Source organism: Cyprinus carpio, chromosome B8 (genome assembly GCF_018340385.1).
Source record: "Cyprinus carpio isolate SPL01 chromosome B8, ASM1834038v1, whole genome shotgun sequence".
Classification (NCBI taxonomy): Eukaryota; Metazoa; Chordata; class Actinopteri; order Cypriniformes; family Cyprinidae; genus Cyprinus; species Cyprinus carpio.
In genome coordinates this window covers 487,436-559,524 of record NC_056604.1, presented here as the reverse complement: position 1 = coordinate 559,524, position 72,089 = coordinate 487,436, and the positions used below count along the sequence as shown (strand labels likewise).

Here is a 72,089-nt window from a genome sequence, read left to right as displayed (position 1 = left end):
CAAATGATTCGCTAACTTGTTTCGTGTCATGATTTGAACCATTCATGAACTTGTTTCAAGTCCCGATCTTAATCAAAATGATTCGCTAACTTCTTTCGTTTCAAGTCGCTATCGGAACCAAATGAATCATGAACGTTTCAAGTCCCGATCTTAACGTCGATTCACAACTTGTTTCGGGTCCCATTTGAATCAAATGAACTGATTTGAATCAAATGATTCAAGCTGTAACTTGTTTCTCAAGTCAGCGATCTTAATCGTAATCAAATGATTCGCGAACTTGTTTCGAAGTCCCAATCTTAATCAAATGATTCGCGAACTTGTTTTCTTAAGTCCGATTTGATCAAAATGACTTCGCGAAATTGTTTCGAAGATCCCGCTCTTAATCAAATTGATTCGCGAACTTGTTTCCCGAAGTCATGATTTGAATCAAATGATTCGCGAACTTGTTTCGAAGTCCCGATCTTAATCAAATGATTCGCTAACTTGTTTCGAAGTCCTGATTTGGAATCAAATGATTCGCGAAACCTTGTTTCAGAGAAGTCATGATTTGAATCAAATGATTCGCGAACTTGTTTCGAAGTCCTGTTTCGAATCAAATGATTCGCGAACTTGTTTCGAAGTCCCGATCTTAATCAAATGATTCGCGAACTTGTTTCGAAGTCCTGATTTGAATCAAATGATTCGCGAACTTGTTTCGAAGTCCCGATCTTAATCAAATGATTCGCGAACTTGTTTCGAAGTCCCGATCTTAATCAAATGATTCGCGAACTTGTTTCGAAGTCATGATTGGAATCAAATGATTCGCGAACTTGTTTCGAAGTCCCGATCTTAATCAAATGATTCGCGAACTTGTTTCGAAGTCCTGATTTGAATCAAATGATTCGCGAACTTGTTTCGAAGTCCTGATTTGAATCAAATGATTCGCGAACTTGTTTCGAAGTCCCGATCTTAATCAAATGATTCGCGAACTTGTTTCGAAGTCCTGATTTGAATCAAATGATTCGCGAACTTGTTTCGAAGTCCCGATCTTAATCAAATGATTCGCGAACTTGTTTCGAAGTCATGATTTGAATCAAATGAGTTCGCGAAACTTGTTTCGAGGTCCTGATTTGAAATCAAATGATTTGCGAACTTTTTTCGAAGAGTCCCCAGGATCTTAATCAAAATGATTCGCTAACCTTGTTTCGAAGTCCTATCTTAATCAAATGATTCGCGAACTTGTTTCGAAGTCCCGATCTTAATCAATGATTCGCGAACTTGTTTCGAGGTCCTGATTTGAATCAAATGATTTGCGAACTTGTTTCGAAGTCCCGATCTTAATCAAATGATTCGCGGAACTTGTTTTGGAAGTCCCGATCTTAATCAAATGATTCGCGAACTTGTTTCGAAGTCATGATTTGAATCAAATGATTCGCGAACTTGTTTCGAAGTCCTGATTTGAAACAAAATGATTCACAATATGTGCTCTGAAGTCCCGCTCTGAATCAAAGGATTTGCGATTCACGCTCCAAAGTTCTGAATTGAATAAAATTATTTGCAGTATGCTCTTCGAAGTCCGATCTGAATCATTCATGATATGCGCTCCGGAGTCCCGAGTGGAATCGAAAAATTCGGCATTCATATTCCAAAGTCCCGATCTGAATCGAACGATTTGCAAATCAACGTGGAATAAAAACATTTGCGAGATGCACTCTAGAGTCCTGATCAGAATCGAAAGATTCATGCTCCGAAGTCCCGATCTGAATCAAATGATTTGTGATACGCATTCCGAATTCCAACTTTGAATCAAAAGATTCACAAAGCTGCTCTGAACTCTTGATCTGAATCGAAATCTGAACCGATACATAATCCAAAGTCCCAATTTGAATTAAATGATTTGCAATACGTGCTCTGAAGTCCCGATCTGAATCAAAGGATTTGCGATTCACGCTCCAAAGTTCCGAATAAATACAATTATTTGCGATATGCTCTTCAAAGTCCTGATCTGAATCAAATGATACAAAGTCCGATCTGAATCACTCAAGATAAGCGATAAGAATCAAAGATTCAGAAGATTCAAAAATATCAGAATCAAAGATTTGCGATATGTGCTCCGAAGTCTTGATCTGAATCAAACGATTCGCAATTCAAAGTTGAATAAAAAGATTCTTGAGATGCACTCTAGAGTCCCGATTCACACGATTCATGCTCCGAAGTCCCAAAACTGAATCAAATGATTTGCATTAAGCACTTGAAAGTCCCGATCTAAATCAAATGATTCGCAAACTTGCTCCAAAGTCCTGATCTGAATAATTCATCATCATTCATTCATTCATTCATTTTCGATTCATGGTCCAAAGTTCTGAATTAAATAAAATTATTTGCAATATGCTTTTCGAAGTCCAATCTTAATAATTTTTGATGCGCGCTCCCGAGTCCCGATCTGAATCAAATGATTTGCGATTCAAAGTTGAATAAAAAAGATTTGCGAGATGCACTCTAGAGTCCTGATCAGAACTGAAAGATTCATGCTCAAAAGTCCCGATTTGAATCAAATGATTTGCGATTCACGCTCCAAGGTTCCGAATTGAATAAAATTATTTGCAATATGCTCTTCGAAGTCCCGATCTGAATCATTCATGATACGCGCTGCGGGTGTAAATAAAATATTTTGTGTAAAACACTATTTCGGTTTTTCAAAATGTCATGTTCAAAGTCAATGTGTCAAATAATTTAATTATTTGCGAAAATTGCTTATACAGTTTATTTCAGTGCAAATAAAATATTTCAGTCAAACAGTGTTTTTTTTTTACTTTAATGGAGACAAGCATAGAAAGGAGTTAATCTTTATGAAGTACAGCAGCACTGTTAAAGATAAATGTTTATAATTAATACAGTTAGTCAGAAAGGCACTATTTACAATCCAAGCAAACAGAGATGAAACTCCTGAACAGCAAACAACCAAAAAACACACTTGAACTGAACAAGAACTCACAGTAAAGCACAGTATAAAAATATATCTCTGTGTCTAAGGACAGAAGCTCAAGAGAACCAACAGAACAGCTCAATTTATTCTCAAACGCATCTGTGTGTGTGACATACAGCAGCTGAAGAGGCATCAGAAGTGTTCTATATAACAAACGTTTATTAATACAAAAGAGAAACTGACTGGAAACACAGATTTTGTTCCAGGGTCTGAGCGGAAACTCACGATCCAACCATGTCATAGACGTAGATGTGATAGTCATCTTCAAACTTGATGAAGTAAACGGAGGGTTTGGCCTGAACCTGCTGGATGATGGTCCCCATCCTCTGTCTGCCGTCCTTGTTCTCACACTCCACCTGCTTCCCAACCAGCGTGTCACACACTTCACGCGGCTCGCTGGCCTCACCGGATCATCTGCTGGAGGAAAGAGTTTCATAATGAAAGTTCAGACATCTGAGTGCCGCAGAAGCAAAGATTTGAGCTCAATGTATTTTTAGCATTTGATTAAAAAGGGGAAAAAGTTACAATAGCTCCATACGGACTCTAAAAAATAAAGGTTTGAAGAATCATTTATATTTCCCCTAAAATAACCTTTCAGTGAATAGTTATTTAAAAGAACATTTCTTCTGCTTCACCTCTTCAAACCGGTGGTTACATGAAGAACCTTTCACATCCATGGAACCACAGAAGGTTCTCTGAAATATTCTTCTTTTAAGAACTGTTCACTGAAGGGTTCTTTGTGGAACCAATAACTACATGGAATCGCTGTGAAAATCCTTTTTTTAAAGTCATTAGACTGATTCAGATTGTGATTTTAAGACTCTTTGTGAGCCTTTTTGATTGATTCATTACAGTGAATCGGTTAGAGAGTCATCTGTTTGTGATTCAGACTGCACTGTTCACACTGTAGTCATCAGACTGATTCAGATTGTGAGTTTAAGACTCTTTTGGGTCTTTTTGATTGATTCATTACAGTGAATCAGTTAGAGAGTCTTTTGTTCGTGATTCAGACTGCACTGTTCACATTGTAGTCATTAGACTGATTCAAATTGTGAGTTTAAGACTCTTTTGAGTCTTTTTGATTGATTCATTACAGTGAATCAGTTAGAGAGTCATCTGTTCATGATTCAGACACCAGTTTACACTGTAGTCATCAGACTGATTCAAATTGTAAGTTTAAGACTGTTTGTGAGTCTTTTTGACTGATTCATTACAGTGAATCGGTTAGAGAGTCATTTGTTCATGATTCACACTCCACTGTTCACACTATTAGAATGATTCATATTGTGAGTGTGACACTGTTTGTGAGTCTTTTTCGATTGATTCATTACAGTGAATAGATAAGACAGTCACGTGTTAATGAGTTCGACTGCACTGTTCACACTGTAAAGAACCTCTCAGTGATCAGTTCTTAAAAGAACCATTTTGCGCTATAAACAACCTTTAGTGGTTCCACGGATGTTAAAGTTTCTTCACTGAACCATCGATGCCAGTAAAGAATGGCATCACTGATGACTCACTCACCTGAATCCGGAAGTATCCGAAGGTCCCCGTCTTTATAATCCTGCGTCAGCTGGTACATGTACAGCATGGGGTCTTTCTCATAAGTTATGAAGAACCACGCAGGCATGCTGGGAGCCCTGGAGAGCACCAGACCTCTCCACTCCTCCTTGGAGCCATCCTCCGTCTCAAACAGATGAACCACCGGCCGTCCCAGCAGCTGATCCGCAAGACGAGTGTCACTGACCCGAAACGAGGCGATTTCCCCGGGAAAAATCTCCAGATTCTGAACCCTCTGATCGGTGAAGATCTCCAGGCCGTAGACGCAGTCCACTCCATCGTACTTGATGAGGTACAGAGACGAGTTGACAGACACTTGGACCAGTACTGTCCCCGTCCACCGAGACACCGGACTGTAGACGTCTTCCTTCCATTTGTGTCGTATTCGACAGCCCACGATGCTTTCACTGAGAGGACTGTGACGCATGTGTCTGTGCCTGATGAACAGAGCATTAATATAATGTGCTCAGTCTGTCTGCAAACGATTATTAATCTACAAAAGACTCACAGAATCACAATCCTTCACAAGTACTCAGCAGTGTTATTATCATTAACAATAACTCCTAATAAGAACAGAAATTGTTCCAATACTTATGGAGGGCACTGTATATATATATATAAATTATTAAAACTACCAAAAATTTGAGGAGGAATACTAAAACTAAAACAAAATAAACCGTACTAGTGGTACTCACTTGTGAGAGCTCTTTTTCTTCATTACGGACCGGCCACCAGACACACTTGACTGATGGAACCATACCGCTTGGGTATGTGGTATGCGATGTAGTTCAGGTTTAGGTTACGGTGAGGGTCCTCACCCTCCGTGGTGTCGCTGAGCGATGGCTGGGTACATTCTGCTGTCTGTACCCACACTCCGTCAGCTCAACCGATCAACCGCCGAGGAGCATGCCTGTTTGAAGCAAATCGTGATGATGAGAATCACACCAACATCTGTGTCCCTGCAGCACAAAAGCAAGCTCATCGCGTTTTCTACACAGGTTATGTGGGAAGGCATAATAGACAACACAACATTGTATGCAGTATTTCACATTATACATGTCCTCTGTTGAATGAACAAAAATCATTAGGGATAGTTATTAAGATCAATTTCCATCAAGAGATTAAGTAAATGTCACTCACGTAAATATATCAAAACTTTAATTTTTGTTAGTAATTATGCATGGCTAGAAAGAACTGCATTTTGAAACAACTTTTAAAAGATGTTTTTTTCTCAATATTTAGATGTTTTTGCTCCCGCAGATTCCAGCTTTTTCAAATAGTTGTATCTCAGACAAATGATTGGTCCTCCTAACAAACTCACACATCAATGGAGAGCTTAATGATTCAGAGTCAGAGGATGCCAAATCTCTCTGAAAAAAAAAAAAAGACCCTTAAACGACTGGTTTTGGTGTGCTCCAGGGTCGCATAATGTAAGAAGGGATGAAATGAACTACAGAAAAACAATGGAAACAACATCCACACACACACACGCACACACACACCTCACCGCATTGCAAACGTGTGTCTCTCGCTGCTTCACGGGGGGGCTGGGTTTTTGGGCGTGAATTCGGCACAATTACTTGATAATAGTCAAAACTCTTCTGCAAAAAGTGTGCCGTCGTCGCGTATTCCTCTGTATAGCGCGAGCACGTGCAGACTAGCGTGAGCGCGCCTCATTCAGCACAGAACCAAGGCACGGGCTTATGGTGCGTATACAATGCACAGTTAGAAACCTCCGCCCTACTGCACCCGCTGGTCGGGGTGGTGTGAATTAAGGCGGGGCAAGTTTTAGATCGGGTTGCTCTTTCATGTGCTCGAATCAATTCGTTTTTAACTCAGCTATGACCCCGATGCCAATGAAATGAAATCTTTCTGCGAGATTCGGGCTCTAGACAAGGACTCACGAGGCAACAAATACACTTGTGGGTTTTCGGCGCCGGAGCCTTGTGACACGGTGTCGCATCTACCTCACGCGCGCCTTCCGTGTGCGACAAGCGCCGCCGGCTGTCCCACACTGCTGGGGGTGGTGTGTGTGCGGTGGAGGGGGAGGTCTCTGGGCTGTCGCGCAGACACTCATCCTGTGCAATCACGGTGGTGGTGCGGGGGGCCGCTGGGCTGGCCGGTGCAGCCGCGGGGTCTACGGAGTTGAGTAGAGTCAACAAAAGACGGGTATGTTGGAAGGCGACAGGCTCGCAGACGGAAGCAGGAAGTGCGTTGGTTTCGGGATGTGGGTCCGGGGAAAGGGGAAGAGAAGCGCGTGAGCGACAGCGCGCGAGTCTAAAAGGAAAAAGGCTTCGATGAAATTAAAGCCGAGTCAGGAGGATAGAGAATGGCGAGCAGGACCCCGAGAGAGCGGATGGACAACAGGATGCTGATCAAACACATCAGAGGGGAGTGTGACGTCACCCCTCCACACAACACAGGGAAACTCTGTTATTGTACTATATAGCTGCCTTGAGTGAGGATTATCAGCTGTGGCGGTGCGGGTGTGTTGGTGATTTCTGATGATCGGTATTGAGGGTGTTTTGTGTGTCACATTCTTCACATGTTTGGATCTTTAATAGCTATAATTAAGGGGTACTTCAGTTGTTTCAGGGGGGTGTTGTAGTGTAACCGTTAACCACTTTCATCGATAAAGCGTTTTAGGTTGGGCGGGTGTTGGTGTTTGTGTGTGGAAATGTGGGGGTGGGAGAGGGGGGAAAACATACTAACGCCCCTCTCATATTACATACCTGTATGATGGTGGGTCCAGAATCATCATTCAATCAGATATGTGCCCACCTGAGGTTTAGTATACAAGCTGTGTATCCTATTCTGCCGGAACTTTTAATTTGTTCTAACAGTAGACACTACGCGGCGAAGTCTTGGGGTCCAGATTATTTAGTTTCATTCTTTCTTTATTTTGAAAGAAAAATTAAAACTGTTTAATTCAGCAAGGATGTTGTTAAATTGGTTTAGAAGTGATAGTAAATATTTATATTGTGCGAATAGATGTTCTTCAGTTTTGAATAAAATGCATAGGTTCTCTTGTTTAAACTTGTTAAATCATCAGAGAATCTGAAAAAGTAATCAGTTTTATCCAAGAGGTCTACCAACTGTTGATAAGTCTAACAATAAATCAGAAATATTAGAATGAGTTTCTGAAGAGCAGGTGACACTTTATACTGGAGTAATGATGATGGAACAATCACCAGCTGCGCCATCACAGAAATAAATATAGAGTTTAAAGGGCGATAGTAAAACATAGAAAGCATATAAGTTAGATTCTAATCACATTTGGCAAGATTAACGAGGTTGTTTTCTGGTTTGTTGGTGTGTAAATAGAATGCAGCCGATTGATGAGCAGAAAGAAGGTCGTTTGTTAAACGTTAAATGAGTTCTCACTGACCCCAGACCTTCTGACCAGTCGTGTATCGTTATAATGTATCATATAGTGGTTATCAGCGGTATTGAGTGTGGTTGGTTGTGTTGCAAGGAGCATTGCAAGTGCTGGCCCCGGGCGACAGGTGGCTCACCGGCCGTGGTGTGGCTGATCTTCATGTAGTATTTTCGCATGGGTCTCCTGAACCACGTTCCGCCCGATGGCTGACCGTGTGGAGATTTAAAACACAAACGCAGACTGAACACAGTGAATGCTTTCATGACATGGAATTCTAAAACGCTACAGCACTCCATGTTGGATTCACTTAATCTGCCGATCGCTGTGTGAAAAGAATAAAAAACAAGGCCAAATATGAACACATTTACAATATCCCCCTTCGATTACATAAACACTCAACGATGCTATTGTAAACTCTAATTGCTCTTTTAATAATGTCATTCAAAATAAGCAACAGTATCATCATTTAATTAACAAATAAGGTTTGCATTGATAAGAAATGAAATATCGCATAGCTAAAATTCAATAGCTCATCACACAATTAAAAAGTTATGTGATTTTTTAGTTATGGTGTTTAAAAGGATTTTAATTTTGACCATTGTTCTTTTTCCTTTTATCAGAACCTTATATTTTTTAAGTCTATGTTAATGTTGATAATAAGTTTTGTTTAATTTTTTTTTTTCTTTGCCTGATCACTTTTAGTAAGTATTCTAACAACAGTAAGAAATTTTGTAAAATTTTCTAATTTTTACTTTGTACCATAGTCATCCTGTTAAAATTTTTACTTATTTCAGTTTTTAGTTTTTTCTTTTTTACCACTCATCTTAAACTAAATTAAAATGAGAACTCGCTCCCGCTTTGGCACTAGGTCTGAAGTAAAAGCCACGCTTGTATGTATGATCTTCAAATATATGCACAACTGATCTCTTCTAATGACTTTTTAGTTTCAGTTTTAGTTTTAGTCCTGTTCAAATAAACTCAACCCTGATCTTAGAACCTAAACCATCTGGGGATTTTAGATTATCTACTCACACGACTTGTTCACCTTCAGTTTCTTTCTGTAACAGCAGAAAGTAAGAAATGTCTTCCGAGCTCGTTGATAATTTTACCTTCCACAAGACACATGCCCTGCAGAGGCAAATATTTGCGATAACTATCCAAAGTGCTACAGGCGTGTCAATCCTTGGTGAGCCACTCCTCAACATTAGTGGAATGTGATAACGCAGCCGCTGTGTTATCCTGCTGTGTAAATAACGCCTCGGTTCAAGGTCCTGCATGAAACATTCCCTCTGGCAGCGACACCTTCCCCTCATGAGCCTGCTTAGTCCTGTTACTTCAATGCTCCCCTTCTAGGAGTCATAGGTGAATCCGGCTGCTCGGCTGTTAGGTGCAGGCTGTGCGCAGGATGCGATTTGATGAGTTATGATTATACATCTGGTGTGACACCGCACAGGCAGCACAAAACCAGTCCATAGCAGGGGTCAAGCTACACTTTAAATTGTGCGAGATGTAGATCTAACACGTGCTCATCCTTAAGCGGAATCAATAATCTCTCCATCTAGGTGTGGTTTGTTATGAGGACCATATTTGTCGGAGATCTCAACTATTTTGAAAATCTGGACTCTGAGGGGGCACAAAACATTCTAAATATGGAGAAAAATCATCTTTAATAGTTGGTTCACACTTAAGTTCTTAAGCAATGGCAGTTCCAACATCCATAAATTAAGTTTTGATATATAGTTACACCGTAGGACAGATTTACATAATAATCTTCACTGGAACATGATCCTTTACTATACATATCACTAAGGATTTGTTCGGCAAAAACCAGAAAAAAACAATAAACAAAGAAGACTGCGAAATCGCGAGACAATTGGTGGGAGGGAGGCACACCGCTCATAACATGGGACACGGGTTTAGCTATGGTTGTCCTATCATGCATACACAATATTACCTTTGCTACTATTGACCCTGCGTTCTTGGTGCTGCAAGGGACACCGATGGCGAAGAGTCTTCATTTCCGATCTGATATTTAGCGTGGTAAAACGGAACAATAATTAACCTCTGCTTTCTGTTTTGTGCTGACCCTTGCTTCGTGTAAACGCCAGAACGTTGCGTTGCCAGTGGTGTGTGTGCGTGTGTGGGTACCTGCAGCTTTTGTTTTGCAGGCAGTTTGTTGTCGTTCATGAGTCGCAAGATCCTGCCCTCTGATCGGGTGCCCCTTGGTCTGATGTTTGGGTGGCGTGGCGCAGAAGTTCAGCTTCCTGCTGCTCACAGTGTTTTTCAACCTGTGCCCGGCCATCCCTACTAATGAGGCTCAGCCCATGGTACGGCCCACGTGTGTGGTGTGTGGGGTGTGGGGGGGGTGTTTGTGTGCTCCATCACATTACATCTCACAGGTACATAACGCCTCTTCAGTCGTGTTTGTAAAAGTAACAGAGAGATTGACATACCCCTCTGTAATGCATTCAAGTAGACAGTGTTCGGCAACCAAAGGTTCTGCATCAGGGTCGCATCAATGGATGCTCTGCAGTGAATGGGTGCCTGTTCAATATGAGTGAATGAGTCCCAAACAGCTGATACAAACATCAGCAAGAATCGGTCAGTAATCCACGCACTGTACTCCAGGTCCATTCAGTGAACATCCTGGCAGAACACAAAAGGATGAACCACATCCAGCATTAATATGTTTTTGAACTCAAATACAGAGGGGTGGGTCTATAATCCATAATACCCCGTTCCCTCCAGTGAAAAAGTGGTTCTGGGATGTGATTGGGGAGAGAAATCGTGCACAGATCAAGCCGCGTTTAAACCGCTCATAAACTAATATGTGTCTGGATTTTGATGTGATGAGACAACAGGATAGGCACTTTTTCACGGGAGGAAGTGTTTATTATGGATTTAGACTCTAGGGACTATTTGTAGTCTGGTAACGCGATTGTGAACTGTTCGGTTAAAGTGAGACTGCATTGGTTTTATAACGAGTCTTTGTTTAGGTGAAATGTGGGGGGTTTGAGCTCGACTGATTGACGATGTTGGTGTAAAGCATGAAAAGTGATGTGTTTTTGTTTGTTTTGTTTGTGATCTCTCGTTCATTTTTTTTTCAGGTGTTTTTTTGCGCTGATTGTCCGTTGTTTCTGGTGTTTTCTCTTTTACGGTTTCTGTTTTATTTGCATATGTTGTTTGGATATTACAGAAATAGCATGTGAAAGACGCACAGCCGTTTGCGACTGGTACAGAAACACTCTGTCATTTCCGCAATATGACACAATTCTAGGTTTTAAACAGAAAACAAAGCCGTTAATATCTTATTTTTTGCAGTTGCATCTGCGTCAAGAATGGTTTAGAATATTTTAATACTAAGAGGCACCAAGGACACAAATCTTTTTTTCATCCACATCCCCCCGTGTGCACGAGATAATGTACGTCTGCTGATGCAAAGGGTCGGAATGTGTCACTTTTTCGCTGGTTTTGGTTTTCAGTTTTGGTCTTTTTGCGACGTTCGCGGCGAGTTTTTTTGACGGAGTCCGTGCGATAGGAAGCGTTCCTGTCCCCTGCGCTACGTTTTTTTTCGTCTTGGTTGGTTTTGCTGGCCACCTGTCATCGTTGTGTGCTGATATTTTTTTCGTGCTGCTGGTGGTGCGACCGAGTCCCTGCCGGACAAAATGAGACCTGTTGTTCGTGGTGGTTGTGCCTTTTTCACTGGGAGAAGGGCCGTGAATCCTTTTCGCTGTGAGTTTCAATATTTTGTTCGTGGTTTTTTATATTCCAGATATTGAGGGAAGCTGTTTTTTATAGCGATGCAGCAATGTTAGTTCACACCTAGCAGAATGAAAATGAGCTCATGTTTTACTCATCCTCGAGGCATCCTGGGGGTATAAGGCTTTCTTCTTTTTTTTTTGAATCCAATCAGAGTTCTATTAAAAATTGTCCTTGCTCTTCCACACGTTATAATGAGAGTATTGGGTTTTTTTTTTTTTTGTCCAAAGTTCACTGCAAAAAAAAAAAGATTTTCTTTCTTAGTGTTTTGTTTCTTGTTTTCTAGTAAACAAATATCTAACATTCTTGAATCAAGATGCATTTACTGTACAAGGTTTAAGATATTAAATTGTTGTTTTCAGAAGAAAAAACATAAAAATCACAATTTTTGTTTTATTTTTGCTTAAACAAGCAAAAATATGTCAGTGGGCAGAAAGAATGTCTTTTTTTCAAGATTAACACGATTATTTTCTTTGCCCCACTTTACTTTTTTTTTGGTGCTTGTTTTGTTTTGTTAAGCAAAACTAAAAAAAGATTATATATATAGAAGAAAAATCCACGGTTCAAAGTTTTGGAAACTTTACTATTTTTGGTGTTTTTTGAAAGAAGTTTCTCTGCTTTTCAAGCTTGCATTTATTTGATCAAAAATACATAAGAAAATGTAATTTGTGATCCATCATAAATCATTCAAAATAAGTTACCAGCAACTAATTTTTTTTCAAATGTTTCTTTCCTTTTACAATTATCATTTTGGTAGTTCTGTGATTGCAAAGCTGAAGTTTTATTAGAATGTTTATCACATGATTTTTTTAGAAATCTTTTTACTTTGATTTTTTATCAATAGTTGGCACAGTTTCTGCTGCTTATATTTTTCAGAACCTGTGATCCTTTTTTTAGGACTAAAATTTGATGAATAGGCAAAGTTTTGCATATAAGAATCTGTAAAGTGACATAAAGATCTTTAGCTATTTAAAGTAGAAGTGCAATTTGCAACATTTTAACAAACAGTATAGCATATAAGAATAATTTTTTTTTTAACTTTTATTCAGCACGGATTTTTTTCAAATTATTTTAAGTGATAGTAAAGGTTGTTATTATTTTGATTCTAAATCTATTTAGAATTTGTTTTTTTTTTTGATTTTTGTTTTTTTTTCAAACCTTTTATTCATTTTTTTTTATTTTTTTTCACGAACTGTTTTTTGGGCAACACTTTTAATAAATCATTTGTTTCAATGAATTTCTAATTTTGATCATGTGCTACGCTGGATTTTTACTGTTTGACCTGCGGCTGGATTATGATGCTTTTTTTTTCAAGCTTTTGCATCACTGGAATACATTTTTTTTTTCTTTTTATTTTTTTTTTTTGAAATTTTTTTTATTTTAAGTTGTGAATAATTTTTCCCAACAAATATTACTGTTTTTTTCTGTATTTTTGATCAAATCATGCAGTGTTTGATGAGAGTCCGAAGAAATTTTTTTCAAAAACTTTTTTTTTGTAATTTTTTTTTCTTTTTTTTTGTTTTGTTTTTTTTTATTTTGTTTTTATTTTTATATTTGTATTTATATATTTTTTTTATATATATTTTTTTATCTATTTGTTTTTTTTTTTTGTTTTTTATTTATGCATTTTTATTTTTTTTTTTTTTGCTTTTTTATTTAATTTTTTTTTTTTTTTTTTTTTTTATTATTACTTTTTACTTATTTGTTTTTTTTGTTGAAACATTTTCAATTCTTGTCACTTTTACTTTGATTTGAAGAATTTTTTTTTGATATTTTTTTACTTGTGAAAACAAGACACACAACACTAGTTGCAGAGAATTTGTTTTTTTGTTTTTCAATTAATTTCTTTTTTTTTTTACATTTTCAACTTTTTTTTTTTACTTCTGAGGCGGTTTAGCAAAAAACAACATTTTGTTTTCAAAAGTTTTTTTTTTTATGATATAACGATTGTTTTTTCTCCTTTTTTAGTTTTTCTTGTTTTTTTGTTAAACTAAGGGACTAATTTTCAAAGGTTATTTAAAACTTTAATGAATTTTTTTTTCCGTTTTTTATTTATCGAGATTTTTGTCTTATAAGTGTTTTTTTGTTTTTTGTTCCTGTCACAGTTTTATGTTCATTTTTTGTGACCTTTTTTTGTCAAACTTTTTTATATTGATTTCCTTTCTGCCTTTGATTTTTTGAGCGATGGCTTTTCGGATGGTCTTTTCCAACTTTGTTTTTTTTGTGCTTTATTTTTTTTCTTTTTGTTTTTTGATCAGTGGATTCTGTCTTCACACTTTTTTTTTTTTTTTTTTGATTTTTTTTTTCTTGATTTTTCTTTTGTTTTTCTGAAAGCCTTGAGACTTTTTTGTGTTTTAAAGCACAAGCTTTTTTTTTTTTTTTTGATTTTTTTGTTTTTTTTTTTAATTTTTAGTGAAGTTTTGTTTTAATTTTTTTTTTTTTTCCTTTTTTCTTGAGATTTAAGAATCAATTTCAGTTTTTTTTCAAGTCAGAGGAAATTGATTTGTTATTCCAGCACTGTTTTTCTTCAGTTGTTTTTTTTTTGTTTTGTCGTTTTTCCACATTTTTTGCAAGAATTAGACTTTGATTCCGCAATGCCTTTGTTTTTTTAAAAAATCATTTTTTGATTTTTTTTTTTTTTTGTTTCTGTTTTTTTTTTTTTTTTTTTTGGCTTAAACCCTTTTTTTATTTAAATTGTTTTGCTGCTTTTTGATTTTTTTTCTTTTTTCGTTGGTAAGAACTTTTTTTGATTGAGTTCTTTTGAAAAAAACAAACATTCCTTTTTTCTTACCACCCCCAAATTTGCCGGAGTTTTTTTTGAGTTTTTTTTTTCATTGCTTTTAATTTTTTTTTTTTCAGCTGATTTGAGGAACTCATGGTTTTTCTTTTCTTGTTTTTTTTTTTTTTTGGGTTTTTTGTAGACTTTTTTTTTTGTTTTTTTATGTGTTTTTTTCTTGTTTTTGTTTTGTTTCTTTGTGTGTTGTTTTTTTTTTTTTGTTTTGTTCTCTTTCTTTGTTTTTTTGCGCGTTTTTTTTTTCTTTTTTTTTTTTTTTGTTTTTGTGTTTTTTTTCTCGCTTTTTTGTTTTCTTTTGTTTTTTTTTGTGTTTTTTTCTCTTTTTTTTCCGTATTTTTTTTGGTGTTTTCTTTTTCTTTCTGTCTTTTTCGTTTTTTTTGGGTCCTTTCTCTGCGGTTTTTGTTTTGTTAGTTTTTTGTTCTTTTTTTTTGTGGGTCTGCTTTTTGCGTGTTTTTTTTGTTTGTGTGTCTTTCTTTGCGCTTTCGCGTTTTTTGTTTTTTTTGTGTTTTTGTGTTTTTTTTGCGCTGTTTTTTGTCTGTGTCTTTTTCTCTCTTTCTTTTTTTTTTGTGTTTGTGTGTTTGTTTGTGTGTGTGTTTTTTTCTCTCTTTTTTTTATTTTTTTGTTTTTTTTACTTTTTTTGTTTGTTTTTCTTTTGTTTTTTTTTCTCTCTTCCTCTTTTTTTTGATTTGTGTGTTTTTGTCTCTTTGTGTCTTTTTTTTTTCTGTCTGGGCTTTGTTCTTTTGTTCTTTTTGTTTTCCTTTCTCTTTTTTTTTTTGTGGTTGTTTTTTTGTTTTTTCTGTTTTTTTGTTTGTTTTGTGGTGTCTCTGTTTGGTTTTTTGTTTTTTTTTTTTGTTTTTTTTTTTTTTTTTGTTTTTCTTTTTGGTTTTTTTTTTTTTTTTTTTTTTATTTTGTCTTGTTGTTGTTTTTTTTTTTTTTTTTTTTTTTCTTTTTTTTGTTTTTTTTTTTTTTTTTTTTTTTTTTTTTTTTTTTTTTTTTTTTTTGTTTTCCTTTTCTTTTTTTTTTTTTTGTTTTTTTTTTTTTTTTTTTTTTTTGTGTGTCCTTTTTTTTTCTTTTTTTTTTTCTTTTTTTGTTTGTTTCCTTTTTTTGTGTGGGTCCTTGTTTTCTTTTTTTTTTTTTTTTTTGTTTTTTTTTTTTTTTCTTTTTTTTTTTTTTTTTTCTTTTTTTTTGTTTTTTTTTTTTTTTTGTTTTGTGTTTGTTTTTTTTTTTTTGTTGTGTGTGTGTTTGTTTGAGTTTTTTTTTTGTTTTTTGGGGTACGTCGAGTGCACGTGCTCACAGTGCTAGCAGTAGGATTCTGTACGATCACATTGTTCCTGTTCGTAATCTCCCGAGGTCCGGACGTATGTCCACTTCCTGTTCCTTATCTGGGTACAGGTACGTGTTTCGAGCCTCTCCCTTCCCGTACTTGTCGGAGCAAAACTATGAAATAAAACAAGGAATCCATGTGTAAGCGTGATGATGGTGCCTTGCAAAAATGAGGTTCCTCTTACAGTATCTTTTGTCTTGTATTTCCAAGTACAAATATCCAAAAATCCGTTTTTTTTTTTTTTTTTTTTTTTAAATCAAGACACAATTAGTGGATGATGCAAAAATTACTATTATTCCAGTATAAACTATATATAGAAGGTAAACTTGGTTGTCTAAAAAAAAAAAAATGCATCCCAAATGAAGGTGGAATCGTATACTTCAACAAAAAAAAAATAAAAGAATCTGCTGATGCTGTCATAAAAATAATATTTATTGTGGTCACAAACTCGTATATATGATCGTGTGATCGATAATATGAAAATAACAATAAAAAATAATTTAAAAACCATAAACTGGACTTACCTTTGAGTTATTTCAGAAAAAACCAGACTTAAATATCATAAATTAATTTTTTTTTTGTTGTCTCAGTATAGGAATCTTGATTTTAGCATTTTTTTTGATATTTTGCCACTTGCGAGTGCGTAGATCTACGTGAACTGAATTGATTGGTATAAAGGACTCTATGTCTTCTGTAGAGCCAGCGTCTCAATTGCCATATATTTACGCTCCTAATTGCTGAATTTTGCAACATTTACACCGTTAGTTTCAAGTTGTAACATAGCAAATAATAGAAATAACCGTTGCCTTGACTGGAGCGGCAGATGTTAAAAAATGTTATTGTTTCAGGTCAATAACTTCGTCCTCAGAAGCACGATTGCACGGGTTATTGCGATGGTGGGAATCCTGTCCTCGTAGCCAAGTACGACGTTCATCTCCGACCACTCATTTTTTTTTGAGATGAAATGTAGCCTGATGGACAGAAATGAGCTGGTGCATGCCGCACTGGATGATTTTGGAGCTACCCTCCTTCGGTCAACTTTGCATTTTAAATGCTTTGAGACCAGCCTCCGTGAAGTTTTAACTTTTTTGTTACTTTCCCTCTTTGTGGAGGTGTCTGTTGATTGTCTTCCGGTATCACTGACAAGATCAGCCAGTCTTCACCCGGATTGTGGTTTCATAAGAACAAGAAGATACACGGTAGTTTTTTTAAGGAAAAAAAAAAAAAAGCAAATGTAAATGATTCTAATATTTTGATGATGCTGGATTTTTGACTTTCATCACGGCTGTGAGCTTAATCATAATAAATGGAAGACAAAAAAACTTTTGAAAGGTTTACTTTACATAGTAATGAAATCGAGAATATATTAAAGTTTCTCTTTTTAGAAAATGTTACTTTTGATGACTTTTTCACCAATATTCAGATTTTTTGAGATGCACGGTGATTACATTGATTTACAGCAGGCCTAAATTATAGTTGAAGTTATTTACCCAAACATAATCTTGTTATGTCCTGAGTTAAGGTTTTGGGGACAAACATTATATTAAATCTGTGCATAACACTGTTTTTTTAAGGCATAACATTCCGCTGTCTCATTTTTTTTAATCAAACATTACAAATAAAAAAGTGAATCTCATCGTTTGCTTGATTGAACTGCTTTTTGATGTTTTTAAGAATCAATGTATTTTTATTGAAACACACTTTAGTGATTTTTTTTTTTTTAATATTTGTTGCACTGCAAAAAAATGATTCTCTTACTCGTTTGTGTGTTTTTTGTTTTTTAACCGTATTTTTTATCTACACATTCTTTTTATCAAGAGGCATTTACGGAACAAGTAAATTATTTAAGATATTTTGTCATGTTTTTTTTTTTATATATATTATTTATTTATATTTATATGTTTATATATTTTATATCTTTTTTATATATTTGTTTATTTTTTTTATTTTTTTTTTTTTTGTTAGTTTTTTGCTTAAAACAAGCAAAAATATCTGCCAATGGGGTAAGCAAAATGAATTTGTTTAGCCTTTAACATTAAGATTATTTTTCTTGCCCCATTAGCAGTATATTTTGTGCTTGTTTTTAGCAATAACTAACTTTTTTTGACATACCAATATCTGAATATATTAAATCATTTTACTTGTTACCAGTAAATGCATCTTGATTCCAGAAATGCTTAGCTATTTATACTAGCAACAACAGACACAAACCTGAGGTGGTAAGGAGACTCATTTTTTGACGTGTTTTTCTTAATGCTTACTAGTTTAGATGTTTTAAAATGAAAAAGGAGGTAATACACTTGTTCTTCTTTCTTATATTTGTAATACTTTTTTTTGCATCCATTCTGGATATTCAACAACCACTCGATTTTGCAATAACAACAGCGGGATTTTTGATTATTAATCTAGTCTATGCTTATGATTTGGCGGGGTAAAGGAGAAAAGCTTGGAAGCTAAGATCTAAAAAAAAAAAAAAAAACAGTTTAAATCAGTTTTTCTCTAAATTGACTCCATCAGCTCTGATTTATCAAATCATAGCGTCATTTGATGTAAAATAAAATAACTCATTTTTTGGAAATGTGTCGTCACTGTGACCTCATTTTGCCAGCACTGGTCAACATATATACGTGGTTTTTGCATGCTTCATGATTATGTTGTTCCTGCAGGAAGTTACTGTTAAGCGTTCTTATGAAGAAAGATTGGGAAATAAAAGGACAGTGGCTCTGGACTCGGGGTTTTCACGTTTTTCAGCCCTCCAGCGACCCTGTGTAACTGGCTTAGGCTCTGCCCATAATGTTGAGAATCTTGCCCTTTAATGTACTGGACAGAGAGGAAGTTTTTTAGTGTTGTGAATGGTGTGAGGGACTGTGTTTTTGTGATGAGCGGATGATGTGGCCGGGTTGTACGGCCGGAGCCGGGGATGCCATGTCGCAGAGCACCTTTCAGCCGTGAGCGCGCATGGTGTCTCTCTCTGCCCGGAATCACTACCAGAGGGTAGAGACTGAGATGACCGAAAACACAGCAACACAATCATCCACTGAAGCAAGTAATTGTTTTCCATTGGTCAAGCCAGGGGTTACAGGTGAGTTTATAAACAGCTGAGGGGCCGGTTGTTAGGTAAAGACCCCTTTAAGATGTTTTGAACTTCCCTTGTAAACCACGGCCCTCACCGGTGGGCTCTTATTGGGGTTTTATTTACCCAACGGTGATCTTCCATACATGTACGTACAGGTTTCACAAAATTAAAACCAGGAGCAGGTAAAGTGTATATCGTGTATAAAACAGTATTCTTCCTGAAGAAAACGGTACAAGAAACAACGGACACGTATTCTTGTTATTCCACAAAACAACAGTTGTAGATGTCCTCGAACACAGGTGGTGTGCCGAGTCAACAACGACAATGGTTTGCCGCAGCAACACACAATTTGAAACAAATGTGTTTGTTTACTTTGGTAGAGGTTCATTTTTGTACACGTAGATTGTCGACCGCGCAGGAGCTCAAGCCATATCAGAAATCAAGGACCGGCACTTTCAGTATGTATAAACGGCACAAACCACGACACGCTCCAATTCCCCTCAGTTTTACAGTGGAACTATCTACAACATTCGTTAAATCATGATGCATGAGCATCATTAAGTTTACACTTGTTTTTCTGGAAATATGCAATGATAATTAGCGGGCGAATTCTTATGATTAAAACTAGATTCGTTAAAAATCAGTCAAAGTGGGGTCACAGAAGACTTACATCTTGCACTGTTTGCGTATGCGGAATCAATGCATGCCAAACTTTGTGTTTCAAAAAAAAAAACAATTGATTGCTGTTGTTTTTAATAGAAAGCATTAAATGAACAGAATTTGAAATCGTTTTTGAAGCTGATTTTAGGAATTTTCAGTGGGTCAGCCCTTTGAGAGAAGCTTCTTAGTGTCATAATGTTAACTGAGTATTTCATTGATATAATAAATAAAAATACTTAGGAAACTAGATGAGGTTAAATAAACCAATGCACAGCTGATTACATTGTCGCTTTCGTGAAAGTGCCGTATTTGTAAATGACAATAAATAGGATGACTTATATTCTCGTGGCAAAACATACGCTGCAAAAAATGACTTTCTTACTGGAAAAAAAAATGATTGAAAATATTAAAGACTTGTTTTCTGAAAACAAAAATGAATTTTTATTTATTTTGTCAAACAAAATAGATGCATATCTGTTTTCCAGTCATGCACACAAAATTGTTTTGTCATTATTTTCTTTAATAATTTTGGTTGTAATGTTTCCTTGTTTGTCCAGTGCACAGATCACAGGATATTCCGATGACATGATGATTGATTGTGATGATTGATTGAATGATGATTGATTGATTGACTGTTTGTGTTAGGAGCTGTTTCAGGGCATGATCAACATGGGATTCCGAGGTCTGTGTAACGGACTCCCTGCCCCGGCTCTCTTCGGATTCATTTTCTTCCTCTTCAATGTGGAACTGAAGGAGCTGAGCCCCGGGGATTCCGAACCGTCCGCGCTCACACCCGACACGAAAGAGCGGACGAGGTACATGAACCTAATCACTCTGTACCTCATCTTCTCAGGTGTTCCTAAAAGTATTTGCATTTCATGTCATAGTTTCTGTGTTCACGGAGGATGTGTTAAAGTAGACAATAGTTATTGATATTAGAGGTACTACTCTAAGAAAAGACAAATTTTGATTGTAAGTATATAATAGTTCGTGAATTAGAGGTACGACTATAACGACAAGAAAAATTTTTGAGCAAGTAGATGTCTACTAATTCATGATGGCATCCATGCCTCTTGTTTAATTCATAATAATGGCAGTGATGCACAAAGGAAATAGGTTATATAAAGACTTAGAAACTGATAACGTGTAAGCATGCAAAAAAAAGTTTCTTGTGTGCATGTAAAAGGGCTCTGTATGTTTTACCACTTACAGAAAATCAATGAAAAAAACCCTGAGAAAATAAAAATATTTACAGATGACTATATATCAAATATAAAGCTGACAAATATTTGAAATATGGTCTGTTTGAAAAATCTTGAAAAGTGTGTGATCTTTGAAATGGAAAGTGTGTGGAAAGCCTGTGTTCTGTGTTTCAGAACGCTGTGATTCCCGGCCCTCCCTTTCCTGTTCGGCGCGTTGTACTGTTTCATTCTTGGCTCTTGCTGTGGCGGTGTTCCATTTTCCGTCTCAACACGCTCCCGGCGGTGAAGACGTTTAGCACCATGTGTGATGGAGGCTGCAGTGCCGTCACGGAGAACGGATCTGGTTCCTGTGACGCGACGCAAGACCACGAGCCTCTGTTTACGACAGCAGTTTATAAGTCCCAGCAGGAACTCCTCCAGGTGTGGGGTTTATTTATTCCAGAAGTGTGTCTGACAAAGCTTTTTACTGAATGTCTAAACGTCTGTCTTTTTTTTTTTTTTTTTATCCTTCAGTCTTTGAAAGAGAATGTGCCTTCTCCATATTTTGGCTAACACTGCAAAAAAATCAAGTTCTTTCAATCCAAATCTTAGCTTACTTAGTTTTTGAAATTGTTTTCTAGTATAAACATCTAAGCATTCTTGAATCAAGATGCAAGCAAAGCAATAAGTAAAATTTAACTTAAGATATTATAGTCTTGTTTTCTGTAAAAAAAAAAAAAAAAATTTTTATGTTTTTCCTTAAAATAAATAAGCAAAAATATCTGCCAATGTACTTTTAAAAATAATCTCGTTTAGCCTTTGAATTAAGATTATTTTTGCTTGTTTTAAGCAAAAACTTACAAAATGTTGATACTTTTTTTTTTTTTTTTTTTTAGAAAACAAGACTTGATATCTTAAATCATTTTACTTGTACAGTAAATGCATCTTGATTCAAGAATGTTTAGATATTTATTCTAGAAGCAAGAGAAATGAAACACTGAGTAAAAAAAAGATTTTTTGCAGTGGAGTTTTCAGGTGCTGCCATGGGATCTTAATGTAACTGTAGCTCCTTTTATTATATTATCTGACTGAACTTCATCAACCCTCGTGAGCTGCAACCCAGAGCGCTTAACTCGTACGACGCAGTAATAATAAGTCTTAGAAGCAAGTTATTAAGAGCTTTTAAAACAACACATTGCACCGTACACCAGAGGCGCAGCGTCTTTCTTTTTATCGCTAAATGGCGCAAACGACCTACTCATTAGTCTTTATTCAGTGCCGCTTTGATAGGTGAGTATTAGCCAAGAAATGTATTTTAATCTGTAACTCTAAAATGACTCACCAGCTACTCATAATTCAGAGCTGCTACCATCACAATTACACACAGACTTGATTTAAGTAGGAGTACAGTTTCAAGCCAGAAATTAAAAAGTGCTCACCCCCTCAGTTCTCTGAGATCAGGATGATGTTTTGTTTCTTTCATCAAGGTTTTGTAGAAATGTAGCACTGCAGTCAGTGTCTCAGCAATGGAATGCTCTGCAGTGAATGGGTGTGCCGTCATAATGAGAGTCCAAACAGCTGATTAAAACATCACAATAATCCACAAGTAATCCACAGCACTCCAGTCCATCAGTTAACATCTGGACTGGAGTGCTGTGGATTATTGTGATGTTTTTATCAGCTGTTTGGACTCTCATTCTGACGGCACCCCATTCACATCCATTGCTGAGAAACCAATGCACTACAACACTACAAAAAACATGAAGAAAAAAAACAAACAACATCACATATGATCTGAGGGTGAGCACATTTTCAGCACATTTTAATGTTTGGCTGAATTACTCCTGTAAGGCATTTAATGTTTCTGTTCTGTGCCTGTCCAGTAAATTTCCATGAGGACTTAATCAAATGTTTATTTTTCTTAAAGCAGCATTTACCGATTTATCATTGCCTTGCTAACAGAGCAGATTTCTTGCTGACTTTTATGTTATTTTATACCCAATTTTAAAAGTTTTATTTGTGCATGTTAAAAGCAGAGTTACAACAAATTCTGGGTTTCCCTTACACATGACACAATTATCTGATTGATTGCATTTTTATCATGTACACACTGCAGCAATAACAGCCTAAAATCCATGAACGATTTCCTAAATCCGCTTTATTCGTGCACGTTTGATGTATTCAAGCAGGAAACGTTTCAGTTGCCAATTCTGATTATGATGCATACTTGAAAATGATGTCAAAGCAGAAGTGTAGATGTGACTCTATTTATGCAATCGGTGCTGTAGATCAGTGCACACTGACTCCAGAAGGTCTTAGCCCCACTAAACTAATGTCATTTTAGGTGTTTTCCAATGAACTGCACTTTGTTTTTAATGATGTTTCGGCTCCTAGGGGTGCCATTCTTCACGTCTATGCAGCCATTTCTTGAAGACTGGTTTGTAGATGCCTACTGATGAGATTATATTGATGCGTTCGCCGGTGCACATTAAGCATTCGTTTGCGGAGACGTTTTGTTCGTTGAGTCTATTCATTGATGTTTCAATAACCCACTTCGTATTCCCATGATTGAGACGTTTGATATTTTTCCCATCGAACAGAGAAATGTTTTTTGCATGTCATATTTATTGCTGAAGACAAAATAGGAAATTGGTATTTTTGATTATATTTAGTTACACCGTAAATTAAAATGAAAATCTTACAAAACCTGGACCTTGCAGACAGGAAAAAATTCATTCATCTCAGCATGCCGTGATACACATTTTGGTCACATCAAACACTACTATAACGATGGATGTGAATCTTCACAGAAAACCAAATCAAAATGGGTTTGGGATCAGATTTTTAATATGGAGAATATGACTTCAAACTCTTTGTTAAATAATAGTAAACGCTGCTACAGAAGAAACCCAACCCCTTTAGATACTAACAAGCTTAGCATCCAGAGTGTTACTCCTGCTTTTCACAGTTTTAATTGAACTCGGAATGAAAAAAATATTCATAAAAATAGACGCCAACGGAAGCAATTTAAAACACACTTGATCTCAAATCTGTGGCTCTATCTGAAGCAGATGATCGTGTCATATTTAGAGTCATCTGGTTCTATTACAGCAGGCAGGCGAGGAAAAACAAATGAAATAGTAAGACGACTTTTAACAGTGGTTACGACGGCTGAGTGTCTGCAAAAGAGGAACATCTCAAATAGTTTAAAGGCTTAACCTCTGCAAATGATGCACAAACTGTTTGCTCAAATGCATTTTCAAAGTTCTGTATGATTTACTGAATGATTGCCTGAAAAAAATGGATTTGCATTTAACGTCCTTCGAAATTTATTTTACTCAAATTCATGGGTGTTGTCAGCATATCATCATTTTCACCTCTGTCTTGAAGAGTCCCCCTCGATGTATGGCTTGCATGAATCCTTGTCCACGCTTCGTTCCTGAGCGTCTTTCTGCGTCTATGTTCATCTCGTTTCATGTCTTCATTGTCAGTGTTTATTGGATTGTCATAATATAATCGGATTATATTCTGAGAACAAAGACGAGATAGCGTAATCGGCGCTTTCAAAAAATGTGGGGGTGTTTTTGTTGTAGGGGTTTTGTGAAAGACCAATGCAGCCTGGCTGCCATGGGGGGTGGGTTTTTTATAGTTGACTCAGGGATTTGCAAAAATAAAAATTAAAGAGATGGAGGGAAAAACTATAATTAAATGGTTTTGCAAGTTCAATGCAAAGTTTCTCAGAGGAACGTAATACTTCCTGAGAGAGAATTGCAAAATGTTTTGGTGAGTAAATGCAAAGTTTATCTGGGAAATGCATGTTTTCTACACCGAATCGACAAGTTCTTTCTTGGGGAACGCAAATGTTTACTAGAGAACGCAGCAGTTTCTTTTGGGAAATGCAAATGTTGTTGTGACACAATTCAATGTTTTTCCAGGGGATTGCGGTTGGTTTTGTGCGGAAGAAACTCTCGAATGCAAATTTTCTTCCTGCATGAAAAAAAACCAAACACACAATAGAAACCATCAGCAGAAAAGTCTAATGGTTTTCACTACAAATACCATTACAGACATTACAAAATATCAACTTTTCAACCATTAAAAATGGTTTCTTGTAGTGTGTTTTTTGGGGACAATATTCCATAAGCCTTCGTTTATATGGTTTTAAAACAAGCCACCAATGGTAATACCACCATTAAAGTTTCCATTAAAACCAATACAATTCCCATTATAACCAGTACAAACATTACAAATTCTGTGGTTTCTATTGTTTTTTTTTTTTTTCAGCAGGGTTCTCAGGGTAGCCCAATAGTTTGGCGAACAAACACAAAGTTTATCTGTTGAACACACACAGTTTTACAAGAAAACAAATTTTTTGCAAGTGAACGTGAAGTTTCTCAGAGGAACGCAATAGTTTCGCGAATTAACACAATGTCTCTCTGGGAAAACGCAATAGTTTTACAAGAGAACAAATGTTTTGCAAGAATGCAAGTGTCCAGAGGACCACAATAAAAAAAAGTTTTCGGAACGCAATATTTGTGTTCTCTTGTAATAAAACTATTGCGTTCCCGGAGCTTTGTGTTCGTTTGCGAAACTATTGCGTTCCTCTGAGACACTTTGCGTTCACTTGAAAAACATTTGTGTTCTCTTGTAATAAAACTGTTTTGCAAACGAACACAAAGTTCCGGGAACGCAATAGTTTTTACAAGAGAACCAAATATTGCGTTCCGAAACTTTATAGTGCAATTTTTACAATGTTTTTGCAAGAATGCAAAGTTTCTCAGAGGACTAACATATTAAAGGGAACGCAAGTTTCGGAAATGCAATAGTTTATACAAGAGAACACAAATGTTTTTGCAGTAATGCAAAGTTTCTCGAAGGCACGCAATAGTTTTTGCAAACGAACACGAAGTTTCGGGAATGCAATAGTTTTTTACATGAGAGCACAAATGTTTTGCAACTGAACGCAAAATTTCTCAGAGAGGGAACACAACAGTTTCACGAACGAACACAAAATTAAGTTCTCTGTTGCGTGAACGAACAAAATGTCTCAGAGGAACGCAACAGTTTTCCGAGAGCGAACACAAAGGGTCTCGGAGGAACGCAATGTTTTCCCCGCGGACAAACACAAAAGTTTCAGGAACGCAATAGTTTTTACAGAGAAAACCAAATGGTTTGCAAGCGAATGCAAAGTTTCTCAAAGGAGCGCAATAGTTTCGCTCAACTAACACAACGTTTATCAGGGGAATGCAATAGTTCGCGAATGAACACAAAATTTCGGAAACGCAATAGTTTTAGAAGAGAACCCAAATGTTTTTGCAAGCGAATTGCAGAGTATCTCGGAGGAACGTAATAGTTTCACGAAACGAACACTAAGTTTTCTTAAAGGAACGCAATAGTTTTGCAAATGAACGCAAGGGTTTTGCAAGCAATGCGCAAAGGTTATTGGTGAAACGCAGAAGATTTTCAAGAGAATGAAAATGTTTCGTGGGCAAACAGAACATTTCCGGGGGAACGCTTTCAAATAAAAATGTTCATGTTTGCTCCATCACCATGTGGCTCATCGCTCGCTCTGTAGGGTTCACACTTACTTGATGTTAGGATTGTCGACCAATTGCGAACGGGATGGCTGTACAGTTCGTCCTGCGCTGATGACCAGCATCTTCAGATGGACGAGGTTCGTCATGCTCATCGGCAAGGGGGCGTATCGCACGTTGTTTTTGTTGAAGGAACAGCATCTCTAATGACTCGAGCCTGATGAAGGACAGGTTCACGATGTCAGGCACATGATCAGTGTTTGAATAATGCATTACAAGTAACACGAGTTACGAAATCTATTACGAGTGACTATTACTTTTTAATTTAAAAAAATATATCTTTATATATAAAATATAATTACTTTTTAGTTACTTTTTCAAATAAACAAATTAACTCAGAATATGATACAAATCTGCAATAATTAAATCTGTTTAATAACACAAATATCCTTTATATATTTAATCCCACTTTATTTACCAACGGCTTTTCTGCTCACCTTCGATGATCCAGTTCAAACATACTAATTAGCAAAAAATTACTTTAGATAAAACTAAGATTTGTGCTTCTTTATTTATTTATTTTTTATTGCTAAAGTGTGTTCTTCTCCTGCATTCTACTGTACAGTCGTGAATTTACTTTTTTGGTTCAGCCTGAGGCTTATTCCTTTCACTTTTGCCAAAAATAGAATTTTTTATAATAAAAACAAACAAGCAAGCCCTGCCCAGATTTAAAAGTAAACACACCTTCAAAAATAAAAAAAGATTCTCTTACTTTTGTCTTGTTTTCTAGTATAAATGTATAGGACTACTATACATGTAGATGTATAGTATATAAATCAGTATGACTTTACTGTACAAGTAAAATGACTTGTTTTCTTTAATAAAATATATTTATGTATAAAAAATATATATAGTTTTTCCTTAAAACAAGCAAAAATATCTGCCAGTGGGGCAAGAAAAATAACATTGTTTAGTCTTTGAATTAAGATTATTGGATGAATTAAGATTATTTTTCTTCCCCCATTGGTAGATGCTTGTATTAAGGCAAAACTTTAGAAACAAGACTAAATACCTAAATTCATATCTAAATTCAAATTCATCTTGATTTAAGGATGTTTAGATATTTATACTAGAAATCCAGACAAAAACACTAAATAAGATTTTTTTTTTACAGTGTACTTTCCATTAAGTAACGTAATTAGTTACTTTTTTCAAGGAGTAATGCAATAAAGTAATATATTACTTTTAAAAGTAACTTTCCCCAACACTGCACTTGATGAACAGATGATTATGAAGAGAAACGCTGTAAACACACACCTGTCGATGTCCTCCGGCAGGTCTTTGAGTCTGTTGTTGCTGATGTCCAGACACTTCAGGCTTTCCATGCGAAGCACGCAGACAGGAATACCGGCAAACTGATTCTCTGCCACGTCCAAGTGCGTCAATTTCTTTAGATTACTCAGCTGGAAAAACGAATAACACAGACAGAAATGTGTGTTTTGTAAAGGAATTCATACATAAGAACATTTTAAATGGTGTCGGATCATCTTGTCGCACCTCAAAGGGAAGCTCGGCCAGGTTTCCGTTTGCTGTCATCTCTAATCGTTCCAGATTCTCACATTCTCCGAGTTCAGGTGGAATGCTTAACAGTTTATTATAATTCACATTTAATTCCCTCAGGTTGATCAGCTTCCCTGTGAAAGATGAGACATTTGCATTGAGCACAAAAGCAGTCATAAGTAGCACAGGTATATTTGTAGCAATAGACAACAATACATTGTATGGGTCACAATTATACATTTCTCTTTTATGCCAAAAAATCATTAGGATATTAAGTAAAGATCATGTTCCATGAAGATATTTAGTAAATCTCCTACCGTAAATATATCAAAACTTAATTTTTGATTAGTAATATGCATTGCTAAGAACTTCATTTGAACAACTTTAAAGATGATTTTCTCAATATTTAGATTTTTTTGCTCCCTCAGATTCCAGATTTTCAAATAGTTGTATCTCAGACAAATATTGTCCTCCTAACAAACCACACATCAATGGAGAGATTATTCATTCAGCTTCCAGATGATTTTATGATTTTAGTATTTCAGGTTTGGTGACCCTGACCTATTTCAGTAGGAAGCTTAGTCAGTCCATTTTTCGGAACGTCCAGCACTTGCAGATCCACAAATGCCTCGATGTAAGTGGGAATCTCTGGAATCCTGGTCCCGTGAATGTGCCATTCCTTGAGATACGTCATAAACTGAAGATCTTCAGGTAATTTCTGCAGATCACAGTCATAGTTGGAGCACAAATGCATTTGAAAAACATCTTTGATAATGCTTTTTCAGATGGTTACCATCCATTTTTTTCCATTCAGCTCAAAAATGAACTTCTTGTTGTCTGGGTCATTGTCTGGATGAGAGACACAGACGGTCAGAGGTCAGATTCATTGAGTCTCAACAGGAATATTGTTTCTGGAGGTTTAACAAATGAAAACTACACACATGATGAAGTAGAAAATCCATTACATGTGCAAGAAGATCAACTAAAATGTAAGGAAAAATCTGTAGAAAAACTGATGAGATATTGGTGCATTATCTGTTAAGTTTACAAATATTCCTTTAAAACCTGTAACGCAATGCAACGTGTAATTCAAAATATTTGTAAAATACATCGAATATCACCATGGAAAAATTCCTTCATGTTAACTATATTATCTTATATTGTCTGTTCTTTTATTTTTTTTTTCTTGTTTTATTTTTACTTTTTGTTGTTTATTTATTTCTTCAGCATTAAGAAATATAATAAATGTAACAATAAAAATTGTAAAAAAAAAAAAAAAAAATTTAAAAATCCTTTTTATGTGTTCTTACAGAACTTTAAATGTCATAGTAAAATTAAACAATTTTTTTTTATTTAAACACAAAACAATAATAATAAAATAAATAATACAAAATTAAACATGTATATTTACCTACATATCATGTGACCAAAATCAGAGAACTAAAAATGTAATATTAAAAAAATATATATTTTTAATTTAAACTTAAAACAATAATAGTAAAATAATACAAAAATAATAAACATAAAACATTTACTTAAAAAATATGAAATATTTCATGTTTACCTAGGTGACCATTCATGTAATGTGACCGTTTAACAACATTGTACTTATAATAATAACTAATTATTAACTAATAACAATAATAATGAAATAATACAATAATAACTAATAATAAGAAACATGTTTATCTACATATCATGCGATCATTAAACATCATCAAAGAACTAAAAGTCTTATTAAAATTAATAACAAATATTTATTTAACCATAAAACAATACTAATAAAATAATACTAACTAATAAAAATGAAATAATTGGTTTAAAAAAAAGTTTTGTAAATATTTTTATGTTTTAAACCTGCATGTCATGCGACCGTTAACCAAACATAAGACATGCAAATTTGCTAATATATTATTAAAATGATTATATGTTGAAAATAGGGGTTCCGCAGATAAAAACGTTTGAGTGTCCCAGTTTGAGTTTGTGAGCTTAGACTAGACTTATTCTGAAATTAGTTCATAAATGTATCTATTTGCTCAGGTGATGTAATGACTGAAAGTATTTGGGTTTGAACTTTGCATTAAATAATAAAGCTACTCCTTGTTATCGGCGGGCAGGAGGTGTGGTTTCTCTGAGCGCCGATCTCTCCAGATAACACTGCAGCGCCGAGACCTCAGCGCTCTTCAGCTTTCTGCATGCGATGCGATACTGCCACTGCTGATCCACCCTGCAAACAAACATCTGCTAATAGTGTGCGGTTTAATGCCAACATCAGCGGTTCCTCCAGAGCAGGGCTGTTCAGTCCCGATGCTGAAGGGCCAAGACCTGGGGCCAGTTGTTCCAAACCTTTAATCTGGATCAGAAGGATCTGGATTTGGAAATGGTAAACCATCTTACTTTTTTTCAAAACAAAAAAAGAAAAACATCAATTGATCACCCTGATCTAGATACACACTTTTTTAGATATTTAAATCTGGATTACTAGTGCTCTACGGAGCCCCTAAAGGGACATGCTGATGGAGGAAAAAATGCATTGCATTTACACACAGAACTACTTCTGACTGGTCCATCTCTGATGATTGTTTACAATCAGTGATTAAAAAAAGAAAACTTCTAATTAAATGTAATATTATTTGGGGATACATTACATGTTACAAACATTTCAAAATTTTTAACAAGTCACAATTCTTAATTAAAAAATTTTTTTCCTGAAATCCACCCTTCTGCTGAAATCAGAACAATCCCTTTTTTTTTTTTTTTTGAATCAAAAGTAACCCAATCTTACTGAAATGTTTGAGGATTTAATCCAGATCAAAACCAAGACTGGATTTAGTGATCTAATCCGAATTCAGAATTTCCTCTTAAACGAGCCATTTTCAAGATTTGATCCAATCCGATGGCCAAAACCAGTCCTGATCAAACACAGCTGTCTGTAATGATCAGGTTATCTTGATCAGGTGTGTTTAATTTCAGCTCAGAACAGAACAGTGCTGCTGTATTCTAGACTTCATGCTCCTCTTCCTCACTTGGCCAGAGCACTTTTACTGATCCGCTCTTCCTCCTTCTTCTGTCGCTGCTTGTATTTCTTCACGCGTCCCTCCCACATCTGTCGGATCAGAGAGAGGTCGTACACGGGAATGTCAACGCCGATCCGCTCTGCCTTCATGATGGGAACCGATGCTGAGGAACAGACAAACCGTATGTGAACCACACACACAGCAGTGATATATACTGCAAAACACCAGCTTTCTACTCCGAGTTCTTCCTTGTTATCAAGTATAAATATCTAAACAATCTGAAATCAAGATACATTTACTTGAGAAGCAAAAGTACTCAAGATATGAAGACTTATTTTCAAAAAAAAATAAAATAAATTTAATTAATTAATTTATTTATTTATTTATTTTTGGAAATGCATGTTCTGCCAATATATTTGTTGGCCATTTTTTTATGTATGTTTTACAAAAAAAAAAAATATATAAACACAAATATATTATATATATATATATATATATATATATATATGTATGTATATGTAAAATATAAATTTAGGTCTTCATTATGTTAGTCAACGAAAATAGATTCACATCACATTTGAAGAAAAATCAGCAAAGAACTTACTTTACAATGTTAGATGGATGGATGGAACGATATCCACATTTGCATCTATATATAAAAAAATTGGATTTATGTATATTCTTGCACCTGTAATACATTTTGAAATATATTTTGGTGTATGAAGATCGAAACAAAATATATTTTCAATATAAAATATACATTATTTTATTTATATATATATATTATATATATATATATATATATATATATATTAAAATTTGCTTAATATTGATATTTTTCAGAAAACAAGACTGTTTATCTCATTTTGCATCTCAAGTAAATGTATCGTAACTTAAAAATGTTTAAATATTTATTATGGAAAACCAGACAAAAATACTGAGGAAGAAAATCATATTTTGCAGTGACTTCAGCTTAAAGTTGCATCCCATTATAAGCTCCTCAGAGCTTTTCTCACGATGAACCCATCATAAACATTGTACATTATTTTTGCTTCATATGATACACAGAAAGCTGTAAACGTGTCTGCATTGTGAATGCAAAATACAGTTCATTCCAGTGCACCTTATTAAAACATCTGAAAATAGGTTGCTCAAAACCAGCGGGCGGTAAAAATAGAAACTGTAAATCTGTGATAAGACCCTTCCATAACACTGTTTGCACCTCAGTCACTGACCTCTGGTTTATCAGGTTGAGCTCGGTCTTGTTTTCAAGTACAAATATCTAAAGCTTCCTAAATCAAGACACATTTACAAGAGAAGCAAAATGACAGAAGAGATGAAGTCTTGTTTACTGAAACATGTATTAAAATTAAGTGCATTTTTCCTTAAAACAAGGGTCTGAACATGCAACTTAATTCAAAGCAAAACCATTGTTTTAAGATTATATAATTTCATTTCTGACCCCGTAGGCAGATGTTTGTTCTTGTTTTAAGCACAAACTTACTTCACTTTAATAGATTTTTGAGTAAACAAGGCTGTTCTGACTCCGTTTGACCTCCAGTCCGTGAAGAGTCACCCAGTTTAACCCCAGAACTACAAACACGGTCTGGATATTAGATTAGTTTGCTGCTAATCCTCATTAGAAGCTGATTAATAAGCAGATTTAGCAGAAATTTTCCGTACTGCGTGGAACTACCTAGCGGCTGCGAGCAGCTCCTCTTGTGTTCCTCTCCAGGTTCAGCCTGCTTGTTTGACAGCTCATCTGTATTTAGACGGCTGCGTGAACATGCTGCTATTTTTACAGCCTGTGATTCGATGCCTCGTGTCTTTACAGCGTCCACATGTCCTCGCTATCACACACAGATCCGTAAATGACACGCACAGCTTCAGTACATATGCAGACAAGAGGCCCGATGACATAACACACAGCCTACGGTTCTCAAATCAACCAAGCGTGACCTTTATCTGAAGGGTCGTGACCTTCCTTCTGTAGAGTCTCTTTACACACATTATTTATCACTCGCTCACGGCTCTGGACTCATCTCTCACACACACACACACAGAAAACACACCGTGATCTTTATTTATTTGTAAAGTCACATTTATTTCTGAAGCACTTAATACAAAATTGTTAGCTTCACAGAGATAAAGAGGAAAATAGAAAATGCAAACTTCATTAATGAGGACAAATCTAGCTTAAGAGGGAACATTTTACAAAGGGTCTATAAATGTATACAAGACAACATTGTTCCATAAAGTTTATGGAACACTCTACACCTTTATTAATATTTGATGATATGTTCTGAATATGCTTGAGAAAATCGGTTCTCGCGGATGAGCAACTGTTTCCCGTGACCTATGACACATACAAAAAACATTTTTGCATCTTTAAATCCCTGTTCTTATCACAACGCGAGAAAACAGCCCGCTTGCAAATTGAACGTTCTTTACAATATACCCTCTGCGTGTTCTTACGGCCGTCCTTTTCGCCCTGGGAAAAAATTATAATAGTTATAAAATCTGGTATGATGCGTGGGCCGCCCTCTGCCCCTGTATGAACTTGACTTATGACGTGCCCACAAACCTAATACTCGAGTACTCCTCATCCTAATAATATATTAATCTATGTCAGGCCTCTCGATATCGCTTAATCTAGATGGTCATAAAAAATAAAAATAAAGTCATTCTTGTTATATATATTTTTTTTAAACTTTGTCATGTGTAATAAAATGTCTTTTCTTTTTGTGGTTCAGGTTTCATGACTGTAGTAAAATTAATGCAAAAACTGACATTTCAAATCAACTCCACCCTTTCAAAAAAAAACCCCCTACAACCCACCACCAGGTGAGGCCAAACACGAAATCTAAGACCTTTACAAAAAAGCAAGAACTGTCTTTGACAGAATGTCTTAATATGTATCCAAACCTGTCCGGCTGACGGCTAAAAAATAATAATAATAATAACCACAACGGCCCACTCCCTGTCAAAAGAACCAACTAGAGAATTTATAAGCCTTGATAATTAATTGATGATGATAATACAGAGCTATATCTAGTGGCTAAACCATAGAATTGCAGAAGTTTTTATTTGTTTACTCCAACCAGATGGTACTAATCTGACTTCAAAAAATTGATTTTAAAGGCATTGTCTCTATTTAACATGAAATACTGCCATAATTGAAAAGTAACAGAAAATTGTTGATGACAAATTGGTATTTTCAATGCAGAAAATGCATCATAATTATTACATAAATATTAATTAGTACCATGAGATTCTCTCAAAATGTAAAATATAAAAAGAATTGTTTTTTCAAAATTTCCTCAAAAAAATAAAAAAAGAAAAAATATTATGTCGAATAAAAATATATTGCATTGATTTTTACTGAAAATTCAAAAAAACAAAAAGTTACATCTTCAGTCACGTTTTGCGTTCACTTTTTGACTCCCAAATGAACAATACCAGAAGGGTTGGGCTGGAAAAATAAATATGCTTCAAATAACGCTATATTTTAAGTGAAAAAGACGTGTTGGGCGTTTGTTTCATTACAAGTAAAGAGAGTTAAGTAATCAGATTACTTTTTTCAAGTAACTAGTAAAGTAGCGCATTACTTTTTAATTTACAAGAAAATGAGTTAGTTTTTTAAATCGGTAACGCCTGTTACTTTGTTTCCCATGCTGACTGACAGCTTCTAGATTAAATATGAACATGAATTTACTCATCTCACCTGCACATAAACAAATTAAATTACAGTTAAAGGCAGTTCATCATTGAATTCACTGATGATTTTAAAAGTAACTTTCCCCAACACTGGAGAAAATAAAACTTTAGAAAGCTTTTTGGAATGTTTAAACAACTTTATAATGCCAACAAGAAAACTGGACATTTAACATTTAGAAAATTAAATTAAATTGACGTAACATTATATTTTGGGTGAAAATAAAATTAGTATGTTTAAGAAACGTTTTTGCAATTTTTAAATATTGTTATATTCACAACAACAACACTGATTTCAACTTTGTTGCAACTAAATGTTCAAATAACGTTATATTTTGGGTAAAAACAAAGGTAGGAGCACGTTTTCAGAAACATTTACATAACGTTATAATCACAACAAAGGACATTTCAGCGCTTTTGAAACATTTCAAAACAATGTTCCCACAACGTTTCATAAACTAAATTTATTACCTGGGAAGCAGCTCTAAAAGACAAAAGTTTCATTCTTCAGCTCAGTTCAGTTTTGTTCTCATCAAGTATTGTCATTGCAGTTAAATCTGTAATATTACTGAATATGTAAATGTTTAAACAGAGCACAGTTACAAAACGTTACAAAGTAGGCAAACTTGTCAATTGCATTTGCTTTATATATTAGCTGTGAGGTCTGATATTGAATTATCTGCATCATTTGTCTTCCATATGCAGTGATTTGATGTTTGATTATTGTATTTTTATCATACACATGATGCTGTGTTGCAGCTGACATTATATCATTATAAACACAGAACTGCTGATCCGGGGCTAGTTGTCACACTGAAGTGGTTAGGGTTTGAGTTATATAGCTGTTTCATTAAACATATTTCTGAAATTAAGCTGAATAGCCAAAAATATTTTCTTTTAATGAAGGTTTACATTGTGACAACTTGCCCCACTATAGGCTAAACATGCATTATGTGTTTTATCTCTGTCCCAAAATACAAATGATTAAGAGAAAGAAGTAACGTGAAACAGAAGTAAATCAACCCCAGATCAGCGTTTAACATGAAATAAATCCCAGCCTGAGCAGCAGAGTGCAGTACTGGTCAAGTGAACACACTGTTAAGTGGCTCTGATGTCTGAAAGCTCTGCAGTGATGGATTTTTGTAGTTTTTAATCACTCTGTTTCCCATCAACAAAAACCCAACACAATTTTTCCATTTTGAAATATTGCAGAAAATCAGCTCTCTGACCAACAAAAGTGAATGATTCTTACACATTTTATTCATCATGATCATCATTAATGAACACAGCTTTTATGAATTTTGAAGCCTAAATAAAAAAAAAAAAATTATAAACATAAATATAAAAACATACTATTTAATGTACTTTATTAATATCGAAATTTCTTGGTTATGTAAACGTTAGAGGAACATTACATTCTACAATTTTGAAAATATATATAAATATATATATTATATATATATACTATATATATATATATATATATATATATATATATATATATATCTATTATATACAGTACAGTACAGACCAAAAGTTTGGAAACATTACTATTTTTAATGTTTTTGAAAGAAGTTTCTTCTGCTCATCAAGCATGCATTTATTTGATCAAAAATACAGAAAAAAAATGAATTGAAAAAAATATATTATTACAATTTAAAATAATTGTTTTTAAATGTATTATACTTTAAATTATCATTTATTTCTGTGATGCAAAGCTAAATTTTTAGGATCATTATCACATGATCCTTTAGAAATCATTCTAATATGATGATTCATTATCAAAGTTGGAAACAGTTCTGCTGCTTAATATTTTTTTCAGAACATGTGATACTTTTTAGGATACTTTTATACTGTTTTTAAAATATTAATATTTTGTAATAACAATATACACTAATACTGGTCAGTAATTTGGGGTAAGTCAGTCATTTTTTTCTTTCTTTTTTTAAATAAAATCAATACTTTTATTCAGCAAGGATGTGTTAAATTGATAAAAAGTGATAGTAAAGAAAATATATTATTAGAATATATATTATTAGAATTTTTAGAATTATTAGAATTTTTTTACCAGTTCTTTTTAACCTTTTATTCATCAAATATATTAGACAGCAGAACTGTTTCCAACACTCATAATAAATCAGAATATTAGAATGATTTCTAAATGATCATGTGGATAGACTGGCATGTTACATGTGACACTGAAGGCTGGAGTAATGATGCTGAAAAATTCAGCTTTGCATCACAGGAATACATTTTTTTTTTTAAAGTATATGCAAATAGAAAAACTATTATTTTAAGTTGTAATAATATTTCACAATATTACTGTTTTTTTTCTGTATTTTTGATCAAATAAATGCAGGCTTGATGAGCAGAAGAGACTTTCAAAACATTAAAAATAGTAATGTTCCAACTTTTGCGGCTGTACTGTTATATATGCATATAGTAAATATATATATTAGTATATATATATATATACGTATATATTAATATATATATATATATATAATATAATTATAGTATAATATCATTTATATAGATATATATATACTATATATTTCTATACTTCAATATACATCGTTTTTTTCGTTGGTCTATGGAAATATTAGAGAACATTGACCCGCTGTTATTGGAAATAAACAAACAACGTTATGAAACACATATATCTGATGTTTTGTAAACGTCCAAAATAGACTCTATCTATAATGCCATCTACGCAATGTTCTTCTTAGCCTTGAGATGAAACATTTGATCCATTATGCACTGAAACCATCATTGAGAATATTAAAATGATTACTAAAGAATGCTAACTGAACACAGAACATTATAGAATGCTTCAAAAACAAGCAGATACAAATATTAAACGTCTATAAGAATATACCATAATGCTGGCCCTTGCCATTGTAAGGAACCTTTAACAAATGCCATGGGAACGTTTCCAGGTGATGCCACACAGTTGTTTTTCAAACTGTAGATCCCAGTGCTTGCAACGCCAAGGTCATGGGTTCGATTTCCAGGGAATGCATGAACTGATCAAATGTATATCTTGCATGCAGTGTAAGTTGCATCTGGCACAAATGCACCATGCCCCCATGGACATGGTAAAGTAAAGCAATAAATGCATCTCGACGCAGAACTGTTTTTAAGTGCCCACCGTGAGCATGCTGTGTAGCGATGTACTTCCAGCATGTACTCTCTCTCTCTGAGATGTCAGTGCCCAGTGCTGTGTGAGCTGAAAGCAGATACTTCCGATCACTTCAATCTGATATATCTGGGTCTACTTCGCTCTATAAGTGACTGGCGAGCCATCTTATGTTATGTAGCTGCTTTATCTAACCTTATCTCCATGCCAATGACTTCAGGACTTCAGCATCAGGATTCATGCACCGGATGAGAACGATTCGTTAGCAAAAGTTCAGTGCGCATCTTTTCTCTAAATTTTTGAGAAATTAATTTGATCATTTGATGATTTAAACGGACATTCGAACAGGCACAACAGAGATCAAACTGGAGCGGAAGCCTTGTTTCTACCAACAGAATGAAAAATGGTAACTGCTGACTTTTTTTTTTTTTTTTTTTTTTTCGCACAATTCTGAGAACTCCATCTGTCTCTTTCCTCAGAATTGCGTGAACTACACTCATAATTGGAACTTTTTCCTCTTAAAGTTTCACACTTTTATCGACTATTTATCACACAAATCCGTAGTTTACATAAATCACTTTTTGTGGCACACAAATGAAAAAGAAAAAAGGTGTAACTTGCATACCTTTTTTATCTCCAAATTCAAAACCTTCTTTTTCTTGCCCCGAATTGTGAGTTTAGATAATAAACTCAGAATCCTCTGCAGTTTTTTTTTTCTCACTAATCTCCAACTTCTTTTTCAGAAATGCAAGAAAGTCGAATTGTGCATAATGAAAATCACAATACTTTTTTTAACTTAGTGATTCTGTGGCGAACGAAACAAGCTTTGTATCAACTGAGCTTTAATGTTGACTGACCGACTTCGGTTTCTGTTCCTTCAAAGAGCCCAGTGTCTGCTAAATACATAAAATGTAAAATACATCCTCCTTTTAATATCATATTAATATTCGTTATATAGAAACAGACCAAATGTGCTTCGATTATATTAATCATCCTCATATCATTTTTTTATCATGCAAACATGTACGTGACTTCTCTTTGTTCAGCGGGGAACAACAAATTATCGCGTACATAACCAAACAGTTTTGCATTCCCATTGATTCCTAATTAAATGGATCAAAAAATATACAATGGAAGTCAAGCCCGACGGCCATTTTTTGTGTGTGTGTGCTGTTCTGCAAGAAGAAGAGAACATAATTGACCAAAAGTTTCATTTTTGGGGTGGAAATATCACTTTTAAATCATGATACTATTGAAGTACGTAGAGATCCAGCTTTGTTTAAAAATCTGTCCTACTGAATGTTAATGTTTGTGCAAAGGAGAATGCCTGACCCGAATGTTACGTTTTGAACGCCATTTCTAAAAACACAAATCAGTAACAATTTAAAAAAACGTTAGATGAACGTACCGACTAAATCAAACCTAAGAAATAGCAAATAAAACATTCAAAATGCAACCGCGTCTATAAATAATGTTTTATGTGCCAATGTTGCTAAGAAAAATTAATAAACACCAGATACTTTGAACGAACATTCGTAGATATTAATGTTATATCGGAAAAATGTATCCGGGAATAGTATCCGCGTTAAAGACTGCAAGCTGTAAGACGCTGTTACATCACGCTGAGCAATAAAACAGCTTCTCCTTGAGTCACCGCGTCACATGTTAGCGGCTGTTGTGTAAAAATAATCATCACTGCCCAGCCGTTCAAAAAAAGCAAGCAGCAGACGAAGCTTTATTTTGGAAACAATGCGTCAGCCGCCTTGTGCCAGCTGACTGACCTGATGTCTCACAGCCAGCATTATTAGTGTCTTCTAATATCATAATTACACGCTGCTAGGGACTAAATAGGAAGCCTCAGCCCAAGCGCGGGGTGTAAGACACTCGAGCTCGCACGCAGAAATCACGACCCAGCGAAGACATCGAATCCCTACACTCATGTGTGTGATCGGCTTTTGTATCACAACACCCAGATTTTATCCAGAGTACAGTTTGCGCCCTCCTCGCTATGATAGGGTCATGAAATGGAAGCAGTCGTGTTAATTTGTGCTACGTAATGCTGTAAGGAACAAGTAGATCCGCTCAAGGCGCGCAGACGCCTCATCGAAGCACAACACGATCTATTCGCTTACAGCGAAAACGACCATCATAAATCCACCAGCCACAGGCGAAAGTCAGACTCAGAACCTTCTGAGCCAAAAACTTGATCGAACGAAACCACTGCTTTCTAGGCAAATGTATCCCCCCCCCCCCCCCCCCGTCGTTCAGCATGTTGAATACTGCCTTCCTTCACTATGTTAGACTGTCAAACAACATTCGCGCATCCGGCTGCGTACTGCGCTACCTCGTGAACATAGCATAGTATTATGACCCATTGTTTAGGCGGATGCATGGATGGAACATTCTTTATTTCTGGAAGCATTTCAGTTCGTCACTAATATTACTCCTTATTTCAAAATATGTAAAATAGAACACTCCAAAAGAAAGAACATTCCCATCAGTTTCTACGTACTGCATTCGTATAACCACGACACAAAATCTTTTTTATTAACATTTGAACAAACTGCCGATTATTTAAAAAAAAAAAAAAAAAAAATCTATATATAATTTTATAAATTTAAAGAAATGTGTTAGCAAAAGTGCTGTCTTAGAAAAACACTATTTGTCTATCTCTAAGGAGTTATCATGCGTCTATGTTAACAAATGTTCTCAAAATGCATTTTGGCACGGAAGATACACATTTTTTATGTCTTAATTCGTAGAACTTTTTATTTCTGAAATGTGTGTTCAGTTGGATGTTTATTTGAAATGTTACATTCAAGAATGATTCTATTGATTGAGAACATTCAACAAAGTAACAATCCCAGAATTTTTTGTAAAATACTAATTATGGAATGTTCCCCTAACATTCTGGGTATATTTGCCCAAAGAAAAAAAAAACACACACACACACACACACACACACACACACACACACACACACACATCATATATATTTAATATACTATATATATATATACAAGTATATATGTAATGTGGGGTGTTTTTGAAAACATGGTGTTTTGAAAAAATCGCAAAATGTTTTTATATTTTAATGGGACACATTTACATTTTATAGTAGCACGGGCGATGATACAATGAATGAGGTACTATCGATGTACAGAGATTTGTTGCCACAAGAGAAAGTCACATGAGCTAGATTACAAATTAAACATTCTCGTTCACATGCCACTGAATAACAATAATCGGTTTCTTATTTATAATATTGGATTCACTGGCATCATTTGGACTGAAAATCCCTTCATGCTAAACAAGCACACAGTCAATCTGAATGAAATTTACAATTGAAAGAGCGCCACATTGCTGTGATATTTAGAGATATGCAACTAATCAAAACCCACAAGAAAAAAAACTAAGCATGATTAAATGCTGTGAAATCTTGATCTCAGTTATTGGCAAGTGTGCACTATTATTGCTTCTAGCTAGCACCCGTGGGAAGCCTATCTGTTTACATACATTTTATAGTCTATACAAAATGCCTGTGGACTGAATTTGTTTATGTTAATCTGAATATCTTGCTAAAAGTGTATTCTACAATAGAAGTCCGCTTCTCGCCCACAAAATAACGTCTAACATGTGAGCAAGTTGCAATTCCTTTTTTGTTTTTTTCGCGGAACATAAACCAGTTGTGAAGAGCACATGTGCTGAAGTTTTGTTTGCATGAAGTAATGGCAAATGTAAACGAATATGTGAATCACACATTCATTCCGACTGACAAAAATATACTGTGAAGCACCCCCAATTAATGCTGGTTTAAGATTTCTGTGCGTTGACAAACGTGAGAGATGTCACCTCTAGTTCCTCAGTGAAGACCGCGGTCTGAGACATGTGTTTTAATGCGTCTGTCACTTGATGATTAGAGAGGTTATTTTGGATGTGATGGTCCTTTACAACATTTGCAAGATGTTTTCCACCTTAAAAATACATGATGTAATGGATATCAGGTGTGAACGCTGCTGCTGACACCGTTTACGTCTGATTGTTGGGAGTCAGAATCTCTAGTTGTACATGTGAACATGAGACACTGTCCATCAGAATGTTTACAGTAATAACTTCATTAGTTTGCAGTGTTCACAGCTGCATTTGTCCCTACTCCTGCGTCTTTAGACGTGATTCAAGCTGCATTACACTGCAAATAAAATTTCACAAACATTACCATTGTTTACTCAGTTATTTGGCCCCTTTTTTTTGTCAATAGCAATGTAATCGTGATATCGCACAATGGAGAAACATTTTTTAGTTTTTAGAGTTGTTGGAAAAAACAGTATGTCCCGCTATAGACAGGCTTTAAAAAACTGCCAGGGCCGAGCATATCCACAAACCAAGCATAAACCAAAAAAACAATCCAAGGTTTTTATTGGAGTCACAGTGGCTAGATTAACATATAACCCAGACGCCACCCGATCTAAATAGTCCCTCACAGTGCAATTAGTAATGACTTTGATGGAATTTCTTCACTGATAAAAATGAGATAACATCAGAAATACAATAACAAATGTAGATTCCACTAGCAATCTAATACTTTATTTATCACCATCGCACCCAAAGATAAACTACAGTGCTTTACAACTATAGGACAGGAAGATCTAAATAAACTTATCACTGCATCTAAAACCAACAAATGTTTATTAGGATCCCTCGTACCCACTAAAATTACTGAAAAGGATGTTGTTACCTGCTAGCAGAAGGACCCGCTTCTCATGTATGAGTGTAACTCGGTCTGTCGGGTCTATCTAGGCACGTCCCAAAACATCATCAAGCTGGCGGTTTATTAAGCCTCTTATTAAGAACCAACAAACTAGATCCTAGTGAAACGTGGCAAATTCAATCTGTCCCTTTATGGGGTTCTAAAATTTTTAGAAAAGTTGTTTGTCTGCTCAATTGGAGCTCCGCATCCTGCAAAAAAATGATCTCTATGAAGAATTTCAGTCGGGTTTTCAGGCCCCATCATAGCAACAGAAACTGCACTTGTATTAAAATTGACAAATGACTTGCTTCTTGCTTCGAGACCAAAGGCTGCATCTCATTGTAGTTTTACTTGATCTTAGTGCTGCGTTCGACACCTATAGATCACGGACAAACTCATAGATAGATTACCAAACTATACAGGTATCCAAGGGCAGGCTTAAGATGGTTTAGATCCTACCTGTTTTTTCCCGATTCGCTACCACTTTGTTTATTCTTAAATGGGGAAGTCATCTCATTTATCACCAGCTAAAATATGGAGTGCCCCACAAGGATCTGTCCTAGGTCCTCCTGCTATTTTCAATATACAGGTTGCCCCTTGGTAATAATGTATTAGAAAATACGGGGATTAGTTTCCACTGTTATGCTGATGATACTCAACTATTATATTCTCCCCCCCAAAAAGACTAGATGAAACATTATCTAAGCTAACAGAATGTGTTAAAAACATAAAAAAAAGATTGGATGACCAAACTTATTAAAAAAAAAAAAGTTAAAAGTTATATTTTGGTGTGGAAAAACAAATTAGTATAACCATTGTAAGAAATGCTTTTGAACATTTAGATAACATTCTAATCCACATTCCCCCCCCCCCCCCCATGTTTTATAACATGTCAAAACAATGTTTCCAAAATGTTTTTATGTACCTTAAATTGTGTCACTTAGGAAGATCATGTCTTTGCTTTCTGAAAAAAGTTACCAAAATAAAGTTGTTTTGCCTAAACTGTGGGCTCAGAAACAAACTTAATTCAAGGCAAAAACGATTATTATTCTGAGCACATTAGTAGCTATTTTTCTTGTTTTAAGCAAACCTCTTTAGATGTTTGCATATGGAAAATACTGAGGAAGAACCGCATTGTTATAATTTTCTGAAGCTTCCAGTAGCTGTGTGTGTTGTGTGTGGTGTGAGAGAGACGAGAGACCCATCCCAACGAGACAAGAGTCACTTCTGAAATAACCCGAGGAGGGCTCAGGGAACATCATTAGAGGTGATCACACTGGAAGAAAGACAGTCAGACACCGCACTCGCCGTCTGGACGATGACGATCAATCTTCCTCTGTGCTGATCCTTTACAACTTTATCCTGTAATTGAAATAGAGAACAGATGCGTTCAGATCAAGTGCTGATCCGGTGTTTGATTTCGTTTGTGCTCTTTCACAGGAGATGAGTTCTGCTCTCATTCATGACAAACTCTTCAGCAAGTCCTTCTGGGAGCAAAAGGATCAACAGTCACACGTCACAATGAACCGAAACTGAAGAAGAGAGGATGAAGAGGAGCGATCTCACCAAGTAAGTACTCAATTACCTCACAATATAATTTTACTTTCTGTTTTCGATTGATAGTAAAACAATTACAACTGCAAAAAAAATGACTTTCTTAGTGTTTTTGTCATTTTCGAGTATAACATCTTTTAAACATTCTTGAATCAAAGATTCTTGTTTGAAGGAAAAAATAAAATAAAAAAATTGATACATTTTTCAGAATCAGGAAAACGATACTTTATATCTATACTCATTTCAGGTAAATGTATCTAGATGCATGAATGTTTAGATTATTTGGTAATATACCAAAAACAAGTGTTTTCTGTTTGCTTTCAGCTGATGATTGATGATTATATTATTAATGAGTATTATTATTATTATGCACTTGTGCAGTTCTCTGAGCTGATATTTAATATCTGCGTCCTGCCGAGGACAGAAGATTATCAGAGTAACGGCCCTCAAATTCAATAATCCATGGTTGAGACTGCAACAGGTCTACAAAAAAAAAAAAAATATTTCTCACGTTACCAGGTAATTACTACTTGTGTTACAAGGCATTTCAGAGAATTATAAATGCTACTTTTTGATCTCACATTCCAACATCAACCATTAGATATACACTACACTTTATATTGTAAAAACATAACTACACTCCTGTTCTGTTATGAACTTTCGTGTCATCTGTGAATCCTCAAAAATAAAAATGTTCACACGTTTCCACAAAAATATGGCAGCACAACTGTTTTCAACATTGATTTAATAATCAGAAATGTTTTCTTGAGCAGCAAATCATCATTATTTAGTATGATTTCTGAAGATCATTGTGACACTGAAGGGGGGGGGGGGTTTTTTTTTGTTTTTTTTTTTTTTGGGGGAGAGGGGGGGTGGGGGGGGGGTTTTTTGGGGGGGGGGGGGGGGGGGGGGACATGAAGACGTGGAGTAATGATGCTGAGAAATACAGCTGCACATCACAGAAATAAATTACAGTTTTAACAGAGATTCACACTAGAAAACAGCTGTTTTACCCTTCTAATAATATTAAGTAATTTTGCCTTTACTGTATTTTGATTAATAATGCAGTCTGGCATTTTAAATTAAAAACTCTTTGAACACTAACAAAAACCCTTTGAAACAATAGTTCATACCACTTGGAAACTAGGGCTGTAAAATATTTAATCATGATTAATAATAAAAAAAATATTTTGTTTACATACTGTGTGTGTGTGTGTACATACATACATACATATATATATATATATAAATGCATAAATATAGATTGTAAAATATTTGTATGTAAACACTTTTGTATATATTTTATACTATATATAAATATTTGACAAATCTAACAATTTTTTTTTTTTCATTAATCTATACGTGTGTGTGTGTGTTTGTGTGGTATATACACACCGTACACACACACACAGAATGTAAACAAACTTTTATTTGACTATAATCATATGAAGCGCTACATGTGAAACAATGTGTGTGGTTTTAGCAGAGAGCATGAACTCTACAGTAATGCGTTCTGCTGTAAAAGGCTTTAACTCTGGTGATTTCAGGCTGCGTGACGAGTGGATCAGCAGACTGGAGCTCATCCGGACCAAACATCTGAAGAATTTTGGCGACAAACATCCGCGGGGGAAATCCAGCCCTGAACTAACAACCCATCTAACTGTGACACACAGATGAGTGCAGCTCAATCAACACACAGTCACTGACTGCTCCTCTCTTTATTTCACACATTCCAGAAGCGATGGAGAGATGGTGAACAGGTGTGATGAAGGACACGAGCGTGGCGCTTCACAGCCGTGTCAAAACACTGATCCTCACAAACACACCTAGAAGCATACAAGCCGCCCGTGTATTTCAAGCTCTGTCAGCGCTCGTTTAAACACAATCCATCATTCATAACTAACAGAAACACCTCTGTCTCGCTGCTGAACGTGTCGGAGCTCATCGAATATTACACACTAAATGATAATCTGGCGCTCAAATGAAAGTCCATCGGGTGCCAAAACTACAAAATCAGTCAAAGAGGAACCAAACAGAGCCGCTTCTTTACAAACAAATCATCTTCAGTCGTCGTCACTTCTTCTTCTTCTTTGCTTTCGTTTCCTTCCCTCCTTCTCCCTGCTGCGCTCCGGCCTCGGCGCCGCCGCTCTTCTGCGTTCTGCTCTTCAGTTTCGGGACATCTACCGTCCACGTAAAAAACATCACATCTTTCCCTAAAGGCAGATGAGAAAACTGATCGTCGTTCCCTTTATTGATGATATATTTTTCTTAAATTATACATGCATGTGTGTGTATTTATATAAACACATAATAAAATATACAGTACACCACATGATATTTGTACGTGTATTGTAAAGAAAACTTTTCTTTGGATGCGATTTAATTGTTTGACATTTAATAATTTAATTAAAATTTAATAATTTATATATATTTTTATTTAGGGTTAGAGTAGTAATAAATAATAGGGTAATAATAGAATATCTAAAATAATATTATCCTCATTTATTATTATTAAATATAATTTATATTTTATATAAAAACAAAATTTTGGCCAAATCATGCAGCCCTAAAAAACAAGCTGAGCAAACCCAGAATGTTTCATAAATGTTATATAAATATATATATATATTTTTTTATTATTATTTTTTTTTTTAACTTGTTAGTAAAATAATACAATACTAATATTTAATTAGTTTTCTTATTTAGCAATTTTCCTATTTTTATTTTGGATTAAGGTAATAATAAATATGTTAATAAATAATATTTTAAATTATTATTATAATGTATTATTACAATTTCATATTTTATAATTTGTATAACCACAAAGTTTCGGCCTTTATTTATATATATATATATATATATAATTTTTTTTTTACAGCGAAATATTACAACAGTAATACTTTTTTATTATTATTTAATAACTTGTATATATTTATTTAGGGTTAGAGTAGTAATAACATGGTAATAAAATAATATTTTAATTATCATCATTTTATTATTAAATTAAATATAATTATATTTGTATAACCAGAAAATTTTGGCCAAATCACGCAGCCCTAAAAACAAGCAGAGCAAACCCAGAATATTTTTTTTTTTTAGGAAAAAAAACATAAATCTATTAACCATACCCATAAACCCCAACCCAAAATCAAAACTAATCATTTAATGCATGAACGCATCACTCACTAGACGCAAACTTCTCGTGGCACAGACTTCCGTCCTCGAGTCTGAGCTGAATCCGCACTCTTCCTCTAAACTGAACGTCTCTGTTCCATTCGCGCGGATACATCTTGTTCTGGAAGAAGGAAGTGATGTCATGATTTCACATCCACACTGAACACCAGAATCAGCGCACGTATGAACCCACGGTCAGACCTCCACCAGAACATTGAGTCCAGCGGCGGTCAGAACGTCCCGGATCTCAGCACACGACGGGTTCTCCACCGCCTGCACACACACACACACACACACACGCACGCACACACACAGATTAAACACACACAACACACTCTGATTATTGAACACCACCAGCAGAAACACACACCTTCTCCGCAGCTATCTTCTGCCTTATGCTATTGTCTTTTTACTGTTATGTATGCTGGATAAGATGCACATAAACCTGGAGGGAGAAAAAAAATTCTATAAAATATAAATTGTGTTGTGTGTGAATATAAAAATTTTTAATGATTTATAATTAAAAAAAAAAAAAAAAAAAAAACTTATATATATAGTATATATATATTATATATATATCAATGCATATTTAATATAAATTCCTTAAAAAAATATTAATTATAAATCACCTAAATTATATTTTATAAAATATGTAAATTTCATAAATATAAATGCTACATATACATTTTAAATACACATTTTAAAATAACTAAAATTAAGAAAATATTTATAATTTAAAAATAATATATTTAAAAAATTAAATACTTAATGCATTTAATATAAATTCTTACAAATGTAATTATACACCCTTTCAAATTATTGATAAAAAATATGTAAATGTAATATTATAATATACATATACATTTAAAATTAAATGGCATATTTAAAATACCTAATTAAAAAGTTGTGTTATGTCTGTGGCGTGTATGTAAATAAAAAATACATTCTATAAAACTTAAAAATACATATTTTAAAAATAATATCATATCTCTATATTCTATATATATATATATATATCTATATATATATAAATCAATGCATATTAAATAAATATACATTCTTAAAATTATATAATTATTACATTTTTCAAATGTATAAATAAAAGTACAGATTTCATTTTAATACATAAAATAAAATACTTAAAATGTAAAAACTATGTATGTATATATATCTATATAGATATATATATATATATATCTATATATAATCTATTATATATTGTATGTATATATGTGTATATTATGTATGTATATATGTATATGTATATGTATGTATATATGTATGTATATATGTATATATATATGTATGTATGTATATATGTATATATATATGTATGTATGTATATATGTATATATATATGTATGTATATATATGTGTATATATATGTATGTATATATATATATGTATGTATATGTATATATATATATGTATGTATATGTATATATATATTATGTTATGTATATGTATATATATATGTATAGTATATATATATATGTACTATGTATATGTATAGTATATATATGTATATGTATATGTCTATATATATATGTATATGTATATGTATATATATATATATATATATATACACACACACACACAACACCATAGCACTGAGTAATAACACACAGTATGTACGTGTACTACTCCGCTCCGGTTTTTAAGCTGGATTTGTGTAACTGTAACGCACATATATATAAAGTATTGAATTGTCCGTCAAAAACTGACCGCTCTTGATCCGCGGGTTTTGTCGTTTAAATGCGCCATATCTTCAGATTTTCCTGGGTTCTGGGTTAATTTCGCGTTTAAAACGCGCACCAAGTTGATTCTGAACGCTTGCAGGCTAAATGCTGATGAGTGTTTCTGTGAACACGACACTTCCGGCGGCGGGCGTCTTCTTCCGCTCGTCAGCTGTCGCGGCGTGACGTCACAGCGCCGCCTGTCGGCTCAGAGGGCCCCTAGCTGCAGTTAATACAAGCAGCATGTTTGATTTCTTTCCTTATTTTTTGTTTTTAAAAGTTTTATATCCAAACTTGTGAATGATAGTGTATATCCACAAAATATGAAGCAGTACAATCTGAATCATTCATCTGAAATAAATAACAGTTTTACAACACATTCTATATTTAAACAGTTTGTTGAAATAGTTAAATTATTGTACAATATTTCTGTTTTTACTGTATATTTGATCAAATGAATGCAGCCTTGGTGAGCAGAGGCCAAGTACTGCTACAAGCTGAAGGAAGAGGAACACTTCTCAAACTCTGACCCCCGAAGCATGTGGCAGGTCATCAGAGACTACAAGCCAAGCAACTCCACTCCAACGATCACAGACGTCTCCTTAACAAGCTAAATGACTTTTATGCTCGCTTCAACAGCAAGGAGACGGCCACCAAGATCACACACTCAGCAGATCACCAACCTCTCAAACTCACCTCCACAGATGTCCACACTGCATTGAGCCAGATCAACCCACGCAAGATAGCAACAGCACGGCAAGCTGACCACAAAACGTGGAGAACCATGGACATTATACACCTCCCTCTGCAACTGGATCATGGACTTCTGACCAACAGTACCTCGGCATGTTAGGTCAGGCCAACACTGCTCCTCCACCATCACACTTAACACCGGCGTACCCACAGGGACTGTGTGCTGAGCCCATTCCTTTACTCCCTCCACACCCAACGACTGCAAGCCTGTGCATGTGATCCAACTCCCATATTAAGTTTGCAGACGACCACCACGGTGATTGGCCTCATCAGAGACAATGATGAGAACTGCCTAACAGGAACGGAGGTACAGCACCTGGCCACATGGGTGCACTGACAACGATCTGCTCCCTTAACCCCCAGCAAGACAACGGAGATCATTGTGGGACTTCAGGAAGAAGAAAAGGAAGCACACATGACCCCCATCCACATTAACGTGAGGTTGTTGTTGACCGTGTCCTCCAGCTTCAAGTTCCTGGGAACCACCATCTCTGAGGAACTGGTCCTGGACCACAACCACCTCCAGCCTGAGTCACAAGAGCTCACCAGCGCCTCTTCTTCCTCAGTACACTGAGAAGGAAGAACCAACGTGTCTTCAGCCATCGCTGGTGGAACTTTTAACGGTGTGCGATCGAGAGCATCCCCCTTGACCAGTTACATCACAGTCTGGTATGGGAACTGCTCACAGATGGCTGGCGATCGCAGAGGCATGCAGAGGGTGGTGAAAACTGCCCAAAGCATCACCAGGAACACCACTTTCCTGCTGGCTGAAGGACTATCCAGCTGGAAAACGCTGTCTACGTTGAGCTCACAGCATTCCTTACGGGGACTCCTCTCACCCCTGACCATGGACTGTTTAACCTCCTGCCCTCCGGGAAGGTGCCCCCCCCCCATTTAAAAATCTGTAAAGTATGTCCACAGATACTGCATTATAATTGTATATTTATTGTAACATTTGTAACATATTGTACACTGTGTTATATCCTGTACTTCTGCTTATTGCACTCTTGGTTAGATGTTAACTGCATTTCGTTGCCTTGCTACCTTACATGTGCAATGACAATAAAGTTTGAATCTAATCTAATCTAATCTAAAAAACCCCTTTAGCTGTTATAAATTCAACTGTAAACCACACGCTTCACGGGGCTTATTTGCTTTTTATTAAACAGTTTATTCCCTACCCGTAGTAAGGTTTCATAAAATAAAACTGAGCAAACTAGAAGCTGTAATGATATAACTAAAACACAGTATTCCTTCCTGCCAAAACTAATGGTGAGTTTCCCTCAGAAACAGGTGATGGTTACAACAAATGTGGTTGCCGTTGCAACAGACAATCTGTGCAACAAAGGTGTTTGTTTACTTTTGTAGCGTAAGTTACAACAGCTTCTGGCTCAAACCAATCAGAATGCAAGGACCAGAACTAATCTGTGTTATAAAAAAAATTTTGGCCATTAAAAATTGGTCCTATACACACCCGGGTGGGCACAGAAAAAAAATGTATCGCTTAAAAAATAAAATTGGAAAAAAGGAGCGTTATTTTAAGGTCTTAAAGCCATTTTGGCAAAAGTTTGTTTGCTTTACTAAAAATATGAGCACTTATTTTTAATGTTTATGCATTCTTTCCACGTCTAATGGATGGATCAGAACGTGTTATAAGGTAAAGTACTTAATTTTATTTCATTTTAACCACGGGCTGACTGACTCTTTCTTTCTCAATTAAAACAGGACAGTGGTAAAGATCTGCGGGCTGAACGCTGGACGGTTTATTCCTGATGGACCGCAGGAGAAGAGCGGTGTTTGTGGTTTCCTGTTCAGGAAGATGAGGTTTCCGCTGAAGACTCCTGCCTTGGCGACCTGTCGTAAAGGAAACCCTGTTTCAGATTGATGAGCGAAACCGCGCCTCGGACTCCCTCCAGTCTGCCCGGAGTATGTAGGATTTACCCTTATTACCCGATAGCTCAGGTTATGTTTCAGGATCCGGGACAGATTCCTGGAGAGAGAGAAGCTCAGGACTGAAACCTGCACTGGTCTCAGAAGGACTCGACCCTGTGGTTTTCTCTTCTCTGAGAGAATCTCAATCTCAATCTCAGAGGACTTTCAAACTCATGTTCAGTTTGCATTTGCTGCAGTGTCTGTGTGTGATTCATGACAGGTAATTTGACGATGAAGAACCCATGATTACTAACATTCGTGGGAAACCTGGATATCTGAGGAAGCACTATTTTTGTGAAAGTGTGGATTTCTTAACCTCAAAAACTAAATCTTATAACTCCATGCTGCATTTTTAAATATTGAATATTTCATTTTTTTCCTAGTGTTCAAGATCATGCTCTTTTATTGGGTAGTAACTGTGTAAAATATTGTTTACAAAAATCCAACATCCTTGATCCTTTAGTAAATTACAATGAACGCAGAATTTTTAAAGTCAAAGAAACAAGAATTTTGAGACCGTTTGCAAGGTCCAAATCATGTAAGAAGCATCAGAAATACACAGGAATACAGATGTATTACACCGACTTTAACTGTTTAAAGATCGTGTCAACTAGAGAAAACAACACATTCAATTCAACTTTATTTGTTAAACATAAGCCTTTTCACAATGCATATAATTTCCAAGCAGTTCAAGCAGATTCAGAAAATATTTGTTTCAGCGATACAATCAGGAAATATTAAATCTGTTATTAATCAGAGAGTGCAAAGTAATTAATTGGAGTTCTTATTACTGCATTAATCTTCTATAATTGAAAAAGCTTTCCACACAGAAGGGGGGATGCTGTTTTAAATCATCTTGATTAACACTCTTCTGCATTTGGGACCATGAAAAGAAGGATTTTACCCCCGGTTCAGAGGTTTGCGTTAACAGCCGATCCATGGTTTGAGCAGATAGTGACGGCGATGGCTTGTCTGGGCGGCATGATGAGACTACGGCCCGCTTGTCCTTTCACAAGAGCATTCCAATCACCTGAGAAGCAGAGAAACACGGTAACCACTCTGTTCAGGGAATAGTTCAGCCTAAAAATTGTGCTGTGAATGTGTGTCATTCCCTCCATTTCCATCTGAGAATCAGGATGACGTTTGTTGTCTTCATCAAGGTTTTGTAGAAATGTTAGCACTGCATCATGTGTTTCAGCAATGCGATGCTGCTGACATGACTTGGGTGCCGTCAGAATGAGAGTTCCCAAAAGCGGAGAAAAAACATCACAATAATTCACAAGTCAATCCAAAGCACTCCAGTCCATGCAGTGAAACATTCTGGAGAAGAACACAAGATGAAACACATCCAGCATTAAGACGTTTGTAACCACTCAAATACATAGATCTATAATCCATAATAACACTTCCTCCAGTGAACCAAAGTGCATCTCCTGTTTGTCTTCTCACATCAAAATCCAGACAAATTTTGGTTTAGAGCTGTTTTAAACGCTGCTTTGATCTTTGCCAGATTTCTCTCCTGATTCACACCAGAACACTTTTTCACTGGAGTGAAGTGTTTATTATGGATATATGGACTCTATGTCTTTTCGATTTTACAACATCTTTAATGCTGGAGGTGTGTCATCGTTTGTCTGTTCTCCAAGAGTGTTACATGATGGACTAGGAGTGATGATGGAGTACTTGTGAATTAGTTGTGATGTTTTTTATCACCTGTTTGGCACTCCTCATTTCTGACGGCACCCATTCACTGCCAGAGCATCCATTGCTGAGACACGGATGCGTGCTGCATTTCATACAAACCTGATGAAGAAACAAACCAATCCTTAATTCTGGTATGGACTAAGGGTAAGAAAAAACCACCAATTTTGTCCAGCACAGTATATCTAAAATAAAAATTCACTTTTTGTGGAAATTGACTTATTTTAAATGGACACACAAGGGTTAATATCTCACCTGTTGCCGGGTGAACCAGCGTGCCTCTTCGATCTCGTTCTGGTCTACTTTGATGTCCGCCGTCACGGCGACGCAGTGGCAGCCAATCATCAGGCAGGAGGGCAATAGGCGCACGCCTGAGAGGACAGGTCCTGCCACGGGCCCCACCTGAACACCGCTTCTCCTCCTGCACATACCTCCTCACCGCCGCCTCCAGCGTATCCCCTGAGCATCACACGCTCACCTCACTCAACTCACCGCAGACAGGGGGATTAGCCATTTCATCAATATCGTAATATTATCAAAGTCACATGATGATATGAAACGATAGGTCCTTGGATTAAGGTCTTGTTTATTGAATCTGCTGTTAGTTAGCGCGCATTTGACAACGCACCGGCCAGTCAGTTCTGCGTATTTTTCACAGCAGATGATTTTCCGCCATTTCACTAGATTTGTAGTGAAGAGTTTTCTGTTAAAATAAAAGCGTAAAAAAGCAAGAATGAATCGATGAATAGCAAGAGGTTTTTAAAACAGTTCAAACCTTCAGAATATAGCTGCAAGCAGCAATTTAAAGGGGCCAAGCACAACAGGCACAAATTGAGGAGCTAAGCATGGTATGCAGCATTAAAACCAACTGCAGCAGTGAGTAATTAAAACCATTTTTTCAGATGACTTAGTCAAAAATGGACTAAAAAAAACATGGATGTACAACCACTCGTGATATTGATTATATTGGCTTATCACATTTGAACCAATGAAGTGGCGCTGTTAATAAAATATATGTGGTGTGTTTCTGTGTGATGGTGACAATGGCACACACACAAGTTTGGTGTCAATATGTCAAAGCTTTGCCAGAGATACAGCTCAGATGCAGTTGGCATCTTTCCTGCAAATTTGTTTATGCGTTAAAACTAAAAAACAAGTTGCGTATATCAACACAAAATCCAAAAAAATTTTGTCAGCATGGTCTGAAGATGATCCGGCGCCAAATTTGGTGGAAAATGGGACCAACGGCCAGAAAGGAGTTAGAAAAACAATTTTTTTTTTTGTTTTAGAAGAAATTTCTAATCGAATCGAGTCATCTATAGTCCGGGAATCAAAGGAAAAAAAAATTCAAAAATTAACAAACATGAGTGAAATTTGGACAGCGTGGTGGCAGCTAGAGAGTTTGAGTTAGAGGACCCCCAAATTTGCTGTGGTTAATGTTGACACTGTCCTCTATCAGTGTGGCAAATTTCACAACTTTACCGCAAGCGGTTCTGTGGGCTGCCAATTAGACTCAATCCGCGGAAGAAGAAAATAAACGGAAGAATAATTATAAGAAAGAAACCTAACAAATACAATTGGTGCCAATCTTTTTCAAGGAGTAAAAATACGGACAGAAGTATTGCCTATATATACCGGATAAATGTTCATTTTATTTTACAGTGCATTGTGTTTAATGATATATATGGCTATTACTGTCATCGTTGTGGTATTATTATTATATTCTGGATTCTGTTGGCTTCCTAAAAACGAATTGGTTTGAAGTGAAGCATTCTGAAGCTTTCCCACACTTATCATATGTTTAAAAAACGGGATCATTATCGAAGACTTTTCAAAACGGTTTATGCTGTGACATAATAAATCAAACATAAATTAAATCTGTGATCTATTTTAACTCTGCCTTATTTCATGGGCAAAGTTCAAGTTGACTTAATATATTAAATTACGATTAGATTATAAAAAAATAATGGGACAAAAATCTAAGATTTTGAGGATCGTTGCATCCCTACTCAAGACACCGCGGCTCATTATCAGATAAACCTGCTCCCACGAAGCCACGGCGAGGCATGAGAAACATTCCCGGAGGGAAGGATCTTTCTTGCGTCCCAGCATGCAACGGCTCACGTTCGGGGGGGCAGCCACCAGCATTGATTGGACCACGGGATATGAGGACAGTGTACAGGACTGTGAAATACCCTCTCCTGAGCTCCCGCACAGCTGAAACGGAAGGCCGTACTTGCCAACTCCGGTGGTAACAGGTTGTTATGGACGCCCGGGAGACCCTCCTGCCACCCCCCCAGCTTGCTCTCAAAACATGTTTCCTCTTGTAGCCGGCCCTCCTCTACTTTGGCTGTCGCCGCGCAGGTCGGGCAGAAGCGGTAAGGCTGTGCCATGCCAAGGACTGATCGGGCCTGAGCCACCACAACTGACGGGATTCATAAGGAGATATACTCAAACCAAAAAAGTATTCAGTCACCAGATATCATTTTTGATATCTTTTTAGTAGTAGGTGCAGGACACTATAGTTCATGATGTAAGTGAGGACAGCAAAATTACACTTGCCTATTAGTAGTAGTTTATAAATATCTAAACATTGGGATTGCAAGATTGAAGTGACTGCACAAAAAAAAAAAAGAATATACATGTTGTTAGTTGTTGCTTAAAACATGCCAAAAAAATTATTCTGCGCCAATGGGGCAAGAAAATAATCTTGTTTAGCCTTTAAATGAAGATTATTTTTGCTTTAAGGAAAAAAACTAAACAAAATGTTTATACTTTTTTTTTTTTAGAAAACAAGACTCAATATCTTAAATCATTGTACTGTACCATCAATGCATCTTGATTCAGAAATGTTAGATATTTATTCTAGAAAAACAAGACACAAAGCAAGAGAAGAATGATTCTCTTGCACAGTGAAGTTAAACTTTGTAAAACTTTGACATGATTATACCAAAGGACTCTTCATACAGGGGACTACCAGTAAAAATCTGGGACCCAAAAAATTATTTCAGACACTTTGAGCTGATCATGTGTTTTTTCGTAATTGCTAATGTGATCTTTTTACACCACGGGACTGAGCTAAACGACAGCATTTCTTGGTAAAAAATTTAGTTGAGCAAAAGTGGTTTTATCTAATTGTGTTCTTACAATTAACAGTGACAGTATTCAAACAGAATTCATTACAGTTTAACACTGAGCTATTCTTAGTATCACATATCTATATATATTATATTATATATTTATTACACGCTACCACCCGCCGCTCACCATTCACACAGTTCAGGGCCACACATGGTCTTGACAGTAGTTTCGCTTTAGTTTAAAAAAAAAAATCTGGGGGAAAAAAAAAAACATCAAAAATTAATAAAACTTGTAATAAACTAAATATAACACACTAAAGCTTACAGTAACAAAAATTCAAATATAACAATACCTAAATTTAATAACAAAAGACAAAACAACACTAATATCAATGAATAACAGTACTAAAATGGATCCTTATCCATCTAAGATAAGAATCGGCTTCCTTAAAAAAACATTTTCTCCCTCCATGCCTTATTTGACACTAACGTCAGCACGCTCTATTCTAATTCTATTTTCTTTAAATAAAAACTTGCGCAACATCTATTCGTTACTACCCCCCACCCCCCCGGCCTTGTTTTCTTAAAAAAACCACAAACTAACACTATCTTCTATTTTTTTTCCGTTTTTTCTTATTCTATGTTTTCTTTATTTCTACTTTATAATGTTTAAATAAACCTTGGCTAATTGTGCTGCATTAAGCTGAGACTTGTTTAGCTTGCTTGACATATCTTTTGATGGCTTCCTTCATTTGTAAGGGGCTTTAGATACAAGCGTGGTGCTAAATGTAGAAGGGTGCTGCTGTTCTATATACTGGGATGTGAGAGTTGTTGTGAACTGGTTAGTGCGTGTTTAAGAGAAAACCCCACCAGCATCATCGTCGCTCAGCCTCAGGAGTCCTGGCATGGCTTCCTGAAGGAAGAAGCTGCTGGGATCTTTATCCTTGAGGAGTTGAGTGGGATCGTCTTCAGTGCTGAGAGCGAACCACGCCACCATCCCATCATCATCATCATCCTGCTGCTGCTGCTGCTTGTCCACTCCTAAGAAGACCTCAGGGTCAGGGCTGCTGAGTCAGCAGCTCCTGCACCGCGGCGGACGGAGCTCTTGACACAGCTGTATCTGCTCCTCCCGCTCCGCTTCCGCGGAGCGCCCAGAGGACTGAGAGCGTGGAAAGAGGCAGGAACACAGTCTACTGGAGGAAGCTCTTCTGGACGCCAGCCACTCGCCCCGTCACTGCGGTCTGTCGCTCATTTCGGTCAGTGATACTCTCTGTTAAAGTGACTGCCGGTCTTCGTGTCTGTGCTGGGCGAGAAGCTGACGGAGCGGTGGGACCCGGAGGAGCTGGTCAAGGAGACGGGCGATGTGTCTGTGACCCCCAAACAGAAGCCACGTCTCGAGCCGTTCTGGACCCGACGGTTAGTGACGCTCGGTATCAATCTGACTGCAGGACGAGAAATAAACATGCTGGTTTCATTCATAATCTAAATCACATTAATATATATGTGGACCCTGGAGCACAAAACCAGTCATAAGGGTCCATTTTTTAAAATTGCGCTTCTGCATCATCCTGAAAGCTGAATAAATAATCCCTCCATTTGATGTGGGGTTTGTTAGGAGGACAAATTTTGCTGAGTACAACTATTGAAAATCTGGAATTGAGGGTGCAAAAAAATCTAAACTATGAGAAAATCATCTTTAAAGTTGGGAATGAAGTTCTAGCAAGGCAATTACTAATCAAAAATTAAGTTTTGAATATTTACCGTTAGGAAATTTACTACAATATCTTTCATGTTAGAACATGCATCTTTACTTAATATCCGAATCACCCTATTTTTTGTTTGTCAGAAAATACAGAAAAAAACAGTAACTTGTGAAATATTATTATTATATACATTTAAAGGAAGTTTTCTATTTTAAAAATAATTTATAAAAATGAATTTTCAGAATCAAATAAATACCTTTTTTATCTATATATAATATATATATCTATTTATATATAATATATATACCAAAATAATATATCTAAAAATCTACTAAAATTTATTTTGTTATATTGTTATTTTTCATACTAATAAAAAGTAAATAATGTAGTCTTGTATTATATGTTCATAATTTTTCCATAATGTACATTTAATTTAAGATTTATAATTAAATTTTTCATACTAATAATAATGCATATGTGTGTGGTGTGTGTGTGTGTGAGAGAGAGGAGAGGAGGGAAGAAGAGAGATGAAGAGAAAAGAAGATAAGAGAAAAGAAAAAGAATGAAATTAGAAGAAGAGAAGAAAGATGAGAAAAAGGTTATTGTTGTATTAGAACGCGTTCAGTATTAAGACTAGGAAAAAATCTGAATAAGGAAAGAAGAATGAGGAGGGGGAAAGAGAGAGATCAAGAGAGAGACAAAAGGGGGGGGGGGAAAAAAAGGGGAGGGAAAAAGAAAGAGGGGAAGGGGGAAGGGGGGGGGAAAAGGGGGGGGAGGGAAAAAAAAAAAAGGGGGGGAAGAAGGGGGGGTAAGGAGTAGGGGGGATAGGGGATAGTGGAGGAGGGGGGGGAAAATGAAGGCAGATAAAGAGTAGTAGGATGAAGGAATAGGGGGGGAGGAGGAGAAAAGAACTCATTAAAGAATAGGGGAATAAAGAAGACCGAACAGTGAACATACGAGTTATTATGTATTTTTTTATAAAGAAGGGGGGGCAATTATGGGGATAGAAAAAAAAAGAGAGAAAAAAGGAGAGAAGAATAGTACAGTAATGATTTACGCATACACAATAATTAGAGACAAAACTCTACAGACTAGTGTAATATTAATAGTCTTTTTTTCTTCTGACAGATAATATATATTAATAATGTTCTGTATTTTATTACATGCATTCCTACAATATGACTGTAGTATTTACGCATTTTATGATTTATTAAACCGGGCAGATAAATATAATTACTCACCAGCAGAACTGTTTGGAGGTCTTCGGTTGGGTTGAAGTTCAAAGTGTTATTTCGATGTTTTGTAACGCGTCTGTATGTCGCGCGTTTATGACGCACTGACGCACTCACACGCGCGTTTCTGCGCGAGCGCGACACCTGGCGGAGAGAAGCGAGGTTACAACAGCGCGCAGATGGCAGTCTGTTCCCATAATCTTAAAAAACCTTATAATCCACATAGTTCATAGTTCAAACATGATTTCTAATGCAAAATCTTTCAAACATTATTTATAGTTAAAAAATATTTTATTTTACAAAAAAAAGGAAAGAAAAAAAGAACTGGAGAAGAAGAGAAAATAGAATAAGAGGGAAAGAAAAGAAGTATAGAAAAAAAAAAAAGAAAGAATTATAGTAAGGAAAAAAAGGAAGATATAGATTATAAAAGAGAGAAGAAAGAGAAAAGAACAAAAAAGTATTCAGAAAGTGAGAAAAGAGGAGAATAAGACGCGCAATCGTAACTTGCAGAGGAAGAAATCTGCTCCTCAGGAAGAGATGAAGAAACATGAGAAAAAGACAAAGATCAGAAGAAGAAGGGAGAAAAAGAGAAATGAGAGAAAAAAAGAAAAGGCAGCCAGAAAATAAGTACTAACTTGCGAAAGTAAAGGAAAGAGATGAGAAGTACCAAATGAAAAGAAATGATGGAAAAGAAAAAGAAGTACGAAGAATGGCAGAAAAGAAAGACTATGGTGATAGAGAGAAGAAAGAAAAAGGGCGATGAATAAAAAAAAAAATAATATATGAAAATAAAAAAAGGAAAAAAGACCCGAATAATGGAAGAAGACAAAAAATCACATCAGAAAGAAAGACTAGGAAAAATACAAGCTAGAAGATATGAAGGAAAAAAAGAGAGAATTATAGAAGAGAGAAGAAAGAAAGAAACAAAGATAGGGGCAAAAGGAAAGGAAAATAAAAAAATAAAAGAATAGATCTGAAGATAAAACAAAAAAAGCTCCATGAGGTGAAGAGAAGGTTAGAAGCTAAAAATTTGTCTGAAAAATAACTAGAACGACAAAAATGAAGATGTAAAGAAAGAAAGAGATATAAATATTGAGAGAAAATATTAAGTTGTATATAATTGGAGTGTATCATGAATATGATGGAAAAAAATTAAGTGTGATATAGTGACAGGTAGAGAAGATAATGAAATATCTAGAGTGGAAAAAAAATAATAAACAAATATAAAAAAGAAAGAAGATGAAATTTGTTTTGATAAGAAGTAAGAGGAGAAATGAAGTAATTTTTGCGGATAGAATTATTATGCAACTAACAGAAAGAGATGAAGAAAAATAGAGAAGAAAGAAAAGAGAAAAATTCAGAAGAAATAATACTACATAAGAAAAAATTAGAAATATAGAAGAAAAATTATCTAGTATAAACTAAGATAGAAGGATACTAAAGAGTAAGGATAAATTGCTAGAGAAAAAGAGAGAAAGGAAACTAAGACAGTAAAAGGTAGAATTATAAAACAGGAAACGAATAAAAAAGTAGAAATGTATGAGAAAATGAGAAATAAAAGAGGAGTAAGGAAAAAAATGGAAAGAAAAGGAGGGAAGTGAAGGGAGATTGAATATGAAATAAAAAAGAAGATATGATAAAGAAGAGAGAGAAAAGAAAAAGATAATATTTAGGATTCTATGGATGAATAAATTAAAAGCTGGTTATTGTGTATTTAAACACGCGTTTTCAGTTTATTAACCACTGTTATCTAAATCTGACACCGTTTCCATTTGTCTGACTGACCAATCAGGTATCAAATATCGCTTATGTTCAACTGTGTATGTAAATAGATGGTATTTTTATATGCATTTGAAAATGCATTAATCTTTCATTTAGGCCTTTTTTTTGAGTGCAGGAAAACAATGATTGAATGATGAGTTATGAAACAAACTCGATATGAAGCAGCTCTGCAGAAGACGAGAGTGTCATGATTCGTGACAGATCAGGTGTGATAGAGTCAGATCTGTAACATCTCTCTGTGTCTCACCCGTTGGACAGCAGGACTCTGGCCGCGTCGTAGTGTCCGTTTCTGGCGGTCAGCATCAGAGCGCTCCAGCCCTGCTCTCCTCGCTGGTCCAGCAGCTCTCTGGACTGAGACAGCATGAGCGAGAGCGCCTCCTCGTCTCCTCTGGACGCAGCATCCAGAACATATGCAGCCAGCTCGTCTCTGCCACTAAGTCACATACTCAGATCATCAGATCATCACATTCATATCAGATCAGATCAGATCAAAGAGAAAGGTGAGTAATGGACATCAAGTGTTGATTTAAAACATTGTTTTTTGTGTGTGAGAGAGGCCAGTGTGTATGTATATATTTTTATCTATATATATATATATATATATATTATATATATATAGATATATAATATATATATATATATATATATATCTATATATATGTGTGTGTGTATACACACACACACACACACACACACACTCTCCTCTCCCACAACACTCTCTACACACACTTCTCACACATTTCATAAAACACCACACACACACACACACATACAGACACAGCACACTCGCTCCTCTCTCACACTAACACAACACCACACACACACACACACACACAAACACACACACACCACACCACACACCAACTCTCTCTCTCACACTTTTCTCACATACCATGCATTTTTTTCATCTCATTACAAAAATAAAGTGATAATTGTACTTTATTATAGTTTTCATAACTTTATATCTCTAATATTTAATTATTATTTATTATATTAATTTGTATGAATAATAATGAATTAGGTTTTGCTGTAAATCATTGTTATCATGAAGAATCACCGCCACATATAACACAAACTTTAAAGTAGCTCACATCAACACTATTCTTATACTTTGTAATAACACATTTTTTCTCTTAACCATAAACATGTTCATATCAGTCCTGTTAGTAAAAAGGTTTCCCAGTTAGTTATTAAGTTTGCTGCTCAGCAGGACCCACAATAATTAGAGACCAAAACTCTACAGACAGGGTAATATTATCGTCTTTTTTTTCTTCTGCAGATAATATATATTAATAATGTTCGGTATTTTATTTACATGCATTCCACGATATGACTGTGTATTTACGCATTTTATGATTTATAAACCGTTCAGATAATTATTATCCCAGCATAACTGTTTTGATGTCTCGTTTGGTTGAAGTTCAAAAGTGTTTATTCGATTTTGGTAACGCGTCTGTATGTCGCGCGTTTAGACGCACTGTACGCACTCACCCGCCGTTTCTGCGCGGCGCGACCCTGGCGAGAGAAGCATGTTACACAGCGCGCAACTGGCAGTCCTGTTCCCATAAGCTTAAAAACCTTATAATCCACATAGTTCATAATTTCAAACATGATTTCGAATGCCAAATCTTCAAACATTATTTTATAGTTAACAAAATATTTTATTCTACAAAAATAAAAAACAAAAAAAAAAAAATGCACTTCTCATGTGATGAACTGAGTTTATATGCACTTTACTATTAATCTAAAGTATGGAACTCATACATACTGAATATCTATGACTAAACTCGTATTTTAAATTAATTGCTGTTCTTTTTATTTATAGTTTCCACAAAAAATTGTGCAGCAACAAACTGTGTTCCACCATGTGATAATAATCAGAATGTTTCTTGAGCAGCAAATCATCCTCTTAGAATGATTTCTGACGATCAATGTGCCACTGAAGACTGGATTAATGATTGCTGAAAAGACAGTTGCACATCACAGAAATAAATTACGTTTAACAGAGGATTCACACAGAAGGGAAAACAAAATAAACCCAGCCTACATGCGAGAATTAGACTAGTCATATTATTTTACTGTATATTTTGAATCAAATAAATGCATTGTGTAACTGGATGAAACGTCCCTGACATCTCTTGTGTCAATGGAGTTGCCCCATAAAAGGTAAAGATATAAATTATGTTTAATGGCTTAGACTTTAACGTTTTGAATTAAATTGTCTTCATTTTAGTTTGATGGTTAAAGCAGAATATCCTACAATCAAAATGCACCAGATTTCAGTAGCTCTCAAATCTTTGTAGATTATATAGAATATCTATATATATAAATAGATATATATATAAATTCAATGAGTCTAGAGATGCTATTGCGATGCGAGATCTCCTCGGTTCTTTCTGCACGTCCTTCTGAAGCTGGAGAAGGTTTTTTTCTGTGTGAACACTCTGAACATCTCAGAATGGCAGGATTGGTTTTTCTTATCAAAAACATTCAGTGAAAACTGAGCTAATTTGGTATAAGTAAAATACAGCACAGGTGAACTCCTAGAAAACAGTTTGATTTAAAAGATTAGTTCAGCCTAAAATGAAAATGTGTTCATCCTCAGGATCATCTGAGATCAGGATGAGTTTGTTTGTAGAAATGTGTAGCACTGGGCAATCATTGGGCTCAGCATGTATGCTCTGCAGTGAATGGGTGCCGTCATGACTGAGAGGTGTTCCACAACAGCTGACTAAAACCATCGACAATAATCCACAAGTCATCCCCAGCACTCCAGTCCATCAGTGAAATCTGGAAGGGAAGACAAAAGATGAAACCACCATCCAGCATTAAGACATTTTAAAAGCTGTGTATCTGTTTCTTAGGAGTGAATAAAAGACGTTTTCATGTCATTCTGGTGTATTGTCAGCATCATCAGTAAACTGGCTCAGGGAAAGTTCTGAGCGCCGACTCGTAGTGTGCAATTTTGTTGTGATTTAATGACACACAACAACATTTGCACAGCCTGCAGCACGTCCAGGAAGAAAAAACACAAACTCCCTGCTGCTTTTATTTGTCTGGATGAAACAGGAGAGCGAGCGCGGCGTGTGGAACCTAATATGAAGAAAAAACAAGCATGATGATCATACATGGAGATAGACCAAGAGCTTTTCCTTGATCCTGTGTTGCTCTGAGACACAATGTTCTTTTGAGGAGGATCTGTTTCAGCGTATTGGGCATTGTAAAGAGTGTGACTGTGAAAGAGTGTGTTGTTGTGTTATATGTTAATGTGACTGAATGTCAATCACTCCCACTGCACAGAAAACCATTGTTTTCTCTCTGAAAACCGGAAGAAGGATGAGGGTTCCTGAGCTCTTAAAGCATGAAAATACTTGACATATAGTTGACTGTAGTACTGGATTTAAATATTTATTTACTTACTTACTGACTTAACTACCCAAAATCCAAGATTTTTGGTTTAAATGTTTAAGGGAAAAACTAACAATTATTAGCTGCGGGCAACTGGTCACCTTCTTTCTTTTTAATCCACTTTTTCTTTTTTTTTTCGCATTAAAATTTATTAAATTAAAATTTTCAATAGAACCATTGTTCCTTTGAATAATATTAGCTCATAAAACTAAGTTAAGAAAAATAAGAAATAGACTACACACTTGTTTAGATTGTCTATACTAAAGAAAATTGTTACTTGAATTAAAATAAACATTAAGTGACATAAAATAAAATATTAAAATGTATTTCAGCTATGAAGGTTAACTTACACTGTATTAACTTAAATGTAAAAACCACACAACAAAATTACTAAAAACTACCTCAAAATAAAAAGACAATGTATCATTTAAAAAGAAAAACTGATTCAAAATATTAATAAAAACATCATATATTTTATTAATAAAATATTTTATGATAATACTCTTAATAAAAAAACAAAAATGCTTCATATATCAATTTCAAAGAAACTAAAAGACATACAAAAGAGCAAAAATAAGTGTTTCATTTATTAATAGTTAACATGAACTAATGCTGAAGAATAATTCTACAGCATTTACTAGTCTTTTTCAAAGTTTTTAATTTCAACATTTATTACTAGGCTACATTTAAAATATTATGAAGTTTCCATGTTTTCATCATTTTAAGTAAAAATAACTAAAAAAAATACAGCTGACTAACACAATAAAAACATGATAACATAATAATAAATAAAAAAAATAATAACAAACAAAAAAAAAAAAAACATTATAAAATTAAAAAAGAACGGAGATCTGTTTTTGCAAAATAAACTCTTTATACTTTATATTTGTACAAAAATGTTTTGCACGTTAGTAAAATGCACTGGTGAACTAACAGAAAGCCTGTACAGATTTATCAAAATGTTATTGCTCACTGGCAGCTCATGTTTAGTTAATGCATTAAACTAGTTAACTAGTGTTAACGAAATGTTACCAGTGCGTTATGAAAGCATAAACGCGCAATACGCGCAGCTGGAGACGCGCGGTGAACGCCAGCGCAACATCAAAGAAACCGTCAAATCAACTGATTTTTATTCGACCCTGAGCCTAAACACTCTTTCCACCGGAATCGGAGTTTTTTCAAGCGACCACCAAAAGCCAAAGCGCCGTTGGAGCTCCGCTGTCTGTTCATCACTCCGCGGAGGGTCACGAGGTCGTTACGTCTGCGCGATTATAACCGGCGCTGATCTCCGAGTCTCTGTAGGACGCTGGAGAGGATTCTCCATCACCTCCACATGTCGATCACCCTCGTCTCCTCCATCCGCCAGAAACCCGCCTCCGGTCGCCGGGGTCCCTCGAGTCGCTTCCAGGTGGATCCGGTGGCGGATGCTCCTAAAACTCCGCCGGGATCGCGGTCCTCCGCGAGCATCGCCGGCGAGGAGTCCAAGGGCCGGTTTCCGTCGCGGTGAACTTTCTTGAACCCGTCCTTGACGCACGCGCCTGACGCGGTGTGAACGGATCACATGGGGGTGAGGAGGAGAGCGAGCCTAGACACTCTTCCACCGGAGGTCTCAGTCACTTCTCGGACACGCACTCCACCACTTTCTAACCTGCGCACCTTCGGGCACAACACCCATCGGACGCGGTGCCAACATCGACTTTCCCCCCCCCCTACCGGCACACCGCAGCTCCGCTCGGGGAGAATCTCTGCGCCCGTCGCTGTTCGAGCCTCCACGATGAACTCGACAAGGTTCGGCTGCACTTCATCATCCTCTCCTCGACTCTCTGCATTGCAGGATTGATTTACTTTTAAACCTGCGTTGCTGATACTTTTTTGGGGCAGTGTTGGGAGAGTAACTAGTTACATGTGACAAATTACGTATTTAAATTACAACATAAATATAATTGTACATCTATTACAGTTTACTGAGCAAAAAATGTAGGTAAATTAAATTACAGTTACTTATGAAAATGTTAATGATTGCAAAGAGGGTTGCATCTGATTTTTTTTTTTTTTTACACACACACACACCACACACACACACAACACACACACACATCCACTCACTCACTCCACTCCCTCACTCACTCACTCACGTCACTCACTCACATCACCTCACGCACGCACAACCCACACACACATACACCGTACACACACAGTCCTCTCACTCTCTGCAATAATTAGCTAATCAAAAATTAAGTTTTGATAATATTTACGCATAGGAAAAATCTACTTAAATAGTCCTTCATGGAACAGATCTTTTACTTAATATCCTAATGATTTTTGTCAAAGAAGAAATGTTATAATTGGTGACTCATACAATGATATTGTTGTACTATTGGCTACAAATATATACCTGTTGCTGCTTATAGAACTGCTTTTGTGCTGCAGGTCATAATATTGTGTATTATTAAAAGCTCTCATCAGAATCATATTCAGGATGTTTGTAGCAGTATGGAGTGATGTGTCTATAGCAGTTGATTCATCTGTATTGGTTTCCTCTCTTATGGTTGGAAGTTGAGTGACGTTGCATGACGGTCAGAGCGGCACACCACACCACACACACCCACACACACACACACATACCACACACGTGCCGCATCTGTCCTCAGACAGAGTCTCTCTCACACACCCACCATGAGCGATCCGGGTCACGTCACAATGTCAGCGTGTGACCCGCACGTCTCTGTCAAAGACCCAGTGTCCCCCGGACATCACCGGACACACAGGTTACACACTTCAGTGTCAAGCACGTCTGTTAATCAGGATATTTTGCTAACATGTCATGTCTCTCCTTCACATCTAGCAGAAAGAAAAACATAAAAAAACACACATTTAAGTGTTTATGTTTACTGCACTTTATCTCTTTGCATCTGTGGATGTCCACCGTTTTATTCCTCTCTAATTTCTGGAGGTTTCATTCCCCACTGATTTAGACACATTTCACTTCCTAAACATGGCTGGAACTTGACAGAAAACAGACACAGTGATTAAAACGAAATCCAAATTCCCTCTGCAAAAACGTTGAACCTGGCTTTACCATGATAAGATTTACGTTCTGACCCAGTGTGTATGTTTAACATTTTTGCGGTCGCTTTTTCTATTTGCATGTGTTTTTTGAAGTTTTGCAGCAACTGAACGAAACAGTCGAAGAAAAAGATTGTGAAGATTTAAACAGATCGAAGCAAACAAGCATGCAGGATGATGAAATAACTCAATGAAACTGACGTTTCTTCATCCTGCAAGGATACAAAAGCTCACTAAAATGACAAAAATGTTTGACTAAAATTAAATGGCAATTAATAAAATAACAGCTATCTAAATCATTAATGAAACTAATGTGCTAAAACACATCTGCATTCTAACTAGTGCTAAGTGCACTGCTATGAAAAAGAAAAGCTAATACTTCTCTAACTCATGTGCATTTTCTGTCTCTACGTGTTTCATTGAAATCGGTTGTTTTTGTGATGCCTTATGTATAATTGTGACTCTGTTGGGGGGGGGGGGGGGTGGATAACCTGTGTTTTTTCTCCTCATTTGTAAGGAGTCTCGTTTTAGAAAAAAGTGTGGTTCTGGGAAAAATAAAGCCTCCTGTAACACAAACCTGAGACACTGATCTTGCGCTTCTGCATGTTTAATAATAGTATAGTCATATAAAAGGCTTTAACTCATGTGTAGGAAGTCGTTTGAGGAGGGCTATCCGTACGGCGAGGAGACTCACGGCCTCCGAGATCAGCACAGCCAAAGAAGATGTCCGATTCCAAGGGGGCTCGTGTCAAGTTCGGCATTGGGTCAAAGGAAAGTGATGGTCAGTCTGAGCTCTGACCTCGGCTCCATCATTCACAAACACACACACACCCACACACACATAGTTTGGCTTCTGCACTATCATTTGTGTTTTGTTCTGCACTATGTCCCGTACTTTCTTCTGCTCTGGAAGCTCAAGTCAGATTCAGTGTGCGTAAACATAACAGTTTACTGATGATGCGTGTGTGCAGAGCCTGCATGCTGAACATCTGGGGAGTGATGCTGTTCATCCGGATGTCGTGGATCGTGGGTCAGGCGGGCATCGGTACGATAACTGACCAGCAGCACTGAACCGGATCAGGTCAAGTAACCAGTCACAGATTGTGTTGTCTTCCTGCAGCTCTGTCCTGTTCCATCGTTCTCATGGATATCGTGGGTTCCCATCTATCACTGGCTCTCTCCGCACATCAGCCCTCGCCACCAACGGCTTTCGTGCGCGGAGGTCAGTGTATAATTATACCTGCACCACAAACACAGAATCAGTCATCAGTAGCACAGATATATTTGTAGCAATAGACAACCTACAGTGTATTGAGTCAAAATTATACAATTTCTCTTTTATGACATAAAATCATTAGGATATTAAGTAAAGATCATTTTCCATGAAGATATTGAGTAAACTTGCATACCGAGTATATAGCAAAACTTAAGTTACTGATTAGTAAATATGCAGTGCCAAGAACTTCATTGAACAACTTTAAAGATGATTTTTCTCAATATTGAGAGTTTTTTGCTCCCTCAGATTCCCAGATTTTCAAATATTTGTATCTCAGACCAAATATTGTCCTCCGAAAAACCCACACATCAATGCAGAGATTATTTATTAAGCATTCAGATGACGTATAAAATCTCAATTTCAAAGAAATTGGACCGCGTATGACTGGTTTTTGGGGCTCCAGGGTCACACACTGTAGCTCTATTATAGTTACAACCCTAACCCTAAAATCCAAGTATTTTGTTAAACAGAACGGTTTCATATACGTAAAACCAAGGATATTAAAGAGTTTAGAATATGCCGGCACTTAAAAGCATATCTTAGTTTGATTGCCGAGAAAAAATGTGTTTAAAATACAGGTTTTTAAATCATGTTACCATGAAAGTGGTTGATAATTAAACGACTTTTATTTGTACAAACGCAATACATAATGCTTTCGGGTAAATTGATGCTGCCTCCTACTCCGAACTCATTGTGTTATATTATAATTTATCTGTTGTCATATCAATTATGATTAATTTTGTTTACAAAAAATGTAAATGTTGCAATAAGTGCAGTGGGATTTTTGCTTTCTAATTTGTTTTCTTTTAATGAAAGAAAAAATGTTTCCAAAAAATGTATAGTGAATTTTTCTTACTTTATGTATAATTTATTTGTTTATTTATTAATTTATTTGCATGAATGTGTAAAAAAATATTTTCTGTTAACATTGTCATATTCCAGTTAGGAAAGATGGTATAAAGGCAATTTCCGCAAAAAAAAAAAACACGTGTTGTTATTTTATGCTGTTGTTGTGAGATGTTGAGAGGTTCACTTTCTAATAGTTTTGGTTCTATTGGTCTAAAGTGAAGCGTCTGTGTCTGTGATCGGATGGTTTCAGGCGGGTCGTTATTACCTGATCTCCAGGAGTTTGGGTCCCGGAGTTTGGAGGGATCCAGCGGTCTGATCTTTGCCTTTGCTGAAGGCCTGTCGCTGTGGCCATGGGTATGTCGTGGTTTGTGCAGAAACTGTGGGTTTGAAACTTTCTGGATGTGAGTATTTAGTATGAATGCAAAGGCTAAGGGACAGACTCATGCATTAGTGTTTTTGGTCCATGCCACTTAATGAATTAACTTTTATTTTTTTATGATGTGCATGCCTGGCTGTGGTTGTTTGAGGCTGACAGACGGACATATATCATCCTTAAAGATTAATTCATAATGTTTTATGATGTAAGCACCACTGTTGTCTCTGTGTTTGGTCCCGAGTAGAAGACTCTCTCATGACTGGATGAGATCAATGACCAGCAGGATCGTCGGCTACGCTCACCGTCATCGTACGGCTGGGCAATCTCTGTCGCTGGAATGAGAGTGGGAGGCAAAGTCAGTATATTCCTACATGGCACCGTGTTCTGTAGAAACAGAATATATAGTTGTGGGCATGTAAAAAATATTCTGCTGATTTGCAAAAAAAAGCCTATGACCTAATTTATGATGAGCTGAAGTTCACAAGAGATCAATTTCTCATCATGCAGTTTTTTGTTTTTTTTTATAAGAATAAGATTTTTTTTCAAATGGACAAATCTTTAATGCACTTAATCAAAATATAACAAAAAGCAATTCAAATGTATCAAAATGCCTAATTAAATTACAGTCTGTAAAGGAGGGAAAAGGTGAAAATCAACAGATTAGTGAAAATAATATCACAGTTGAGAACTGATCACATAGTTGTAATAGTTCTCGGATTCAGAGAGGAATCATGCATTTGTTGTGTTTTTCTCCTGATTGAGGAAGAATGCAAGACAAATTCACCAAATAAATAGTTTGAAAAGCAGTAATGCTAAGAAATGCATCATAGTTAGTGAGAAAGTGTGACTCTTTCCAGCAAAAGAGACTATTTTTTGGAATCAGCAGCCAAAATTAGTAAGAAATATAGTGTTATTGTGAGTTATTTCTGCAGATATTGTAAGTCACGTGATGTCTTTGACAGGCCCAGATTGTGTTCATTGGTGATTCTTGGCGGCAGCTATTTGGTAACTACTTCATACGGATCCTTCTATCCCCTTGAAGTCAAAGGAATCTCAAGGCTTTCTTCAGTTATAACGGTAGGTCGTCTCTACTCATCTGTGATCATTGATGATTATTGAAGATCAGTGCTGGAGGAACAAATCCAGTGATGAGTTCATTCCTGTGTTTGTCTGTCTCAAAGCTGCCATAATGATGGAGAACATGGGTCCAGACTTCAGAGATGATGAGACCTTCTTCTCCGTCTTTGCCATCTTCTTCCCGGCCGCCACAGGAATCCTAGCAGGAGCCAATATATCAGGAGACCTGGAGGTGAGGATCATTTACTCTCACAGAGATGCCATAGAAGAACCAGTTTTGGTTCCCCAAAGAACATTTCAGTGATCAGTTCTTGGAGCACAAAAGAAGTCAAATTGAGAGTTAAACATCATCTGAAGCTGAATAAATAATCTCTCCATTGATGTGTGGTTTGTTAGGAGGACAATATTTGTCTGAGATAACAACTATTTGAAAATCTGGAATCTGAGGGAGCAAAAAAATCTAAATATTGAGAAAATCCATCTTTAAAGTTGTTCAAATGAAGTTCTTAGCAATGCATATTACTAATCAAAAATTAAGTTTTAATATATTTACGGTAGGAAATTTACTAAATATCTTCATGGAACATGATCTTTACTTAATATCACCTAATGATGATTTTTGTTGCATAAAAGAAATGTATAATTGTGACCCATACAATGAATTGTTGTCTATTGCTACAAATATACCTGTGCTAATTATTGACAGTGCATCTCTGTGCTGCAGGGACACATTTTTCCTTAGTGTGAAGAACATTCTGAAGCATAAACCTTTTTCCACTATGAAGAACCTTCTTCATGAACCATGGATGCCATCACAGAAGCTTTATTTTTGAGAGTGTATCTGAGTTTAGCTGTATTTTATTGGTCATCACATCTCATCACAGCTGATTTGGTCTCTGTAGGATCCGCAGTCAGCGATTCCTAAAGGAACTCTCCTGGCGATCCTCATAACCGGAGTGGTTTACATCGCTGTTGCCATCT

At 35.8% G+C, this 72,089-nt stretch overlaps 2 protein-coding genes and 2 pseudogenes across 2 annotated transcripts; 1 reads left to right on the top strand and 3 right to left on the bottom strand.

Moving 5' to 3' along the window:
• Positions 1-4,455: 4,455 nt before the first annotated feature.
• LOC109070548 (spindlin-Z-like) lies at positions 4,456-10,206 on the bottom strand. Its single transcript, XM_042730384.1, has 4 exons — positions 10,053-10,206; positions 8,041-8,226; positions 5,221-5,287; positions 4,456-4,962 (listed from the first exon to the last, which is right to left on the bottom strand). Exons 1-4 carry the CDS (start codon positions 10,204-10,206, stop codon positions 4,482-4,484), a joined length of 888 nt encoding a protein of 295 aa, XP_042586318.1. The 3' UTR covers positions 4,456-4,481.
• A 16,076-nt stretch (positions 10,207-26,282) lies between these two features.
• Positions 26,283-32,711, bottom strand: LOC109064171 (annotated as a pseudogene).
• Positions 32,712-46,036: 13,325 nt separating this feature from the next.
• LOC109064175 (signal recognition particle 19 kDa protein) lies at positions 46,037-49,721 on the bottom strand. Its single transcript, XM_042730383.1, is given in 6 exon segments — positions 46,037-46,176; positions 47,150-47,258; positions 47,339-47,410; positions 47,508-47,524; positions 47,527-47,582; positions 49,714-49,721. Coding segments are annotated over 6 exon segments (402 nt in total).
• Positions 49,722-65,797: 16,076 nt separating this feature from the next.
• Positions 65,798-72,089, top strand: part of LOC122138300 — an 18,435-nt pseudogene continuing 12,143 nt past the window's right edge.

What these genes read in the sequence shown, in the direction of transcription:
- LOC109070548 (XM_042730384.1), bottom strand. Translation starts at nt 10,206, where the DNA reads ATGGCCGGGCACAGGTTGAAAAACACTGTGAGCAGCAGGAAGCTGAAC. An exon ending in GATCAGCCACACCACGGCCG is followed by an intron (nt 5,288 to 8,040) that starts GTGAGCCACCTG and finishes CACATACCCAAG; the next exon opens with CGGTATGGTTCCATCAGTCA. An exon ending in AAGAAAAAGAGCTCTCACAA is followed by an intron (nt 4,963 to 5,220) that starts GTGAGTACCACT and finishes TCTGTTCATCAG; the next exon opens with GCACAGACACATGCGTCACA.